Genomic DNA, 72,089 nt, shown 5'->3' on the forward strand with positions numbered 1-72,089 from the left:
ACATCATCCATCCCATGCATAGTGGGGTAACAAAACAAGGACCAGGAATCTAATCAAGACCATGATCAGTGACTATCATACATCATGTACGATCTGTACCATAAGCATCTGTCATTAGCATCCAGACCTATAACTTGCAATACCATTCTTTTGACTGACCAAAAATAAGTAGCAAGATGTATCATTTGGCTACATAAGCATCATCACCAAAAAATGCCAACAATGCATTATTTAAGTATATGCTCCCCCTGAACCTGTGCCATGCCATCATCAAACAATGATTGAACCATATCAGACTCTGTACTGCTGATTTTCTTCAGATGATCATATACGCGACTGTTCAACGTCTAACTCGTGTATATACGCGTTTTGTCTTCATGAAACAAGTGTATGAGATTTAGAACACAGAGGTTCCACATTTTCAACTTCCTCTGAGTTTTTCATGTCTGTGTATACTGCTATGCCACATATTTCTGGTTGTACTTCCTTTTTCTTCCATATCTTCAACTGTGATGATGTTTTCTTCTTTTGGTATGGTGCCCAAAATCTTCTCCTGCATTCCTTTGCTATGTGACCAAGCTTGTTACATGCATAACATCTTACATCTTTCATATTCGTTCTGTAGCAATCAATAGCTTTGTGACCAAACATATTGCAAGAAAAACAATATCCCTTGAAGTACCTAGAACGTGATGATCTTTCTGTGTGATGGTCTTGAACCATTCTACTTCTGTATTTGGCTACAACATGTCCATGATTATGACATACATAACATTCAACATTATTCATCGGAGGAGATAATCATCTATCACTTCCATAGTTAAGAGCAAAATATTTTCTTTGAGGAATTTCTTTCCTTGGTTGTTGATGGGATTGTCCTCTCATCTCCTTGTTGAGGATTTTAGATTTTGCATTAGAGTTCCTTGTCTTACTTTGTGAACTAGATCCACCTTCAACAGATTCATGAAAACCAAGACCCGTTTTGATAGCAAGAGACATTTAACTACTAAGAATATCATCCAAGATCTTAGTACTATCTTGAAATCGTAATAGTTTATATTTTTCTTCTATTTTACCTTTCAAGATATCTACCTCAACCTGATGTTGTTCTTCTCTTTCCAGACATTGCTTCTTCAAGATTTCTTCAGACTTGCTTCCTTCTTCCATTTGTTGCCTTAGTTTGAGAATCTCCTTTTCTTGTTCTTCATTCAACACCTACAACATTTGACGAATTCTGGAGGCACATTCCAACTGAGCTTTTAAGCTAATAATTTCTTCTTTAAGGGCGCTCTCCCTTTTGCTAGGTAGATCTTGTTGATCTATTATTTTATATGATGCTTCATTTGCTTGTCCATCTTCAATTTGAGGTGATTTAGGATCTGAATACTTGCTTCCACCTAATGGCAGGCTATCATTGTTCCTTTGAGCTATCTTCTTCTTTTTCCATGCTTTCTTTCCCATTGTTCTACGGATCTCCTTCAAGCGATCAAGCTTTTACCAAAGGAGCTGCTCTGATACCAATTGTTGGAAATAATACTGGGGGGGTGAATCAGTATTATCTAATCAATATAACTTTTTCACTTTCATACTCAGATTCATATATGCTACTTCAGTTAAGTATATCCGCGTATATACGCAACTGTGTTAAATGCAACTAGCGTACATCCAGTAAACTTATGATTCAGTTAGTTCATCTTCCATGAGTGCATCAGAACATTATTAACCATATGAACAGTCAATAGGTACAGTAAAACAGAATAGATCATCACACATAAGAAGAACACATGAACAACATGATATAAGGTGGAAACCCAATGTGGGTGGAAACCCAATGTGGGTGAAAACCACCTGTTGCAATTCGTCTCTATCTTCTTTTAATAAGAAACTTATTTTTACAATAGTACTGGTGTAGTCTTATACCAGTACGCAGGATTCTACCTGCAGAAGGCTACAACCTTCTTAGCTCTTGTACTAGCCGATCCATTTACTAGTACGTAGGCGCCGGCCTACTGAAGGCTCCAACCTTCACTCGTTTTCCAGCTACTCCTGGAAGGGAGCTACAACCCCCTAGCTCTTGTACTGGCATGTAGGCACCGACCTACTGAACTCTACGATCATCCTGGGACCACGTTTCATAAATTTTCATACTGGATCCATAAATACAAAACAATCAACTTATACCTACATCATCAATCTCTGAATCACCCAATACTGAACCACTGAAACTAGAACACAGAACAAACAACAGAACTCTACAACAATAACCAGCTCCAACTGTCACTTCAAATATCATATCTCATAATGTATACGCTACTATGAAGAATCAAACCAGCGTACATACGCGCTTTTGCCAAAGCCAACCCGCCTACAGATTTGCAAATGCTTACTCATAACTTTGCAGCTGTTCCAGACATCAGTCATACTCAGATTATAACATTCATACAATACAACATGCATCAATAATTCAGATCTAGTCTATCCATAATCAAACCATATAATGATAAACATTCCAAGCCTGAAGATCCCGATCCATTGTTCATCATCATCCACATGAGTGCCTCCTTGGTTCAAATCAAGCTAAGCATCACAAACCCACGACCAGCATACTAGATCTCACACTTCATCAGATATTCAATCCTTGCACCCATTCCCCCCTTGGCCTAATGATCTTCCCTTTATATAGGTTTAGGCTTCTCTCAATACCATGGTCCAAAACCCTGTTGAACCAATACCTTGGACCCAATACCTGGGATCAACACTTTGGACCAAATACCATGGACCAATACCAAAATACCATGGACCAAATACCACGGACCAAAACTTAGTTTTCCAACATGTACACACCTTTCATTCTGTGAACCTACGTGTGTACGCATACGCGCCTTTTATTCTTCTCACCCACGTATATACGCACTTTCATCAAGGTTAACGTGCGTATATCTCTCTCTTGACCTGTTGTACTTGCCATCACCTGTATCATACCTCTGAGTGAGTTGCCATCAAGGACAACACCTGTATCATAATGCCAACAGATGAAGTGTGGAAATGTGTTAGTACTCATAAGTTGTTGTTTAGAAGTGTTTTTGATCCTAACTTGATGTATATCTGATTGATAATGAAGCCTTAATACTTCTTGCTGATATATGCATGATCATATCTGACAGTGAACAGATGGAACAGGTTCAAGGGGAGCATATGCTTCGAATAATGCATTGTTGGCATTATGGTTAGAATTCTTTGGTGATGATGCTTATGCGGCTAAATGATACATCTTGCTACTTATTGTTGGTTTATCAAGAAAATGGTATTGCAGGTCTAGACGCTGGTGACAAATGCTTATTGTGCAGATCATATATGGTGTATGATAGTTGTTGATGACTATCATGGTCTTGTCTAGATTGTTGGTCCTTTGTTATAAAATTCATGTATAGCATTTGATGTAAAGGTCATGCAAAGACCTAATTTGTACCCTTACTATTCATGGGAGGATGATGTAATAATGTCTATTTCAGTCATGTATAAACATTTGGTATATCCCCAGTTGGTTGGGTGAATGAGTCAAAAATGATGTATCCCCATATGGTTGGGAGATTGATGTATGTATGAGTCATTGGTGATAGGAAGTTCATACTCACTTAGTTGAGTTGTAGAGTCATGTTATTCTTTTGAAAAATATTTTTGCAGACTTTGCATGTGCTCAGGGGGAGCATGGACGAATTGGTACATCTTGGCATGTACAAAGGGAGAGCTCAATCGGAGATTTCAGCATGTACTCAGGGGGAGTATGGATAGCATAATGAATATCAAAGGGAGAGAATATCCTGGTCTACCATTTGCCCTTGATGTCAAAGGGGGAGAGTGACTTGGTGTGGTTTTTGCCATCAAGTCCCTTTTTGTTGGCATTATGATACAGGTATGATACAGGTGTTGTACTTGATGGCAACTCGCTCAGATGACATATCATAGTGCAACAGGTCAATAGCAAAGGATTAATGATCAGAAAGAGGTATACTCAGGTTCACTGTGACAAAGGCACGTATACATGCGGGTTAGCAAACCAAAAGGCGCGTATAATGTACACACGCACTTTCACATAAGGAAAGGCGTGTACATGTTGGAAAACTAAGTTTTGGTCCGTGGTATTTGGACCATGGTATTTTGGTATTGGTCCATGGTATTTGGTCCGAGGTATTGACCCTAGGTATTTGGTCTAGAAGAAGATCATTAAGCAAGTGTGCAAGTGGTGAATATCTGATGAAGTGTGAGATCTAGTATGTTGGTTATGGGTTTGTGATGCTTTGCTTGATCTGAACCAAGGATGCACCTATGTGGTTGATGATGGATGATGGATGGGATCATAAGGCTTGGAATGTATTATCATTATGTGGTTTGATCATGGATAGACTAGATCTGAATTATTGATGCATGTTTTATTATATAAATGTTATGATCTGGGTATCACTGATGTCTGGAATAGCTGCAAAGTTATGAGTAAATATTTGCAGATCTGTACGCGGATTCACTTTGGTAAAAGTGTGTATACATGCTGGTTAGGCTCATCAGAGTAGCGTATACAGTATGAAGTACGATATTTGAAGTTGCAGTTGGATTTGGTTCTTGTTGCAGAATTATGTGGTCTGCTCTGTGTTCTAGTGACTATGCTTTGTTGACAGGGTTTCAGTGTTTCAGTGTTGGGTGATTCAGAGATTGATGATGTAGGTGTAGTTGATGGGTGTATTGTAGTGGTGATTAATTTTGTGGTTCAATGTTATTGATGGGTCCAGTATGAAAATTGGATGAAATGTAGCCTTCAGATTATGGTGTTGTGCTTTAGGAGTATCCAGTATGAAAATTTATGAAACATGGTCCCTGGAGGAAGAGAGAAGGTCGTAGCCTTCTGTAGTTTGGCGCCTACGTATTGGCAAACATATCGGCCAGTACAAGAGACAGGGGGTTGGAGCTCCCTTCCAATGGCAGCTGGAAAACGAGTGAAGGTTGGAGCCTTCAGTAGGGTGGCGCCTACATACTAGTAAACATATCGGCTAGTACAAGAGCCAAGGGGTTGTAGCTCCCTTCTAGTAGTAGCTAGAGAATGAGAGAAGGTTGTAGCCTTCTGCAGGTGGGTGCCTAAGTACCGGTATGAGTCTGCGCCAGTACAAGATTGTAAATAGGTTTTTCTTATATTAAAGTAAGACGGTAGCGGGTGGTTTTTGTCCCTCATTGGGTTTCCACCTTATATCATGGTGTTCATGTGTGTTTCTTATGTGTGATGATCTGTTCTATTTTAATGCACCTATTTACTGTTTATATGGTTAATGAAGTTCTGATGCACTGATTAAAGATCAACATATAATGGATTAACTAAATCATAAGTTTACTGGATATAAACTAGTTGCATTAAACACAGTTGCATGTACACGCGTGTTCCCTTAACTGAAGTAGCGTATATGAATCTGAGTATGGAAATGAAAAATTTATTGATTTGCTAATACTGATTCACACCCCCCTCCCTCCCACTCTCAGTATTATTTCCAAAAAAAGGTTGTATTAATTCAACAGTGTTTACATCATAAGTTTTCCCAGTTGAGGAGCGAAAATTTCGGAAACATCTCCTTGTTCTCACTAGTTTGGCCAAGGGCTGAGTTATACAATTTATACATACTTTTGAATATCAAAGAGGTGGTATAGACTGACTCCTATTAGAAACAGTTGGATCTGAGATCCAGTTTTATTTCAACTTGAAACCAAATGACCTAGACTTAGACAATAGAAACTTGATCTATTTGGATAAGTTGACCATTAGATTCTTCATCCCTGCTTCCTCAGACTGTTATCATCGATGGAGGGAAACAAGCGGTCTTGCCAAATCTCATCAAAAGATCTGACTACTAGCTCATACTCTAAAAATTTGACTGCAAATCATGGTACAAGAAGCCACCTAGGTACGGGTAATTCATAGATTAGGGTTAGTGGCTTATATTGATCACAAAATTTTAGAAAATCACACAAATCAAATAAGTCTGACACTAAACATAAATTTGCCTACCTAGCTTTGTAAAATATTATATTTTCAATACTTCTCTTCAAAAACCACATCAAAATGAAGGATAAACACCATAGGTTTAGGAAAAAATTGAGTAAAATAGAGGCAGCTAAGGGAAAAAAATAAGACATTTTCAACACCCAACACTCCCCCAACCCTATATCCTTGTGTGTCCTCACACAAAATCGCCAACCTTTGCAAAAAAAAAAACTGGGAACCCTTTCCATCACTTGTTAACCTTGATATTGATTTCTATATACAAACTCGAGGTTTCCTTCTACTTCTTTCTTACTCTCTTACCCTTATCCTTTGAGTTGCCCAGTTCTTCTTTCAATTGTTTGTTCTTATCCTTGCAAGTGTTCAACTCATCTTCAAACTGTTTATTCTTTTCCTTCAATTCTACTATCTTCGCATTCAATTGGGCCATAGTGTTTTTCAAGGTTGAATTCAGAGTTTGAATGTAATGATTCAAGACTTCAATCTCCCTCACTTCATTCTACAAAAAGGAAATTCTCTTTGCATATTTCTTTTGTTTAAGCACGGTTCCAAGAGGAACCAAATCTTCTAAATTTTGAATTGGAACATTCTCATGATCACGACCTAGATCTTCCGTGGCTTCTTCAACAGTCCCTTCAAACTTGTCCTCCACTCACAACTTCTTATTAGCAATTTTAATTTTATTCCCTTTTTCCTTAGTGCTCACCCAGACCTTAGTGCAAGTGCTTGCTTCAATAGTAGATTCCATGAGGATTTCACCCTGATTCAACACCTGAGGACTATGTATTACCACCTCTGTTTCACACACAGGATTGTGATCATATTCCGGATCTTCCACAGGGATGTTTTATGTCACAGGAATATCTTCAGCCACAGGAATGATTTTAGCTAGGACATATTCATTTTCTACAGAAGGAGGGGCAAGCTCTACCTGAGCCCTTGCTCTAGTCATTCTCTTGGAACTAGTCATGGACACCAAAGCTGGCTCCACCCTTACATTCTCAGACCCCTCCAAGGGTTTACTCTATTTTACATTCTTCGTCCTCTCCACAATTTTACTTTGCTTCATAGTCTCAGACCCTCCCACGGGTTTTCTCTGCTTCACAGTCTCAGAACCCTCCACAGGTTTACTCTGTTTTGCACTCTCAAACCGTTCCAAGGGTTTACCCTGTTTCCTTTTGCCATCACGTTTATGCACCTGCATAGAAAATCCTCCTAGGGATTGTTCTTCTAAGTTAACATGTTGTCTTAAGCCATTGATCTTGAATCGCACTAAAATTAGTCCTAGTTAGACCCTCATTGGTTCAATTCCTTAGAAACTAATATCTTAATTAACTCAACATGATATAGTCACTTCTCCTTCTTGTTAGGAGGACTCCTTCTAATTCCATGTGACATTCTTTTCAAGCTTTTAAGAATAAAATGAGGAAAATTCAAAGTTTGACCTAATTGGAAATGTAGCATGAGTCGAATATGATAGGGGAGTACCATTCAGAATCGACCTTCATAGGTCAAGAACTTTTGCAGGATCAACAACAAACTTCTCCACTTCTCGATCAAGCATTTCACATGGATATTGTCCCTCCAATCAACCCTATGATTAGGACCTGTCATGAACCTCTACCATGCATTTGTATCAATTTCTCCCCTTTTAAACCAATCCTCTCCCTCCTGAGGAAGATCGGTTACCTCAGTGAAAAATTGCTCATAAAAATTAAACACCAAAGACCCGATTGTTGCCCTCTTACCATTTTTTATGATTTTTCTTCTGATTTTTTTGCTTAATTTATTTATATTTATTATTATTTTTATTTTTATATAGTTAGAAGAGATACAATCAATTAAATACTCACAATAGGATGGTGATCTCCCTTGCCTACCAGTTTCAGATCTGATTGTTGTTGAACTTGTTGCATAAAGTCTTTCTTGGTGTTGGGTTGATGATATAATCTAAGTCTATGTCCATTCACTAGGAATATATTACCCTATTCATCAATGGTCTTTATCTCAATTGCCCCGTTCTCGAAAATTCTAACCACCTCGTAAGGTCCCAACCATCGTGTGTGGAGCTTCCCTTTTACAGTTTTTGAACTTTGAGTCATAGAGGAGCACCCTGTTGCTCAACTGGAATTTCTTTCTCTAGATTAACTTATCATACCATTTACTACGTTGTTGTTGAATCAAAATAGATTTTTTTACAACACCTCTTCTCATCTCATCCAATTCACTTAACTATAAAAGGCGCTAGTGTCGTGCCTCCAAGAGATCTAATCCCTATGGGATTGCAGTACTGAAAATTTTAATCTGGAATTCAATTGGCAACAATACTTGTTTCATGTACACCTGCTCATAAGGTGTGTGGCATGTACTATTTCTCCAAGTAGTTATGTAAGCCCACATTGCTTTTGGTAGCTTGTTTACCCAATCCTTTTTATGGATATTCATTGTTTTTGTAAGGATGGATTCAATCACTTTATTTGTGGACTCTACCTGGCCATTTGCTTGCATGTGGTATGGTGTAGATTTTCTGTGTCAAATTCTCTATTGATGTGTAATTCCTTTCACCAAATTAGAAACAAATTGTGGTCCATTTTCAGTAACAATTTCTCGCAGTACACATGAGGTACACCAAATCTAGTAAAATTTCTAGTAAACAAGAAATCAACAACAACTTTTTTAGTGGCATGAGGACAGCCCTAGTTTCTACCCATTTTGTCACAAAATTTGGTACAAACCAAGATATATATTTTGTTTAAATATGTTGGGGCTATAGGCCCCACAAATTCAATGGCCCATCTTTCAAAGGGCTCTAGCATGACCTACGGGCACTGTTACCCACCATTTTGACGGTGATATCTGATTTTTTTCTAGAAGATGGTCCTTAGCCGGCAACCAACAACCCCGTGTAGCCACCAAGATTTTTGTGCCACTTATCAGCCACTTAAGCTAGCGATGTGGTCCCCTCACCCATCTGTCATGATTGTATGTTTGAAGGTGGTCCTCTCGAACCTAAAGGCATGCCTTGTCATTTGGTAATTGAGTATTGTAGTTTACTTATCATGGAAACTCTTAGGCATGGGTTAATGGGGGGATTCGTTGGAAATAGTGGGCTAGGTTTGTGCTCTTGTCCCCTAGACCTATTTTGGATGTTAACCTTGGACCCTAGTCCCGTGGGATCTCTTTTACTGACCTATGGGCTTTAGTGATGGTACTTCATGGGCAACCCTGATTTTGGTTGCATGGTCCTGCTCCCTCATCCATATATATCACTCCCCTTCCACTCCTTATAACCCCATTCATCATTCCTCCCACCTGGTTCCACATTCCTCCACTGTTTCCACATAGGATTAGCCTTCCCCTTCCTCTTTCCCACACCTTGGGTCGGGCCTGCAAAGATGCCCTGGAGGTTGATTGAGCTAAAAAGAAAAGTAAAAGAATAATTGGCCACATTCAACAGGAAAATGTAACACAAAATGCAAAATATGGTCAGGATAGACACATTAAGCATGAGGAAAAATCCAATGCATGATCTCTACCCCATTCTCATGGTCATCACCCTGGTTCCTATAGGCCATATATGAGCCTCTTTTATCGTTTAATAACTCATGATTGTCCCAACCCTTGCTGGGAAATGAACCACCCCACCTCAAAGGGGGCATCCACTGCTATACTTTACATATCATTCTCTTACTGCTTGAGCCCTGAGTAGTCTCTTGTGAATAGGCCTCTTTAGGAATCACCCTTTTCCATTTATTGACCAATTCATCTAGGCGATTCCCTTCATACTAGGTCTCCTCCCATCGGTGAAAGTCTGTAAAGAGAAGGGAGCCTTAGCTGAGGTGACAGTGGAATATTGCTCCATTGTTTCCCTTGACCTAGAAGTTGCCCCTCTACGATCCCCTTTTAGGACCCTTGCTAGTTTGAGCAGTAACAGGGACCACAAAACCAAAATCAGGGTTTCCCATGTAGTACCATCCCTAAAGCCCAAAGGTCATTAAAAGAGATCCCACAGTACTAGGGTCCAAGGTTAACATCCAAAGAGACATAGCGGAAAAGAGCACAAGCCTAGTATGTTCTTTCTTCCAAATCCCCCCATTAATCCATGCCCAAGAGTTTCCATGATAATCAAACTAAAATACTCAATCACCAAATGATAAGGGATACCTTTAGGTTTGGGAGGCCCACCTTCAAACATACAATCATGACAGATGGGTGAGGGACCACATGGTTGGCTTAGGTGGCAAAGAAATGGCACAGTGAACTAGTTGGTAGCTGCAAGGGGTTGTTGGTTGTTGGCTGAGGACCATCATGGAGAAAAATTTTCTCCTAGGAATATCACCCATAAAATGGTGGATAGAAGTCTCGCTCCCCCATCCACATATATTGCTCCCCTTCTGCTCATTATAACCCCATTCATCGTTCCTCTCACCTGGTTCCACGTTCCTCCACTGGGTTCATAAAGGGCTAGCATTCCCCTCCCCTTTTCCCACACCCTAGGTCGGGCATGGAATGATGCCCGGAGGTTTAGGCAGGTAAAAAGAAAAGAAAAAACATAATTGGCCACATTCAACAGGAAAATGTAATCCAAAATGCAAAATATGGCCGGGACAAACATATTTAGCATGTGGGAAAAAGAAAATACATGGGCTCTACCCCATTTCCATGGCCATCACCCTGGGTCCTATAGGCCCTAGATGAGCCTCCTCTATCATTTAGGAACCCATGATTGTCCCAAACCCTGGTGGGAAATTAACCGCCCCACCTTAAAGAGGGTATCCATTGCTATACTTTACATGTCATGCTCTCATCCCTTAAGCCCCAAGCAGTTGACCAAATAAAAATCATAAAAAAAAAAAAAATCATATGAAGAAGAGTTGAAAAATCAAGGCTGAGGTAACTCATGTACCACGATTGCTCCCTCCTATATATTATTTACCCAAGTGTGGACTTCCCTTTATTAGCTACCCTTGTACTATGGCATGTGACCCAGGATTTCCCCTTCATCCCTTACTTGGTTCCATTACTTTATCACATGCCACCACCATTTGAAGGATGTACTAAGGACATACTATCCCACCTAATAAGGTTCTTGGTTAACCCCCCTTGGAGCTTAGAAACATTAGCACATGGTAAAAGCCACTATGGAAGGGCATGCCATTATGAAGTGCCCACATGTTGTCCATGATTTGTAAACTATTTAACTTGATTTCTTTAACAAGTTCGTGTACTGGAAGGCAAGGGGACGCATTGGATCTTATGCAGGATTACAGATGGTCTCCATCTTGGGTTTTGGTCTCCCTATATGGGGTCTTAACCCTCCATTGGCCTACATTGGCACATGTAGGGTGTGTAGAGAGTTGTGTGCCTCCACAACAAGAGACACATTCCATGGATCCTCGAAGATATTCATATATTGCTTGAGATTCACCTACTGGATGAGGAAGATGCACCTGGCTCACCATGCCCAGCTGACCCCACAGTTATACCATGCACTTGGCAGATGACCCAAGACCTTTATGACGTGTTGGAAATAATACTGAGAGGGGGGGTGAATTAGTATTATCAGGTCAATTATTTTAAATTTCACAATCAGATTTGCATACGCTACTTCAGTTAGTAAAAACCGCATATGTACGCAACTTCAGTTAAGGAAACTAGCGTATAACCAGCAGAATTGTAATTTAAATTATTCTTCAGATGTTGATCATTAATTTGTGCATCAACCCATATAAACAGTAACCAAGAACAGTAAAACAGAATAGGCAGTCACACATAAGAACACAAGATATAAGGTGGAAACCCAATGTGGGTGAAAACCACCTGCTGCAATTCATCTCTATCTTCTTTTAATTAGAAACTTCTTTTTACAATGTTTCTATACTGGTGCAGTCTTATACCAGTACGTAGGCTGCTACCTGCAGAAGGCTACAACCTTCTCTCGTTCTCCAGCTTCTCCTGGAAGGGAGCTACAACCCCCTTAGCTCTTGTACTAGCTGAGGTACTAGTACGTAGGTGCTAACCTATAGAAGGCTACAACCTTCTATTTTCTTCCAGGGACCACGTTTCATAAATTTTCAAACTGGATCCATGAATAACATCAATCAAACATCAAGTATATCTGCATCAACCAATCTCCTTTGCACCAAACAAAACTGAATCAAATAGTCACTTCTCTGAATGTTGTACCCAGAAAACAGTAATAGTAACCAGACACCAATTCTGAACCCAGAACACTGCAGCAATAAACAGAAGTAGCTAAAACATATTTCAAGAGACGTACGCTACTTCAATGTGTACAACCTGTGTGCATACACTGCTGAATTAAGGCCAACCTACGTATACGCTATTTTGAATTACCGAACCAATGTGTATCCGCCTTTGCTTCGTTGAACCTGCGTACAGATCTATAAAAGATAATTTATCCTTTTCACTTATTTAGACATCAATTATACCCAGATTATCAGATTTATAGATCAAGTCATGCGCCAAATATAACAGATCAAAATCACACAAAGATACTATTATTCAAGCCTTAGGATCTTGACCCATCAATAGAACTTATCCTTCTCCTTGCGCTTAGGTTCCTCCTTGATTCAGATCCAGCTATGCACCATAACCCAATGACCAGTGTTCTAGATCTTGCCTTTCATAAGATATTCAATACTTGAGTGAATGCCTTTGCCTAATGATCTCCTTCCCCTTTTATAGTCTTAGGCCTTACTCAATACCATGGTCCAAAACCATAAATAATCAATACCTTGGACCAAATACCTGGGTTCAACACTTCAGATGAGATACCATGGTCCAAAACCATAGGTTCAAATACCAAGGACTAAATACCATGGACCAAAAATAAGTTTTCCCACATGTACACGCTTTTCTTTGCATGAAAGTGTGTGCATACGTATACGTGCCTTTTGATCATCTATCCCGCGTGTATATGCGCCTTTGTTAAGAAGAACCTACGTATATCTCTTTTTCTGTTAGGCCCCTACACTAGTCCCCTATACTACTAGTGTAGGTGCCTAACATTTTCCTTCATTCTGAGAGCCTGAACTGTGATCTGTCATTTGAGTGAGTTGCCATCAAGGACAACACCTGTGTCATAGTGCCAAACCTGTGTCATAATGCCAACATGATGATGTGGCATCACTTATACCATCATTTGAGCCCTTATAGATGGTCTATAGGCATATTTTATCTGTTTGGAGACCCATGAGGACACTTGTGTGCCCCCACACCCATTTGGGAGCACCACAGGTTTATTATTTGGAAAAAAAGGGGCCAACCCCTTGCCCACTACTTTTGGGAGTCCTATTTCACACTATGGCACCTATGGACTTCATTAGGCCTCATCTAAGGCCCAACAACATGTGTTATTGATCATTCAACCTCTTTAGAGGATTATTGTTTTGATTATAAGCTAGTTTGGTGGGCTTGTCACCAAGAGTTAGTTACTTGTACATTATTTTATTTTAGGGGCTCAATTAGGCATAATTAGGCAAATCGAATTAATTTGTACATGTATAAATACAAGTGATGTGATTTCATTTTAGCATCATCACTTGGATTGGACTTGTATCTCTTTAGAGAACTTCCCTATCCTTCTTGGAGGATGAATTTTTGGAGCATGGAATAAATTTTGATGTTTGAATTATTTTCTCTTGTCTTGGATCTTCTTGATTAACAAAATCCTGATGGTTGGATGTGTTAACACCCAGGTTGTTCCCTTTGACTCCCAAGGGAATACGGCTAGGGTAACCACTAACCAGGCTTTGGATTACAGGCCCTAGCCTGCTTGAAATCAGAGAGGGCTCTCTCTTTAAATTTTAGCTTTGTTTTGTAAAGATTTTAGGCTAGTTATGGGTTTAGTTTTTTGTTTAAAGTTTTGGTTGTGAAATGTTGTTGTGAGAAGGGCATGAAATGTTTGGGAGATGTTAGTCCATTGGGCATATGGGGTCAGAGATTTGGGACAGTCCTGGTGCCTGTAATGGAGAAAGTTTTACTGCAAGGCTAGATGACTATCCTTAATATAAATTCTGATTAGTGAATGAAACAGTGGGAGATGGAATTACAGACAGTGTGATAACAAATTGAACAGCAATTTCTACTTAGTAGCATACATGAATTACTAAATAGAAACTGTGAAAGATTCAGGGTTTATTGGAGCAGTTAAGAATTCCAATTAAACAGCTGAGCCTATAGAAAACATTTATAGCAAGGACAGATTGAAATCAGGGTGTCTCGATGGACAAATCCTGAGCTATTCTTTTTCTTTCCTCCTAAGTTTAGATTAACATGTGAAAGATATGAGTTAACTGATAATAAACATGAAAAGAGATAGAAAAAACTTATTATATCAAGACACAGCACTAGAATCCTACAACATTCTGTAGTTCCAAGACAGCAAGCATCAGTAAGACCAATTTCTGCAAACCCCAAAGCTTTTCTCTATTATTTCTCCAGAGATTACAGTCGAGTTCTCCTTTTTAACAAGAAAACAACAACCCCTAAATGAGCAGCGCGGGGGTGAATATATACAAAAATATCATGTAAAATATCTAGAATGACAGTTATTGAGCAATAACTATCTCTACCAACTTTGTACAGTGAAGTTATTTACAAAATTTAAAGCCTGTAGTAAAGGTACATAACAGCTGTTTGATGTTTGTCAGTTGATGATGACTTTTGGGCCCAAGGGCCGGCTGCGTTAATTCTTGGACGGCTGCTGTAGATGACACGTTGCGGCTCTGATGCCTTTGGGATGCTGACCTGTAATCTTTGACCTGTGGTTGCTGATCTGTGACTTCTTTATTGATTCTCTGCTTGCTGTAAAATGTATTTGATTAAATTATTTTATGAAATCATAGCAAAGTCGTTATCATATCTGTCCACCATTGATCAGTGGGCATCTGATGCCTTTGCATCTTGTGTAATGTTTCATCAGCATCTGTATATTTGTAGTAATTAGGGGGGACTGCAAACAGATGATTGATTTCATGTTCTATATAAAACAGATTTTCTAGTTTATCATACAGCTCTTGTCCTGTGGGCAGCCCAGTTTCTTCCGAAGTGCTAGATGAGGTAGTCAACTGATCAGTGATGTAGTTGTTGACTCTTTTTGCATATTGCTCATGAGAAGATAGCCTTCCTGCGCTGTTTAGTAAAATGGGGAGTCCCCTGTCATATAATGTTGTGATCTTGGCACCAAAAGCATTTACCTCTGCTTGAATATCCTGACATTTTCTTTCTAGTGCCTGTACATAGTTTCTGAGGGTGAGTACCCTTTTGATCAGCAAAATTGTATCAGTTCTATCTCTGATACCCATGTTTGCTAACTGTATGCCAGTTCTGTTGTTCAACACATTGATCATTCTAGTAGCTACATCTGGCATACTTCCTAGAGAAGCTCTGGCTTTTTGACTTTCTGCATAAGCCCTGCCCAGCAAATCCATTTGCTCATGGATGGTCTCTATATATTGCCATTGGTCTGTGATTGATTGACCAATCTTTAACCATATGATTTTCTTGAGCTCCGTTATTGCTTTGCCCATGGCCATCTCTTTCTCTAGCTCTTTGATTTTTCTTTCCAAGGTCCTTACTTCCCTTGTCTTTTCTGCCACCTGTTGCTTAGATTTATCATGTTTCTCATTGAGTGTGGCCAATTTCTCCTTGGCTTCATTCAGCTCTGCCATCTGGGCTTCTAGGACTTGAATCTCCTTCATCATCTTTTGCATGTCTAGGCTTGGAGCCTGCTCTGGTGCCGTGGCTGGTGCTGATGTTGATGAAGCTGTTTGAGCTGTCTGCCCTGTGGGAGGAGCAGTAGTTTGAGGGGACTCCTCAAGGTTTATGACTTGCTGAGGGGGTTGAGATGGCTGGCCTCCCTCTTTCTGCTTTAGTGCCTCCTGCAGTGCAGCCTCTGTTTCTACCAATTTACCTTCTGTTTGGACCAGTTGCTGATGTAGTGTTATTAGCATGGCTGCTGTATCCTGGTCTTTCCTCTGCTGAGTAGCCTCTTCTGTTTGGGGGTGAAGGGTTGCTGGGATCTTCACCATCTTTCTCAAAGCTGCAATATCTGCATCTCTTTCTTTTAGCAGTACCTGCACAGCTTTGGGATCCTTTGGGTCATGCCCGAGTTCTATAATTATTTCCTCCAGAGACCTGATCTTGTTGTCTTTAGCCTGGGAGGATGCCTTTTCTAACTCCAATTGTGCAGTGGTATTATTCAAAGAGTTCTGAAATCTATAATTTATCAATGTTTTATCTGCAAGAGTGGCATACACCATCTCACCCGTTTGCTTGTGCAATTCAATTTAATCCATTGGGTGGATGTCCTTGGACAAGATTTCCAAGTTTGTTCTTATATAATCAGCTGCAGACTGTGGCTGCAGCGATGTGGGCATGAAGTGGCTCATTATCATTTTTCCCTCTTGTACATCATATGCATACATCAACCTCTGCTGGTTTGTAGGAGCCATTTTCAACAAGTGATTGTACAGCTGCAACCTCACTGGCTCATTTCTGGTCTTGATGTCTATGAATTGTTTCTTTATGCTAGACTCACCCTTTCTTTGTTGCCCTGAGGAGCTGACCTCTCCTCCAAGTATTCTTTGCTGCTCTTGCTGTAATGAGCTAGCTGATACCTCTGTGCTGGGGGGACCCATTTCTGTTTGACCAAAAGGCATCTCCTCCTCTGAAAAATGATCGAGCCTTTGTCTCTTTTCCCCTTGCTGTGATGTTGCGGTACTAAGGGGAGTCTGTTCCTCTCTATCTCTCTTCTTACCCCTCTCTTCATTGATAGGGGTTTGGAGCACCGAAGTCTCCACTGTAACATTCTGTACTGGGGCCTCCTTTTCTTGCATTTGCTCATCATTAGGACCAGGAGCCTCTGCCATTTCTTCCTGCTGTTCAGGATGATTTTCAGGCTGTTCTTCTTGGATTGATTACTGCTCTTCAGGGGCCTCTTGCTGTTCTGTTTCCTTGCCTTTATCCTTGGCTGAAGTCTCTGCTGTAATTGGGGCTTGGACTGCCTTTTGTGGAGCTGTGGATGATGAGGCAGCTGCTCCCACTTGAGTGCCTAGAGGAGAAAATACCTGTGAACAAAGCTCTAAGTCAGCCAACTTTTGGAGATTTCTTATTCCTCTTTGAGCTAATTCTTCTTGTGTGGTAGCCTCTTCTAAGGTGCCTTCCCTCCATTCTAGTTTATTTGCATATTTTTCTATGTGAGGCAACCTTAAGTGATCATAACTGGCCAGCCTATATCTAACCCTTCTTAAGCTTATGAAATGAGTGGGGTCGTATGGTTTCCAAAGGAAGCTGGTCTGCAAGCCAAGGCCATTTAGCATTCTATCTGCCTCTTGCCAAGCTTCCTCCCTTTTATTGTAGATGAAGGGGCCTAATTGGTTTCTGACTTTAAGCTGTGCTTTCTTGCCCTTGCTTGAAAAATGGAGTACATCAGCATTCCCAAATTGCCTGAAATACTCAAGGGCAAACAATCTCATAGGCACATATCTGGGCAATCTGTATGGGGCCAACTCACACCCATATATTCTGATAACTGTGTGGTTTTGGTAAAAATACCAATCCCCAATGCTGTATACCTTGGACAACTAAAGAATTCTCTGCATCTCATCGGTTAGTCTTGGAGGAGGTGAGCTCAGAAGCAGAGACATGGCTGGGTGGATGAATAGGTCTATAAACTCAGAATAAGTGTAAGGGGAACAAGACCTGAGGTGGAAAACAGAGGACCAATAGACCACTGACCTTGGATTGCCTTGTGCATCCATTCTTTTCACAGGAAAAGGAAATTTCTCATGCTGATAGTATAGGATTAAATGATAGATATAGGAGGTGTATCTGAACACCCTGTCTCTTTCCAAGTCTATCAATTGCTCATGTATTTTATTGGAGATGTAAGTGGCATAGTCATAACAGATTGGGGGCTTACCAGGGGAAAACATGGCCATTATCACCAGCACAGTTTCATCAATAATTTCTATTGAATTATAGCCCAATATGGGACTAATCATGTCTGCAAGGTCTGTGCCCAATTGATTTAGGTATACAAAATGGATGGGAGGGTACTTCATGGTCTCAGAGGTTGAATTAATGAACAATTGATTTATCTTGGTGATTTGAGCATCTGTCAGTTTAACTCCCTATTTTATCAGATCCATCAGTGATAAAGGAACTAATTTCTTAGCAGTTTTGAAGTTTAGCATCTCTCTAATGGCTGCAGGGGTGACATAAAAAACAACTGAGCCTGAAGGGTCAAGCACAGCCCTCTGAGTGGGGTCATAGCAGGCAGCACACCGGTGGATTAGGTCAGGAAACATATTGACCTGAGGGAGCTTGAAGATGGGGAGGAAAGAGTCCCAAATGCCCAATATATCAGTTCCACTATTATGCTTAATTTTCAATTCATTTAGCAAGTGAATGTGATACTTGCTATTCATTATCATTTCCTCTGATATTTGGTAATCTCTATCTGCTAATGGTTGCCACTCCAACTCTCTCTGAGGGGCATTCAATGGAGCAACATTCAGGGCAACAGGTGCTACTGGTGTATCCATGTTTCTCAAGCAAAGTTGGGTTAAATGTCGACTATTTTTTAGAGAAATACCGTCCTGCGCGGTAGGTTAAGTAATTTGCTGAATTACCGCCTGTTTCAGAGCAACAGGGGTGTAATTGGGCACAATTGGCCGGTTAAAAACTGATGGAATTGGTTTTAAGGCATAGCAAGCCTATTTCTCCAGGGAAAATGGTCAATTTTAATGGTTTTTTAACAATGCAGGACGAAACAGAGCGCGCAGTTGGGGAATTGACAAATACCTAGTTTAATGGCGGTATTTGAGCTTGGTTGCAGTCGAATTCTGGGTGGCAGCAGCTCTGAATGGTCTTGGCAAGGTGCGGCAGCGAAGGACGTGAAAAATACATGCAGGAGGCAGAGCAGAAAATCACAGAAAAATGCGCAAAAATGGCAAAATTTGGCCAAATATGGACTTTTTGGCGTTGGCGCGAAAATTTGGATGACATCAGCATGACGTCATCAGGTGGGGTCAGGGTTGGGTGACATCAGCATGACGTCATCGGGTGACATGGAGGCCTGTGAGCGGTCCACGGGGACTGCATAGGTGGCGTGACAACTCGGAGTGATGGCGGGCGAGGGCGCTGATGCGGCGGTGAGGTGGCGTGACGTTGGCATGACCGGTCAGTGGAAAACCGGGAGTGGTAAGATGTTTCATATCGCACCGCTATTCATACGGAAGCGGGATTGTCAGAGGCTGGCCCGATCCAGTAATATGGAGACGCGTGCCCCCGTGTGTACGTCAGCGGACGTCATTTTTCGGAAGCTAACGGCAGTACATCGGGGCCACTCTGAAATTGATGAGGGTCGTCGGATGGGAAAGCCCAGATCCGACGGCTGGCGGGAGGGCAAGTTGTCAACGCAATACGGTCAGGCGGGGAAAATAAAATATTATTATTCGTTGAAATATGCGCCCGGTGGAACATTGGAAAAAGTGGGTTTTGCGGGTTTTTAATAGTGTTACGGGTTAAAAAGGGATTTTGCACAGGTTTATTTACAAAGAGGGTTTAGGTTATTAATCCAAGCAGATCTCGGATTAATCCCAAGATTAATTTTTCAGCGCTCTTTGGGTCGCGCTCAATGTTTTAGCGCTTGAAAACATTCGAAACGATACATAGAGCTATAATGCTCGGGGAGGGGATATATAGATTTTTTTGGGTTTTTTGCATAATTTACATAGTAATAGGGGGAATAGGGGGTATAGGGAGTTAAATAGTGATAGATTAGCAGTTAGTATGAGTGGAAAAGGTGGATGAGGGGGGAAAAACACTAAGTTTTATATGAAATCAACTTAGTTTAGGAAGTAGATCAAAATGAAAAGAATTTTTACACAAGAAATGTGGCTTTTAAAGAAACAAGAACCAACAAAAGACTTTGACTTCTTCCATGAGCATAGGTAGTATTGGGATGCTAGTAATGAGTGTAATGGGGGTAATCAGGGGGTTAGACATGCTCCATGGTGATACTGCAAAAATGATAGAGAAGAGGAGCTTCTCTATCCAATGAAGTTTTCTTGCTTTAGACCAACAAAATTAAAAAGAGTTGACACTTCTGCAACCCCATCTACCTACCCATCTATTTGCCTAGCATTTTTTGTTTCTTCATAGAGGGTGCACTTGGACTAGCAAACCCTCACTTGTTCTTTTCTTTTCTTTTTGCTTTTTTTTTTTTTTTTTTTTTTTCTATCTACAACTAACCTTATTACCTCCAAGGCCCCAGATTAAGCAGTTGGGAACCTTAATTCTCTACCTAACTACTGGCCTGCCAAGATTAAGCAGTTTGGACAGGCTTCTTTCTCTATCTTTATCACAAGAAATTGAAACATAGCATGATCCAGATTAGGTTGTTGGACCATCCATCCAAAATTCAGTCAACATCAAGCTATGTACACACATTGCATTCTTTTGGAAATATGGGATCTTTGCATCACCAAAGCAGAGCATATTTGGAACTTTCTTTGCCAATCATGAAATATGAAACCTATTGGTATAGGTATCTAACAGTGGCCCCACATGGGGATGGTTTTTCCATTTGAAAGACCAAGAACAGCAAGTCAGAATGCCTTGGCCCTTGACTTCTTGTACCAAAACTTGGACTTTTCCTCCTTGAAATCCCAAAATTGTGCCCTTCCCATCTTGGTAGATCTCTGAACTTATTTGCCTTTTGCTGATAACTTACAAAAATTGGGAAGCTGCATTTTATACATGTTAGCAGAAAGTAATATATACGCCCTATAATGTACAAGGGAGAGTCAAACTATATGCATGGGAAGTAGTCAAAATAGTGCTTCAACATCCAAGTCAGTTTCATCCAGATTTTTTAGGAAGTAAGTGTTGTTTCCTTGCACTGCTTGGATAACAAATGGTCCTCTCCAAAGGGAATCAAATTTTCCATGTTTTCCTTTATCTTCCCTTCTTGAATCCCACTTGAGGACTTTGTCACCAATGTTGAAATCTTTAGCCTTGGTCCTTCTATCAAAAGCTTTCTTTAACTTTTCTTGTAAAACTTGAACTCTGCTATAAACTTGGTCTCTAGTTTGCTGCAAACATATTATTTGATTGATCCTTCTTTGCATGTCATTGGGCTCAGCTTGACTTTCTTGAAGCAGTTTCATAACAAGAACCCCTAGTGATGAAGGAAATTTGGCTTCTAATCCATAGACTAACTCATATGGGCTAACCCCAATGGATCTCTTGGTTGTTAGTCTATCTGCCCATAAGGCATTCACAAGCTTCTTATGCCAATTCTTCTTATTTTCTTCCAACACCTTCTTTATGATGTTTACAAGGCTTTTATTTGATGATTCAGCTAGGCCATTTCCTTGAGGGTAGTATGCAGTGGAATGGCCCAAAGTAATATGAAATTTGTGGCAGAAGTTCACCATCTTCTTGGATCTAAAAGCAGCAGCATTGTCTGTTATTATCTTGTTGGGGCAACCAAATCTAGACAATATGTTATTCTCCAAAAACTGAATGATAGTTGAATCATTTGCCTGTCTACATGGGATGGCCTCAATCCATTTGGTGAAGTAGTCTGTGGCTGTGAGGATCCATCTATGTTGGCCTGAAGATGAGGGATGAATTTCCCCAATGAAATCCAAGCCCCATTGTTGAAAAGGTCTCTCTGTTGCAATAGGCCTCAAAGGAAGTGGCAGTAACTTTCTCTTTCCCTCAAACATTTGACACTTATGGCATGAGGTAGTGAAATTTTTAACATCAGAGAACAAAGTGGGCCAATAGTAACCAGCCCTCAGTATCTTATCCACAGTGGACTTCCAATACAAGTGTCCACCACAATCACCTGCATGAAATTCTTTCATGACATTGTTAGTCTCATTCTCAATTAAGCAGTTTAACAATATACCCTCATGGTTTTTCCAAAGCAAATTGCCATCCATGACACAAAATCTTGAAGCTTTCATTTTTAGGAACCTACATTTAGTTCTGGACAATCCTGGGGGAGCACACAGGTTTTGCAACACATAACATATATCACAATACCAAGAGGATTGTTCAAAGGCTACATTGATCTTTGGAGTCGCCAGCTCCGATTCATTGTCCATTTGATTTATGTCTAGGGCTTGGAAATTTGTTTCAGACATTAGTTTGGCCAAACCTTGGCCCTTTATCAGTTTTGTAGGTCTTATCTCAATGTCAAATTCTAAGATATTTGCAATCCATTTTCCTCTTCTAACCTGTAAATTTTCTTGAGTCAAAATATCCTTGACAATAGCATTTGGTACATAGGCAATGACATGAGAGTATAGGATGTAAATTATGAAATCTTTGATGCCTTTGACTAAAGCATAAGCTTGTTTTTCCATGATCTGGTATTTGAGAGGTGCATCTCTTAGTGCTCTACTAAAGAAAGCAATAGGTTTTTCATTCCCTTGATCATCTTTTTGTAACAAGATAGCAGCAATTGTGTGTTGGGAAGCAAAGGAAAATATAATGAAGTCTCTATCAAATTGAGGGTTTGTCAGGACTGGGGTTTGGGTGAGGGCTAGTTTGATTCCTTCAAACGCTTGATTTTCTTCCATAGTCCACTTTACCTTAGAATCCTTTTTAAGCATGTTATTAAGTAATCTGCTCAATTCTGCCAAGTTTGGGATAAATATCCTTAGGAAGTTGATCTTACCCAAGAAGGCTTGCAATTCTTTTACATTTCTTGGATGAGGCATTTGTAGGATGGCCTGTATTCTGTCTGGATCAATTCTAATACCATGCTTTGAAATAATATGACCCAATAACTTGCCTTCTTCCAAACCAAATAGGGATTTCTTGGGATTTAAGGAAATTCCATATTTCCTACAAGTTATGAATATTTGCCTCAGATGTTTCAAATGTTCAGAGTCAGATTTTGAAAATGGTGTAAGGTCATCTAGGTAAACCACAAGGAAATCATGAATCTCTTTGGCAAAAGCAATATCCATTGCTCTTTGAAAGGTAGCTCCTGCATTTTTCAACCCAAAAGGAATTTTGACATATTTGAAGGTTCCCCATGGGGTTGTGAATGTTGTTTTATCCTGATCATCAGGGTGAACTAGGATCTGGTTGAAACCTGAGAATCCATCAAGTAAAGAAATTCTTGAGGCCCCCACTACTCTTTGCAAGATGTGATCCATCTTGGGTAAGGGGTAATTATCTTTTAGGGACACTTGATTCAAGTTCCTTAGATCAACACAGAGCCTTATTTCACAAGTTTTCTTTCTTGTAGGGACCAAATTTGAAATCCAATCAGAAAACCTGATTGGTGCTATGATGCCAGCTTTAAACATTTTTTGTACCTCTTGCTCCATTGATGGGAGAAGCATAGGATTGATTCTCCTCAATTTTTGTTTAAAGGGTTTTTTATTTGGCTTGAGGGGGATAGTATGTTGAATGACAGAGGTGTCATATGATTTCAAATCCTCATAGCTCCATGCAAAGACATCTTGGAATTCTTTGAAAAGGTCAACATATTTGGGCTTTTGGTCAGGAGGTAAGGAAGCAGACAATTTTATTATTTTGGGTTGTTCAGCAGTTCCAATGTTACATTCTTCTATGGCAGCATTGAGGGGCTGCATTTTTGGCTTCCTAAAAATATCATTTGAGTCAAAAATGTCTTCCAAAGGAGTGAGGCCTGTTGGAAGAAAATTGTCTTTCAATTGTATAACTTCAGCTTCAGCATCAGCTATTTCCTCACAACTGATTTGTTTAATTTCTTGTATGTTTTCTTTGTTAAAAATTGTTGGATGTAGCATTTGCTTTGCTGTTTTGGGTGAAATATTTGTTTGGCACTATTCACCTAGTGTTTGTGAATCACTTGCAGCCCCTGTATCAATGTTTAGTTCTGAAAATTCTTGCTGCAAAGTCAAGAAATTATTTAGTTGTGTATCATCCTCAAACACTTGCCAATCCTTGACATTGTTTGGGACAGAAGGTCTGTGTTTTACCTCAGCTGTAAAGCAATGCTTGGGTTCAAAAGTTAGTTTACAAGTGCTTGCAAATGTGGCCAAACTATGAGCATGAAGATTATGGGTTCTAGAAATTTTGGTAATTTGAAATTCAGTGAAGGAATTTAGTATTTCAGCAGCAGCAGACCTATAAGATCTCAGTCTTTTGTCATTGGTGACAAAATTTCCCTTTACTTGTTGGATAATTAGGTCTGAGTCTCCTAGGATTGAAACTTTTGTGGCTTGCAAGTATTTTACTAGTTTGAGGCCTAGTAAAAGAGCTTCATATTCTGCCATATTGTTGGTGCACCTGAAGTTTAGCCTATAGGCTCGGCCCTCTGCATGACTGTTTTGTTTGTTATGTATCCAAACCCCTGCTCCTGCCCCTAATTTGTTGACTGACCCATCAAATTCAAGGAACCAGAGGACTTCTCAGTTAAGGGAAGAATTGTCAACTATTATGGGACTTGGCATCAACAACTTGAGATCTTGGCTTACACTTGGTTTTTCTTCTTGAACAGTTTTGTATATTGATTGCTCAACCATTATTTCTAGAGCGGCAGTTTGTTCGTTTATATACTGATCTTGTTTGAGTGTCTTGGTCTCATCATCATTTGTAGGACCTGTATTATCATTGAAGAGAATATAGGAGTCTATGTCAGAATGGACAGCATATATGGGAAAGTTTTGAGGTTTTTCTTCACTGCTGACCATGTATTTCATGAGTGTTTCTATGTATAGTCTCTTTGGTTGCCCAAAGACAGAGATGGTGGCATAGGACATGTCTAATTGAAGGGAGCCCTGAAGTTTAGCACCCCATGATCTTGATAATAACATTCCATATTTTGGTGGTATATCAGCAACCACCACATCCATTAAAATTGTTTTATTTGGATATTGAACCAAGGAAACACATAAATCCTTTATCAAACCTAAACACTTATGTCACGCAGAAAGAGTCGTTAGTGCGGACACAACTGACCTTCCTAGGAGCCTAAGAATTTCTAATGAAAAATAAGACAAATAAGAGCAATCCTTCCCTAAATATGCTTTTACAATATGAGAAATCAAGTGTTTAGATCCTACCTGTAATCCAACGCTGTTGTAGTAGTCCAGCTTCGTTGATCCGGATGAGTTCCTCCTTCCCTTTGAAACCTGCATTCACCAACAATCAAACGATTAAATAGCACCTGAATATCACATAAAATAAAACATATTTAACATATAGACCAAGGAGTATATGAAACAACTCATAAATAACAAATTGTTGAGAAGAATGGACTAATTTGTATTAAAAGGTAACAAAAGGAACCATTACAACCTGAGCCTTGGTGTTGTGCAAGCTCCTCCCAGGGTCCACAAGAGTTCTCCCTACTCTGGTCAGCTCACCCACTTCCCAATGGAAACAAGTAAAGATGGTAATCTCTCCTCACAAGCTTCTACAAGGAAGTCCTAATTCCAGCAGCATCTACCCTTAGGAATGTTCAGCTTTCAACCTCCCCTCCCTTTGGCCTAATGCATGTATTTATAGTGCTCTAGAGGAAGTTATTCAGGTCCACCATCAATGGGATAAGCCCCTCTTTGGATGGGATAGCTCCCCTCTTGATGGGATAAGTTCCTCTTTGGTAGGGGTACATGAACCATCTGGAGGCGCTTCATACACGTCAAACAAGCTTCTAGAAGACTCTAGAAATGACCACAAGTAACTTTTTTGGAGTGAAACTTGCGCCTTTTGACCTTTACAGGAGTACGCACCCATTGCTTTACATACAGAGTGTGCAAGTACGCAGGTATTGTGAACTTGGGTTGCATACACGCAGGTAAGGCTAAGAGAAACTGCGTACCAGAGATAATTGACTTTTAATGACTTTTCTCTTTTTCTTGAAGTTTGACATGAAGAGCAGAGGCATGAGACTTGCCAAGGAGGATAGTATGACAGTGGATGGAGCCATACTAACTGCAAATAGTCATGGTGACATTTTTTAGTGTAACAGATTTCCCCCTAAAGTGTGAAGCCTGTAGTAGATTAGGGTTTCATATGATCTAGGAAGGGTGAAGTACTTTATCATTTCAAGGAGTATCTTGCGGAGAGCCTGGTCGGAACCTGCAAATATTCAACACAAAATACATATAAGATGATATCATCGCTGAGGTAGGCATTCCCATACTCAGATTGAAAACTTTAACTAACAATCTAACTACTGCTCTGATACAAGAATGATTTTGCAGTACATCACAATCGTAGTCTTTTGTAGACACAGTATGGACGCAGCCATCTGTTTATGATAAGTCTACTATATAATGAACACAAAACTCCTCGTAGCCTGGATGGTGGAAACTAGATCCAAGGTCTTCATTTCTACTTCCCGAATTGGTACGATTCTATCCATGCGAATAAATGAGTTGATGTCGAGCATGGTAGAAACCACTTGATTACCGGTCAATGATGTAAACCGTTAACAAGTGTGAGAGAGACCACCAGTGATGTCAATGGTTCTCAAAGTACCCAATACAATCCATAAAATGTGAATGAATGGTTGATGTCGAACACGTCACGGAATCCCTCGATCGAAAGTCAATGATGTAAACTGTCGTCAAAGGCGAGAAACCTGCCATTGATGCATGCAGACTTCAAGGTACTGACGATTTCTAAGTCATCTTTCTAGATAATGTGCTGATGTCGATAGAAAGCGACCCGTTGCAGGCAAGCCCACAACACAAAATCATTGTTCAAGTTGAAGAAATGTTGCTGTAAGGACTGACTCAGGGATGGTCAAATGGATGAAAAGTATTTTGCATATGAATGGTTATTTGCAGAGACCTCTTGAACACATAACGACACGACAGATGGCTTGGTGACGATTGACCCAAAGTTAATACCCGGAAACGATTGAAGACTTTCAAAGTGGTTTGACCAACTTTAAGGCAAAGGATTTCCCAACCCAGGTGAATGAAAAGTGTCGTGTTCAAGAGCGGTGATAAGGTTCTTCTGTAACAAAGGATGACAAATAGGTTCATTCTTCTCTCTTTTCCCCCACCATTTCTGGCAAGTACCTCTTTATTTTTTACAAGCTTGAGGAGGATAACATATGCTTGATTATAAGCTCATCCTTCGGATGAGTCCAACTTAGTTTAGATTCGAACCCTAAGGAGTGGTCTGTTCCTGTTTGTAATCGAACAGGTCCTTTACTGTGAAAATTTTAACGAGTCTAGTATAGGAGAAACTCGGCGTTTTTCAATTTTTAGAGAGTCTGAAAAAACTAAAGAAGACTCCAAAGTGAACTTTTTCGTAAATTTGTGTCTCCCAAGCCCGAAAAAGTATAAAATAATACCTGAGAGAACCGCTTGATCTTGCGACCAAGGAGTACTTTCATCATTAGTGTCTCTGACATGAAAAGTAAAAAGCGATCAAGGACACGTCGTTTTATTTCTAATATCGAGTTTGAAACGACAAAAACCCGGCAATATTTTCCTGTTTTTACGATCAGAAAAGGGCTATAAGGGGACCATCTTTTAATTTCGTTTTAACGAGTGTAAAAGAAACGCTCGGCAATCTTTTCATGTTTTAGGAGTCAGAAAAGGGCTTAAAAGATGACTCTGATGTCTTGGTTCGTAAAAAATGATGATTTTACCCTAAAGTCCTTTTGTCCTGCACAAAGACAACACATTACTCATACCTGTTTAAGATGGGCAAAAATACATTGAAAAATATCCTTTCATGGTGAAAAATAAACAAACTTAGCATTCATTCATCCAAAAAACCTATAAAAAGACTTTTTACCATGTCATTTTTACCATTTTACTGTTGAGGTTGAGAAAAGGGCTTTTGACAAGAAACTTCCCGTGGACTTTACGGAGAATCCGACCGTCAGAATCGAGCGCCGTCTCTTTCAGGTATTTCACAACATCCTCCTCGTCACTTTCATCAGTTTAGAATTTCATTTCAAGTTCTAGTTTGATTTTTTAGAGGGTTTTAGGTTTTAGGGTCCGCTTCTCGGGGGACGCAGGTGCCCCATGGGCGACCTGCGTACCCCGACTTTTTCGTATATGGGAAAAAGGTCGGAGTATGCAGCCCACCTTCAGAACAGCTGCGTACCGCCGCTCTGTTTTCTAAACGCGGGGTGCGTACCCCATGAAATGCGGATTTTCAAACCCCAAACCCCAAATTTAACCAACCAAATTTTGTTTAATGAATTCTAATCATTGTTTTTTGGTGTGTAGGTCACTCACCATGCTAGATTGGCGTGAAAGGGAACACGAAGACGTTGATTTGGCCGCAATAGGTCATCAACCTTCTATTGATGCGTTAAAGGCATGCGGTCTCTACAAGTACTGGGCCATACCTGGCATGAGGGCCCAGGTGCCATTCTTAGAGTGGCTGGTTGAAAGGTGGAACATTCAGGATCAATGTTTTTACATCGGAGAACACCAGATCGAGATAGAGTCCTCCGACATATATTTTCTCACTGGCTTGCCTAACAGGGGCGAGCAACTCTCTCTATTCGGGACTAGGCCGGGTGGCCAATCCCTTGCTAGTCTCCAGCTAGAATGGTGCAACAATCAAAACCAGGAGAAGGGGATAGAAATCAAATACATATCCCGACCTAAACTTATGGTAATTGCCTTTACAGTTACCAGACTTTGCAGTGTTGCTGCTTTGCACATAGCCACTGGTTCCCAAATGCAGATGGCTATAGATTGCTTCCGAGGCACCATTTTCAACTGGTGCGATGCTGTGTTGGCCAATATGAAGGGCCAACTAACCAGGGCAAAGAACGGACAACTGAAGACCTTTGGATATGGGCCTTTAGTTGTGAGCTTTGCCCTAGAGAGAGTTCCAATGCTGATCCCCCAGCATCTTACAGTTCCAGTTGGGGCTCCTCGGGAGCCTAAGTTGACGAGATGGGTTGCGGTAATGGCCTGGCATCCTGATGAGGGAGCAGCAGTTGTTTGATTTTCTGATGGTTACTTTCACTGGCTGGTGAGCCAGGTCTTTGCGATTCAGGATTTTCCTTATGCCGGAATGGATTTTCGCAATGATCCGGACATGGTTCTTCCACAGGGAGAACAATGGGACGACAGAGGTATTTCATTTTTCACAAGTTTTTTTAAATTAACTATTTTTTTGTTGTTTTTTATATATCGTCTCAAAACTGACAGTGACAAATTTTCAAAATGCAGATGTAGGTCCACGGCGTCCGGCCAATCTCCGGGCTTTTGAGAGAAGAGTACCAGCTGTACCAGCACCGGCCCCACAAGATGCGGCCGCAGAGACCTTAGCCGAGCTGGAACAGGATCTAGAGCGTCTGACGGCGGGTATACCAGAGACCACTATAGATGACATTCCTATCCGACTTCAGCGCTATGTGGTCGCAGTCCCAGGACCTTTAAGGAGGTTCCTGTGTAGGGTAGCGCGGGCAGTGGTCTCGTATAGAGAGCACCACCAGTGATTGGCTAGTCACTTTTGTAGACACATGCGACATTTTTGGTTTTTTGTACTTATCATTTTTGCCGATCATAAGGTGTTTTTCAACCTATGATCAAAGACGATGTATATTTTTGACACACTCCTATCTATATATATCATTATTACCAGCTTATTTTGTTAAACATGTGTGATGAAATGTTTATAAATTTACATTTATGATTGTTACAAATTTCTATTTAACATTCGAGACGCCATTGCATCTGCTAATGTATTTAAAGACCTTGGAATATGCTGATATTCAATGTAATCAAATTCACGTTCCAAGAGACGCACCCTCAAAAACAATCTAAATAACACCGGATTTCTAATGGCATAGACTCTATTAAGCTGTAATACAACGAGTTCAGAATCTAACCTCACTATCAAACTCCGAATCCCAAATGAAATAGATTCAGATAATAGCTCAATCACTGCACTGTATTCTGCAATGTTGTTCGTTGTTTGACCGAGGCTCACCCCATGCATAGAAACTAACTCGTCAGAGGGCGAATAGATAACCCAAGCTGCGGAAGAAATATTCCGTGTACTACGACAAGCACCATCAACAAATCCGATGTACGTTTGGAGAGGCGTCGACATCTGCAATATCAAGAGTAAAACCAAGATAAGCCAGAATAACGACGAAAAACACACTCTCTAAGCTAAGCACACTGTCTAAACTAAAAAAACATACCAGCTAGAAAGAAAAATTAACCTAACTAAACTAACTAAATCTCCATACCCACCATTTAAGCATAATACCTCTTTAGGTAAAGTCCATTTCTGGGCTTACCCAAAGAGTCCCCATCAAAATCTACCAGCTCATAGGCCCCTTTTGCTAGCTTTCGCTTGACAATGTAGGGCCCATGCCACATAGGAACGAATTTTCCAGCACCTAACTTATCATTAGCTTGATCATATAACAACACTAGGTCTCCTTCCGAAAAATTTCGAGGGGTTACATTCCGATCATACTGAGCTTTCATTCGTTTTGCGTGAGTCTCGATTGCTAAAGCAGCTTCACGTCGAGTCTCATCTAATTTAGCTAAGTATAACAGGCGCTTCTCCTCTTCGGAAGTAGCTGGGAGTAATTCGATGGCCATTTGCAGTGACGGGATTTCGCATTCAATGGGTAGCATGGCTTCCAAACCATAAACTAGTTGGAAAGGAGTGAACCATGTTGATGTTTTCACTGAGGTTCGGTATGCCCAAAGTGCTGAAAATAACATGTTGTGCCAATTCGACCGATGAATACCAATGATCCGTCGGATCATGATAACTAGAACTTTGTTGATGGATTCAACCAAACCGTTTGCTTGAGGATAATAAGGAGTAGAACTATCATGACGTAAACCAAGCTGGCTTGTAAGTTCTGTCATCATAATGTTTCGAAAATGGCGCCCATGGTCAGTGATTATCGCTTGTGGGACACCAAACCTAGCAATAATGTGATTGAATACGAAAATTGTTGTTGTCTTGCCGCTTGCCTCGAATGTAGGCATCGCCTCGACCCACTTAGTAAAATAATCAACCGCAAGGATGATATACGCATGCCCCCCGGCCGAGTGAGGGTTACATGTAATAAAATCGATTCCCCATTTAGCAAAAGGACCGACGGCAATTATAGGGTGGAGAGGAGCAGGTGGAGCGCGCATCTTACGATCAAACACTTGGCAGTTGTGGCATTTTCGGACCACAATAATACAGTCTTTAAACAAGGACGGCCAAAAATAGCCAGCGCGCAATATCTTTTGGGCTGTGGCATACCCAGACATATGACCGCCACACGCTCCAGAGTGACAGTCATTCAAAACCCTTTCAGCTTCCTCATGAGTTAAGCAACGTCGAAAAATCAAGTCCGCCCCACGACGATAAAGAGTATCTCCAATGATTTTATATTGTTGGGACTGGAATCGAATTTTCCGACGCTCCAACTTTGAGATTTCAGGCCGAAAGGATTGGATCTGGAGATAGACAATTATATCCCCATACCACGGATCTAAAGTGCTGATAAGAAACAAAGATTCGTCCGCAATGGGCTCCTCTGCCAATATTTCTGTGTCAGCACGCGGGAAATCACACATTAACTCGGCAAAAACTAAGGATTTCTTAGACTTGGACTTTTCGAACTCCAAATCGAACTCCTGCAGGATGACGATCCATTTGGAGTACTTGCCCCCTAGCAATTGTTTAGTCAGAATATAGATCATAGGGTTGCAATCCAAAATCACTGTAGTTTTACGGAGAAGAATGTAGTGACGAAATCGCTGGACAGCTTGAACGGCTGCCAGTGCCAACTTTTCCACATGTGAGTACTTTAGCTCGGTTGGATTCAACGTCCGACTGAGGTAATATATCACATGTTCCGTTCCGAATTCGTCTTCCTGAACTAAGACCATTCCAATGGTGGAGTGGGAGGCGACGAGATACAAAAAGTAGTCCTGGTTGTAGTTGGGAGGATGCAGCAATGGTGCATGGGTCAACGCGTGCTTAAGCGCATCAAAAGATTTCTGAGCTATCTCATCCCGAGAAAATTGAGCGTTTTGTTTTAACAACCGGGTGAAACCCTTTGTAACCTCGGCGTAGTTAGGAATGAATCGACGTAAAAAGTTTGCTTTCCCCTGCAAACTTTGGAGTCGGCGCAAAATCGAAGGAGGAGGCAATTTGATGATGGCTTCGACCTTCGAAGGATCGACGCGGATACTGGCTTTTGAAATGACAAATCCTAGCAATCGTCCCACTTCTATGCAGAAGACACATTTGTGTGGGTTCAACCGAATTCGATAATGCCGACACCTCATAAAGATAGCGCGTAAGTGGACAAGGTGATCAGCTCGATGTAAAGAATGAGCAGGCAAATCATCGAGATACGGTTGCACAATGTGCTTGATGTCGTGAAACGCATAAGACATTGCCCGCTGGAAAGTGGCTCCGGCATTCTTAAGTCCGAAAGGTAATTTGCAGTAAGCAAATGTCCCCCAAGGACAAACGAAAGCCGTTTTTGGTTGATCGGCAGGTAGAATATTGATTTGGTTGTAACCGGAAAAACCGTCCATAAAGGAAAATATTTCACTGCCGGCACAATCATCAATTATTTGATCGATATAGGGCGTGGGATAGTTGTCTTTTGGACAAGCATGATTTATATCCCTATAGTCGATACATATTCTTATTGTTCCTTGTTTCTTGTTAACCGGAACAATATTCGATACCCAATCCGTTAACGGGATCGGATAAATGAAACCTGCTTTCAACAGCTTCTCGACTTCTGCTTTAATCGCAGCCGCTTTCCTAGGGTGTATCTGACGCAGACGTTGCCGAACGGGTTTAGCGTCCGGGTAGGTCTTGATTTCATGAACAACAATAGAGGGATCAATTCCTGGCATTTCCTCATAGGACCAGGCAAACACGTCGCGGAATTCTTGAAATAGGACCTTGTATGTTTGAATTTCGTTATCTGTACACGAGGCACCTATATGAATGTTTTCAATAACTCCGGTTTTGACTGAAATGTCAATGGCAATAGTTTGGGAAATGTTTCCCAAATTCAACTCTGAATCAGGATGTTTCATGGGATTCTGAGCGTCCTTGACATATTCAGCGGTAAAAATTGATGAAAAATCATTTTCAAAGTCATCGCCCTCAGGTAAAAACGAAGATCTATGATGAAGATATTCCCATGGTAGATCGTCTATGCTTAGGATTTCGCGAAGTTGTTCGTCAGATGACACGACTTCAGGAAACGTTATCCGTTCTGAGGTTGATGTGAAGAGTGATTCCTCACGGACCACATTCATTTGGTCGATTTGGGTTGAACGTGAGTCGGTAAAAGACTGCACGGCTTCATAAGCAATTTCATATGGACTCAGAGGCATGGCATCACTGAATGAGTCTATCTCAGATTCAGATGGGACAATCCAAGGATCATCGTAAATAATAGTGTCTGAAGTAATCATATGAATGAAAGCAAATGAAGGGTCTGCGTTGATTGGAGGGAAAGGAAAAGTTCCCAGTAAACCGGAATCTTTAACTAATCCTACACCAACATCCTTGTAATGGATAGTCGTTTTACCGACATGCTGGATACTCTCTGAAGAGGCTGGGTCGGATGAAAAATAAGCCAGCTGGTCTATCGTCACAATCTTACCATTGTATGGAAACTTTATAACTCTGAAGACCGATGACACAACCGCTGTCATAGCATAAGACCAACTGCGACCCAAAAGAAGGTTGTAGTCTAGAGGGGCATCAACCACCTCCACATCCAGACTAACAGTTTTTCCTTCAACCCCTATAGGCAAATCCTGTAGAATGCCAAACGGATGGAACCCACGGCCATCAAAGGCCTTAAGAATAGTCGGGGATTGGTTCAGTGAAGGAGAACCAAGCGATCTCCAACACTGAATCGACATAATACACGTAGAAGCTCCTTCATCAATTACAGTCCGATGAATAGGCCTATTTTTTACTATCACTGGTATCTGGAAAGCCATTTGATGAGGGAGGCGCGGTGTACTATTTTCTAGATCAAAGATTATCAGGTTCAGGATAATCTTAACTCATGAGGAAGCTGAAAGGGTTTTGAATGACTGTCACTCTGGAGCGTGTGGCGGTCATATGTCTGGGTATGCCACAACCCAAAAGATATTGCGCGCTGGCTATTTTTGGCCGTCCTTGTTTAAAGACTGTATTATTGCGGTCCGAAAATGCCACAACTGCCAAGTGTTTGATCGTAAGATGTGCGCGCCACCTGCTCCTCTCCACCCTATAATTTTCGTCAGTCCTTTTGCTAAATGGGGAATCGATTTTATTACATGTAACCCTCACTCGGCCGGGGGGCATGCGTATATCATCCTTGTGGTTGATTATTTTACTAAGTGGGCCGAGGCGATGCCTACATTCGAGGCAAGCGGCAAGACAGCAGTAATTTTCGTATTCAATCACATTATTGCTAGGTTTGGTGTCCCACAAGCGATAATCACTGACCATGGGCGCCTTGCGGTTGATTATTTTACTAAGTGGGCCGAGGCGATGCCTACATTCGAGGCAAGCGGCAAGACAGCAGCAATTTTTGTATTCAATCACATTATTGCTAGGTTTGGTGTCCCACAAGCGATAATCACTGACCATGGGCGCCATTTGAAAAACTACGAGCAAGCTCAGAAACTACAACTGCTTCAGGATTATAACCTGTTTCTAGACTTTGGTAATCTTGATGGACTACCCACGAAGACTCTCCTTCTTCAGGTGAACCTACTCTACTGCCACTAGGAGGAGTTACAAGGACCTTTAAACCTTCGTGATGACTCGGGACGTCTTGAGGAGGTTCACCCCGAAGTCTACGGGATTTCCTCAACAATTCGGCCACAGAAACAACCTCAGGAGACTTGCCCCGAAGTCTACGGGACTGTCTCGGTAATTCCGCCACAGTTAAAAACTTTTAACTACTGCACACGCAAACAAAGTAAAATCTCAAAGCAAACCACCTAAAGTCTCTAAAGAACCAAACAAATTTGAATCACACGCCTAAAGAATCTAAGGCGTCAAACCAAGCACAAACAGTAGCCTTCCAGACCGAAAACACTAGTTGGAGATGAAACCCAACATCACCGGATTCAGTACAGAAGTGGCGGGTGGAACAGTTACCCCGGCAACCTGCTTAATGAATAGACCGGCACAAGTTCCTCCACTTTAACCGTCTCGAGTGAAGTGAACCCCCCGGAAAATCCAAGTGAGTCTAGCTGACGTCTGCTCCAGGTACAGTGGGATCTTCCCTCCACCGTCACCTCGGTAGAATCCTAAAGATCATGGTCACTAAGGTTACCAACCGCAACAAATGCACCTGGGGGAACAGTCTACACTCCGACAGCACGCAAGGGCAGAGTATCAAGCTCAATCCCCTTGCCGGCTCCTTGACAACAATCCAAGGTTTACCGACAAGTGACCCTTGGCTCCTCGACAATGGTTAATCCGAGGTTTACCATTTGTAATACGTGCGTGTCTAGCGTCGTTCCCAACGAGGGAGGATTGATCCCCTCACTGGTTCGGACACGAGCTCGTGCTTCTCCTTTAAGAGGAGCTTTCCCAGAGTACAAATGAAACAATTGGATTTATTCTATCACAAGATAAGCTACTTGTTTGGTTTTGTTGTCTTGGAGAGTTAATTACTCTCCTACTCCAAGACACTAGCCTGATCTAAATTGGTGTTTCAGAGCCCTAGTAAATAAAAGTTACTAAGTTGATTTTACTTTAAGCGTTAATTTTATGGTTTTTCTTAAAGACAAAAGGTAGTGGAGATGAAACTGGTGGTGTGTAGACTCGACTCGCAACCACTACAAAGATGCACCTAAGATGATTTACACTACTTTTCTTTTTTCAATGAATCTCCTAACTAAGAGAGTTGGAAAATGCAAATTTTATAGAAAACAACTTTCTTAGTAAAGACAATCAAAGAAACAATTCTCTTTATCTTTTCAAAACACACAACTCATGACCACTAATTACTCTACGAAATTTCCTTTTTCTCCCAAAAGTCTACAAATTCTACCAAAGCAAACTTTTTCCAAAAGAATTTTTGTATTTTTTTTCTAGATTAATAAAGCATGTAAAACTATTTTATCAAATCAAATTTAACAAATCTAAGACAATCAAATCAAATTCACTCAAAATCAAATCAAAAGTAAATTTACCTAAAAGCAAAAATAATGAGGACAAAAGCCTACAAGGATAATTCCCGGATGTTTTACTCAGTCAAAATGCAACTAAGGATCAGTTTATGCAGAATCATAAACTAACCAAAAAACAAAATCGAAATCTTTTTGTTCTTTTTTCTCAAGAATGGAATTCAAGGCTTTAACACACAAACTTTTTTAGATTCGCAAAGAGAAGACACAAAGGTAGGTCTCTCACAAAGGTGACTTCTATGACAGGCCCGACTCCTAAGAGGACTGATCAAAACCAAGGAGATCCAAAGTTTGACAACCTCTAATGCCAAAGTCACTACAGGACCAGTTTAAAAATCAAACCCTAAGGCAAAATCCCTATGAATTCCACCAAAACCCTCGACACTAACGGGACAAGTTCAGGTGAAGATCTCTGACAGTAAACTAATGGATCTGGGCAGTAAAAACAAATTGAAAACAAAATCTAAAGAGCAAAAAAGCAAAAATTGAAATTTTCTCAAAATTGACAGGGGTACGCAGGTCATCTGTTCACACAGGCGCGGGTACGCTCTGTGCGCAAAGCCGCAGTGCGTACAAGTATGCACTGTGCCTATCTCAGAGGCTGCGTACTGCTGGCAAAGCTAAGAAAAATAAAAAACTAACTTGACTCTAAGCTAACCCACCCAAATACACAGTTAGACAGCCAAAAATCAGAAAACAAACGATTTTTCTCAGACCAAAACATCAAATCAAAAAGAACTCAAACACATTCATGGATTCCCCAGCGGAGTCACCATTTTGTCACGCGGAAAGAGTCGTTAGTGCGGACACAACCGACCTTCCTAGAAGCCTAAGACTTTCTAATGACAAACAAGACAAATAAGAGCAATCCTTCCCTAAATATGCTTTTACAATATGAGAAATCAAGTGTTTAGATCCTACATGTAATCCAACGTTGTTGTAGTAGTCCAGCTTCTTTGATCCGGATGAGTTCCTCCTTCCCTTCGAAACCTGCATTCACCAACAATCAAACGATTAAATAGCACCTGAATATCACATAAAATAAAACATATTTAACATATAGACCAAGGAGTATATGAAACAACTCATAAATAACAAATTGTTGAGAAGAATGGACTAATTTGTATTAAAAGGTAACAAAAGGAACCATTAAAACCTGAGCCTTGGTGTTGTGCAAGCTCCTCCCAGGGTCCACAAGAGTTCTCCCTACTCTGATCAGCTCACCCACTTCCCAATGGAAACAAGTAAAGATGGTAATCTCTCCTCACAAGCTTCTACAAGGAAGTCCTAATTCCAGCAGCATCTACCCTTAGGAATGTTCAGCTTTCAACCTCCCCTCCCTTTGGCCTAATGCATGTATTTATAGTGCTCTAGAGGAAGTTATTCAGGTCCACCATCAATGGGATAAGCCCCTCTTTGGATGGGATAGCTCCCCTCTTGATGGGATAAGTTCCTCTTTGGTAGGGGTACATGAACCATCTGGAGGCGCTTCATACACGTCAAACAAGCTTCTAGAAGACTCTAGAAATGACCACAAGTAACTTTTTTGGAGTGAAACTTGCGCCTTTTGACCTTTACAGGAGTACGCACCCATTTCTTTACATATAGAGCGTGCAAGTACGCAGGTATTGTGAACTTGGGTTGCGTACACACAGGTAAGGCTAAGAGAAACTGCGTACCAGAGATAATTGACTTTTAATGACTTTTCTCTTTTTCTTGAAGTTTGACATGAAGAGCAGAGGCATGAGACTTGCCAAGGAGGATAGTATGACAGTGGATGGAGCCATACTAACTGCAAATAGTCATGGTGACATTTTTTAGTGTAACAACTTAACTTGGCTGGAGTCAAATGAAAATAGGTCCTTATGTCTAAATTCAGTCTCTCCATCACAGATTTGGGCATAAGGTTATGGGATGCTCCAGAATCAAACATGGCATTGTGTAGTATCTTGTCATGGATATGCAGGCTGACATAAAAAGGTAAAATTCCATTACCTGCTGTTTTTCCATCAACCTCAGGGCCAAAAAGTAATTCTGGGGTATCATCCAACACATTAACATCATCTTTATTGTTTGTCAATTGAAGGGACCTTTTAATTTGTTGTTTGTAAATGTCATGTTTGGCTAATTCAGCAAGGGGTATGGCTATTTTCAATTTACCAATTTCAGACTCAAAGTCAAAAGGTTTTTCAGTTTGAATTTTAGCATTCTGGTTGACCATTTTTTCTTTGTCATTTGACCTTTTAGAGGGTTCCTCTTGGTTCTGTGTCTGATTTTGGGGTTTGTCCTTTTTACCCATCTTTTGAGGAGGGTTGTTTGAATCGGTATGTAAAGGAAGTGCAACTGATGGCTGTTTATTTGAGGCATATGTTTCAGTGATATCCTCCACTGTGACTTCATTAGTGATAGGATCATATTTGTCTTTGGATTCTAAAATGGTAGCTTTCTTAGATTGCTGGTCATCTTTTACTTTTTCAGGCTGTGACACATTTATGGTTCTACTTCTTAGTTTGTACTGTTTATGAACTTCAAAAACAACTGTATCATATCCTTGCTTAAAGTCAAAAGACTCACCTGATTTTGTTTGAAATCGCTTTGCTTCATCTTCTTCCTGATCTTCTTGAGTCAGGAAAACTTGCTGTTCATTGTTCAAACCCATCAAATTGATGTGGGTGTCACCTATTTGCTCATTAGAAGTAGATGTCTCAGCATAATTTTCTTGGAAAGGAGGTCTAGCCTCATTTTCAGGGCTTGCCTTTCCAGCATGTTGATTTTGGTTTCTCCTAAAATTTGGATTTCTGACAGGATTGTTTTGTGGGCTTTCCCATGATGATTTTCTCTCAACTGACTCCACTCTCTCACCTAATCTTTGCATACCATTGATTATTGCATCCAGTTTCTGATCCCATCCTGAAGGCTCTTCTTTAAAGGTAGTCTTTCTCTCCGTTCTTGCCCTATTTCTCTTCGCTATCAGGTTGGCTTCTACACTAACTGCTATGTCCTGCATTTCAGCTAAAGTTCGGGGAGCCCTTTCTCTTAATTGGTATGCCATATCTGAATCAAATCCATCAAGGAAGGTATATAGGGCCAGATCCAGTAGGGGTCTAAGATTTTGGGGAATAGCATTGTAGACATTGTTAAACCGAGCACAATAGTCCAAAACAGTTTTTTGTGCACCTCTTTTGATTGTATTGTATTTAGCTAAAATATGAAGTGGGTCCTTTTTCTTCTCCCATCTGTTGATAAAATGTTTGATACAGGGCTTCAGGGTCAGCTATAGAGTTTATTGGAAGTGACCTAAACCATGTTCTTACATCTCCTGTTAGGCTTTGCACAAAAATTTTCATTCTAACCCCATCATCATCTATTTCGTAGTTTTCAAAGTAGTCCTGCATTTTCTTAGTATGTTGAAGGGCTGGATAAGAGCCAGTACCATCAAAGTATGAGATCTTACTTTGGTACTCTTGAGGCATAGGAGCTGGATTGGCCGGTAACTGCAGTGGAGCATATATATTAGCCATGTTTGGAGGGACAATATGAATAACAGGGATGAATGGGACAAGTGGAGGAAAGGGGATAACAGGGATATGTGTAACTAATGGAGGAGTTGAGGAGGCACTATGTGGGGTGGAAGAAGAACTAGGAGATTGTTGAACAGTGATATGAGGATGGCGAGAAACCTTAGCAGGGGTTGGAATCTCAGTGTGAACACCTGTTTCAGAACCTGAATCTGAAAATGTTTCTTCTATCCTTTGTTTTTTATGTATTCTAAAAATCAGATTTGGGTTTTGGAACTCAGGTGATGGATTTGGATCAGGATTAGATCTTGTATGCCGGGTTTTCTTTTTAGGAGCCAGCCTTCTAAGATCTTCTTATGGAAAATTTTCTAAGATGTATGAATGTTTAAAGGGACTGACCAGGTATAAACTAACTGTATGAGACTTAAGACTGAATAAATATTGACTGAGGAAGCTTTTATATACTCCTGCAAATGCAAAGCAGAGGCAGTTTCCAAGACTTTCTGGCTTTCCCTCAGACTTTATCTACAGCGTTAAATATCAAACAGAGGTTTATGAAATTGATGTCCCCAGTGGAGACGCCATTTATGTTAACACCCAGGTTGTTCTTTTTGACTCCCAAGGTAACCACTAACCAGGCTTTGGATTACAGGCCCTAGCCTGCCTGAAATCAGAGAGGGCTCTCTCTTTAAATTTTAGCTTTGTTTTGTAAAGATTTTAGGCTAGTTATGGGTTTAGTTTTTTGTTTAAAGTTTTGGTTGTGAAATGTTGTTGTGAGAAGGGCATGAAATGTTTGGGAGATGTTAGTCCATTGGGCATATGGAGTCAGAGATTTGGGACAGTCCTGGTGCCTGTAATGGAGAAAGTTTTACTGCAAGGCTAGATGACTATTCTTAATATAAATTCTGATTAGTGAATGAAACAGTGGGAGATGGAATTACAGACAGTGTGATAACAAATTGAACAGCAATTTCTACTTAGTAGCATACATGAATTACTAAATAGAAACTGTGAAAGATTCAGGGTTTATTGGAGCAGTTAAGAATTCCAATTAAACAGCTGAGCCTATAGAAAACATTTATAGCAAGGACAGATTGAAATCAGGGTGTCTCCATGGAAAAATCCTGAGCTATTCTTTTTCTTTCCTCCTAAGTTTAGATTAACATGTGAAAGATATGAGTTAACTGATAATAAACATGAAAAGAGATAGAAAAAACTTAGTATATCAAGACACAGCACTAGAATCCTGCAGCATTCTGTAGCTCCAAGACAGCAAGCATCAGTAAGACCAATTTCTGCAAACCCCAAAGCTTTTCTCTATTATTTCTCCAGAGATTACAGTCGAGTTCTCCTTTTTAACAAGAAAACAACAACCCCTAAATGAGCAGCGCGGGGGTGAATATATACAAAAATATCATGTAAAATATCTAGAATGATAGTTATTGAGCAATAACTATCTCTACCAACTTTGTACAGTGAAGTTATTTACAAAATTTAAATCCTGTAGTAAAGGTACATAACAGTTGTTTGTTGTTTGTCAGTTGATGATGACTTTTGGGCCCAAGGGCGAGCTGCGTTAATTCTTGGACGGCTCCTGCTGACGACGGCTGTTGTAGATGACACGTTGCGGCTCTGATGCCTTTGGGATGCTGACCTGTAATCTTTGACCTGTGGTTGTTGATCTGTGACTTCTTTATTGATTCTCTGCTTGCTATAAAATGTATTTGATTAAATTATTTTATGAAATCACAGCAAAGTCCTTATCATATCTATCCACCATTGATCAGTGGGCATCCGATGCCTTTGCATCTTGTGTAATGTTTCATCAGCATCTGTATATTTGTAGTAATTAGGGGGGACTGCAAACAGATGATTGATTTCATGTTCTATATAAAACAGATTTTCTAGTTTATCATACAGCTCTTGTCCTGTGGGCGGCCCAGTTTCTTCCGAAGTGCTAGATGAGGTAGTCAACTGATCAGTGATGTAGTTGTTGACTCTTTTTGCATATTGCTCATGAGAAGATAGCCTTCCTGTACTGTTTAGTAAAATGGGGAGTCCCCTGTCATACAATGTTGTGATCTTGGCACCAAAAGCATTTACCTCTGCTTGAATATCCTGACATTTTCTTTCTAGTGCCTGTACATAGTTTCTGAGGGTGAGTACCCTTTTGATCAGCAAAATTGTATCAGTTCTATCTCTGATACCCATGTTTGCTAACTGTATGCCAGTTCTGTTGTTCAACACATTGATCATTCTAGTAGCTACATCTGGCATACTTCCTAGAGAAGCTCTGGCTTTTTGACTTTCTGCATAAGCCCTGCCCAGCAAATCCATTTGCTCATGGATGGTCTCTATATATTGCCATTGGTCTGTGATTGATTGACCAATCTTTAACCATATGATTTTCTTGAGCTCCGTTATTGCTTTGCCCATGGCCATCTCTTTCTCTAGCTCTTTGATTTTTCTTTCCAAGGTCCTTACTTCCCTTGTCTTTTCTGCCACCTGTTGCTTAGACTTATCATGTTTCTCATTGAGTGTGGCCAATTTCTCCTTGGTTTCATTTAGCTCTGCCATCTGGGCTTCTAGGACTTGAATCTCCTTCATCATCTTTTGCATGTCTAAGCTTGGAGCCTGCTCTGGTGCCGTGGCTGGTGCTGATGTTGATGGAGCTATTTGAGCTGTCTGCCCTATGGGAGGAGCAGTAGTTTGAGGGGACTCCTCAAGGTTTATGACTTGCTGAGGGGGTTGAGATGGCTGGCCTCCCTCTTTCTGCTTTAGTGCCTCCTGCAGTGCAGCCTCTGTTTCTACCAATTTACCTTCTATTTGGACCAGTTGCTGATGTAGTGTTATTAGCATGGCTGCTGTATCCTGGTCTTTCCTCTGCTGAGCAGCCTCTTCTGTTTGGGGGTGAAGGGTTGCTGGGATCTTCACCATCTTTCTCAAAGCTGCAATATCTGCATCTCTTTCTTTTAGCAGTGCCTGCACAGCTTTGGGATCCTTTGGGTCATGCCCGAGTTCTATAATTATTTCTTCCAGAGACCTGATCCTGTTGTCTTTAGCCTGGGAAGATGCCTTTTCTAACTCCAATTGTGCAGTGGTATTATTCAAAGAGTTCTGCAATCTATAATTTATCAATGTTTTATCTGCAAGAGTGGCATACACCATCTCACCCATTTGCTTGTGCAATTCAATTTGATCCATTCGGTGGATGTCCTTGGACAAGATTTCCAAGTTTGTTCTTATATAATCAGCTGCAGACTGTGGCTGCAGCGCTGTGGGCATGAAGTGGCTCATAATCATTTTGCCCTCTTATACATCATATGCAGACATCAACCTCTGCTGGTTTGTAGGAGCCATTTTCAACAAGTGATTGTACAGCTGCAACCTCACTGGCTCATTTCTGGTCTTGATGTCTATGAATTGTTTCTTTATGCTAGACTCACCCTTTCTTTGTTGCCCTGAGGAGCTGACCTCTCCTCCAAGTATTCTTTGGTGCTCTTGCTGTAATGAGCTAGCTGATACCTCTGTGCTGGGGGGACCCATCTGTGTTTGACCAAAAGGCATCTCCTCCTCTGAAAATGGATCGAGCCTTTGTCTCTTTTCCCCTTGCTGCGATGTTGCGGTACTAAGGGGAGTCTGTTCCTCTCTATCTCTCTTCTTACCCCTCTCTTCATTGATAGGCGTTTGGAGCACTGAAGTCTCCACTGTAACATTCTGTACTGGGGCCTCCTTTTCTTGCATCTGCTCATCATTAGGACCAGGAGCCTCTGCCATTTCTTCCTGCTGTTCAGGATGATTTTCAGGCTGTTCTTCTTGGACTGATTGCTGCTCTTCAGGGGCCTCTTGCTGTTCTGTTTCCTTGCCTTTATCCTTGGCTGAAGTCTCTGCTGTAATTGGGGCTTGGACTGCCTTTTGGGGAGTTGTGGATGATGAGGAAGCTGCTCCCACTTGAGTGCCTAGAGGAGAAAATACCTGTGAACAAAGCTCTAAGTCAGCCAACTTTTGGAGATTTCTTATTCCTCTTTGAGCTAATTCTTCTTGTGTAGTAGCCTCTTCTAAGGTGCCTTCCCTCCATTCTAGTTGATTTCATATTTTTCTATGTGAGGCAACCTTAAGTGATCATAACTAGCCAGCCTATATCTGACCCTTCTTAAGCTTATGAAATGAGTGGGGTCGTATGGTTTCCAAAGGAAGCTGTTCTGTAAGCCAAGGCCATTTAGCATTCTATCTGCCCCTTGCCAAGCTTCCTCCCTTTTATTGTAGATGAAGGGGCCTAATTGGTTTCTGACTTTAAGCTGTGCTTTCTTGCCCTTGCTTGAAAAATGGAGTACATCAGCATTCCCAAATTGCCTGAAATACTCAAGGGCAAACAATCTCATAGGCACATATCTGGGCAATCTGTATGGGGCCAACTCACACCCATATGTTCTGATAACTGTGTGGTTTTGGTAAAAATACCAATCCCCAATGTTGTATACCTTGACAACTGAAGAATTCTCTGCATCTCATCGGTTAGTCTTGGAGGAGGTGAGCTCAGAAGCAGAGACATGGCTGGGTGGATGAAGAGGTCTATAAACTCAGAATAAGTGTAAGGGGAACAAGACCTGAGGTGGAAAACAGAGGACCAATAGACCACTGACCTTGGATTGCCTTGTGCATCCATTCTTTTCACAGCAAAAGGAAATTTCTCATGCTGATAGTATAGGATTAAATGATAGATATAGGAGGTGTATCTGAACACCCTGTCTCTTTCCAAGTCTATCAATTGCTCATGTATTTTATTGGAGATGTAAGTGGCATAGTCATAACAGATTGGGGGCTTACCAAGGGAAAACATGGCCATTATTGCCAGCACAGTTTCATCAATAATTTCTATTGAATTATAGCCCAATATGGGACTAATCATCTCTGCAAGGTCTGTGCCCAATTGATTTAGGTATACAAAATAGATGGGAGGGTACTTCATGGTCTCAAAGGTTGAATTAATGAACAATTGATTTATCTTGGTGATTTGAGCATCTGTCAGTTTAACTCCCTATTTTATCAGATCCATCAGTGATAAAGGAACTAATTTCTTAGCAGTTTTGAAGTTTAGCATCTCTCTAATGACTGCAGGGGTGACATAAAAAACAACTGAGCCTGAAGGGTCAAGCACAGCCCTCTGAGTGCGGTCATAGCAGGCAGCACACCGGTGGATTAGGTCAAGAAACATATTGACCTGAGGGAGCTTGAAGATGGGGAGGAAAGAGTCCCAAATGCCCAATATATCAGTTCCACTATTATGCTTAATTTTCAATTCATTTAGCAAGTGAATGTGATACTTGCTATTCATTAGCATTTCCTCTGATATTTGGTAATCTCTATCTGCTAATGGTTGCCACTCCAACTCTCTCTGAGGGGCATTCAATGGAGAAACATTCAGGGCAACAGGTGCTACTGGTGTATCCATGTTTCTCAAGCGAAGTTGGGTTAAATTTCGACTATTTTTGGGAGAAATACCGTCCTGCGCAGTAGGTTAAGTAATTTGCTGAATTACCGCCTGTTTCAGAGCAACAGGGGTGTAATTGGGCACAATTGGCCGGTTAAAAACTGATGGAATTGGTTTTAAGGCGTAGCAGGCCTATTTCTCCAGGGAAAATGGTCAATTTTAATGGTTTTTTAACAATGCAGGACGAAACAGAGCGCGCAGTTGGGGAATTGACAAATACCTGGTTTAATGGCGGTATTTGAGCTTGGTTGCAGTCGAATTCTGGGCGGTAGCAGCTCTGAATGGTCTTGGCAAGGTGCAGCAGCGAAGGACGTGAAAAATACATGCAGGAGGCAGAGCAGAAAATCACAGAAAAATGCGCAAAAATGGCAAAATTCGGCCAAATATGGACTTTTTGGCGTTGGCGCGAAAATTTGGATGACGTCAGCATGACGTCATCAGGTGGGGTCAGGGTCGGGTGACGTCATCGGGTGACGTGGAGGCATGTGAGTGGTCCACGGGGACTGCATAGGTGGCGTGACAGCTCGGAGTGATGGCGGGCGGGGGCGCTGATGCAGCGGTGAGGTGGCGTGACGTTGGCAGGACCGGTCAGCGGAAAACCGGGAGTGGTAAGCTGTTTCATATCGCACCGCTATTCATACGGAAGCGGGATTGTCAGAGGCTGGCCCGATCCAGTAATATGGAGACGCGTACCCCCGTGTGTACGTCAGCGGACGTCATTTTTCGGAAGCTAACGGCAGTACATCGGGGCCGCTCCGAAATTGATGAGGGTCGTCGGATGGGAAAGCCCAGATCCGACGGCTGGCGGGAGGGCAAGTTGTCAGGGCGATACGGTCAGGCGGGGCAAATAAAATATTATTATTCGTTGAAATATGCGCCCGGCGGAACATTGGAAAAAGTGGGTTTTGCGGGTTTTTAACAGTGTTACGGGTTAAAAAGGGATTTTGCACAGGTTTATTTACAAAGAGGGTTTAGGTTATTAATCCAAGCAGATCTCGGATTAATCCCAGGATTAATTTTTCAGCGCTCTTTGGGTCGCGCTCAATGTTTTAGCACTTGAAAACAGTCGAAACGATACATAGAGCTATAATGCTCGGGGAGGGGATATATAGATTTTTTTGGGTTTTTTGCATAATTTACATAGTAATAGGGGGAATAGGGGGTATAGGGAGTTAAATAGTGATAGATTAGTAGTTAGTATGAGTGGAAAAGGTGGATGAGGGGGGAAAAGCACTAAGTTTTATATGAAATCAACTTAGTTTAGGAAGTAGATCAAAATGAAAAGAATTTTTACACAAGAAATGTGGCTTTTAAAGAAACAAGAACCAACAAAAGACTTTGACTTCTTCCATGAGCAGAGGTAGTATTGGGATGTTAGTAATGAGTGTAATGGGGGTAATCAGGGGGTTAGACATGCTCCATGGTGATACTGCAAAAATGATAGAGAAGAGGAGCTTCTCTATCCAATGAAGTTTTCTTGCTTTAGACCAACAAAATTAAAAAGAGTTGACACTTCTGCAACCCCATCTACCTACCCATCTATTTGCCTAGCATTTTTTGTTTCTTCATAGAGGGTGCACTTGGACTAGCAAACCCTCACTTGTTCTTTTCTTTTCTTTTTGCTTTTTTTTTTTTTTTTTTTTTGCTTTTCTATCTACAACTAACCTTATTACCTCCAAGTCCCCAGATTAAGCAGTTGGGAACCTTAATTCTCTACCTAACTATTGGCCTGCCAAGATTAAGCAGTTTGGACAGGCTTCTTTCTCTATCTTTATGACAAGAAATTGAAACATAGCATGATCCAGATTAGGCTGTTGGACCATCCATCCAAAATTTAGTCAACATCAAGCTATGTACACATATTGCATTCTTTTGGAAATATGGGATCTTTGCATCACCAAAGCAGAGCATATTTGTTACTTTCTTTGCCAATCATGAAATATGAAACCTATTGGTATAGGTATCTAACAGGATGTACTCTTAATACATGTAAGTGCAACTTAATGCTATTTTCTCTTTCTAATTTTGTCACATACATTGTTACTAGGATTTAGCTATACTAGGGCTAATTTACTGCATCCATTTATACGAGGTTGTGGAAATTCGATTTCTAGATAGTGATGCTTCATCTATGGGCCATGTATTATGAATGAATGTTCTTAGAGATGCTTCTTCATTGAAATTCATCTTAATAAGCCATATATTTTTAAAAACGAAGTATAAAGCTCTTAAAGTTGCTTTTGTTGTCGCCCTAATGTTATGTGAAATTGTCTTTGAGGCTTCCTTGACATAGAAAATTCAATGTCCATTGTCATAATTATTCTTGAATCTAAATCTCCCAAAAGGATTAAGCACTCGTCCACCATAAATGTGATCACCTTAAACTTATTTTCCTTCTCTCACCTTTTCTTTTCTAGATCTAGCCCTCTAGTTATCCTAGGGCATCATTTATCTTGCAAATCACACACTGAAAAAATTGATCTCTTGGCATCCTCTGCGTTGGGGTTTCTCCTAGGCACCCTCCAGTTTTGAAGCAATTCTGATGGTGGGATTGTGAGATACCTCAAGCCCTAGCCTCAAGATCAATCTTTCCCATGGTTTCCTTAGGCTAAATGACCTCATTAGGATCCTCACCTTGCCTTGTATTGAAATTTCATTCTTTGTTCCATTTATCTCTTTAGATTGGGTCAAGAAAATGATTGATTGCTAAACCCTCCCCCATTAACCTAACCCCAGGTCCCCTTGGTCCCATGTGGTCTGATACGTTATTGAGGATAATTTTTCAAAGATCACTTGGAATCCAAACCTTCACAAGAATTTTATGGTTTGCAGGCCTCCGTTATAAGATACATACCCTAAACTTAGACCTTTGAAATTCTCCTTGAGCCCTTCCTGTAGAGCCTTTAACTTTGCCTTCCAAAGCAAGCAAGCTAAGCATTTGAGCCTCTCTTATGAATAGGCCCCTTAGGATCACCCCTCACCCTATCATTGATCTATTCTATTCAATGGTCCTTATTATACCGGGTCTCCTCCCATTGGTGAAAGTCCGTAAAGAGTAGGGAGCCATAGCCGAGGTGATAGTGGTACATTGCTCCATTATTGCTCTTAATCTGGTAGTAGCCCTCCAAGGATCCCATTTTAGGACCCCTGCTAGTTTGAGCGGTAAACATTTCTGGCGCCGTTGTTAGGGACACAAAATGTGTGTTTGTTCCCCATACGACATATTGACATATCATTATTGGCGACTACATTGGAAGAATGAAGCCCTGGTTCTTTATTGCACTCCAAAGTTAATGCTTGTAGGGTTAAGAAAGCATCTATGGATGTACTTCATTTCACCTTGGTGACTCCATTTTAATCCTAATATGTAAAATCATACAAAATGGACTATCAAAAAAGGGAGATTTATCTTGGTCCTACATTTGCAACTATAAAAGAATGTGGATAAATATGCAGAGTCTTATCAGAATATATTGGAAGGTATGGATATGGAATTCATGCTCAGGTTTTATAGGTCACAACAAGTGCAATTCGACACAGTGAGGTGTTCCTATGATGAGGATCCTAGTCTTCTCCTTGACTTTGCTCACTTGAATTTTGATTTGAATATTCTGGATAACCTGATCAAAGACAAATATTACAACTAAGTATAAAGTCCCACAAAGGGTAATCAATTGGATGGTCAGGGTAACATCGAAGAAATCTCAAAAGATGATGAGCAAGGGAACATCTCCTCTAATTATGATGAGGAGTTGGATCTTGTAAGCCTCCAAATCATGCAAGAAAGAATGGATGAATATAGTACGTCATGCAAAGGGTTAGTAAGGGAATGCAATTCTAATGAAGTATTCTTTCATTTTCACGAAGAAGAGGTGAAGCTTCATAAGATGAAATGTGAATATAAAGAGCACCCCACTAATGCTCTCCTCCTAGAATTATATTACCAAAATCATGTAACAAGTACCTTAGCTATTGTTCTTCAAGAGAAAAGGGAAGAAGAGTCATCCCGCTTGTCAACTAACCAAGATGAAGATACCCTTGAGGATCTAGTTGATGAGCAGGAAGATGAGTCCTTGTTGGGTCCACATGATGAATGGGATGATTTTGAGAACACATGTATTGAGGATGATGAGGCTATGGAAAGTAAAGTTGAGGTTGACCTTACCTTTTTCGAAGGTATCACTTCTGATAACTCTCCTTTTGAGAACCTTGAGGAAGGTGATCCCATGAGATCCTTGGAAGATGACATTGAATATTATTTCCACATCGAAAAGGAGAAATGGAAAATTGTTGGGACTCAATTTGATTGTGCTCCCATTTATGATACTGACAAAGAGGATGAGGGTGAGATTGGTTTTTCCTTTCTCTCGGGAATTACTTATGATGAAATATCCATCAATACTCTTGGGAAGGAGAATTATTATTTTCCCTGGCATGAAAAGGGGCAGTTGGAAGTAATTGATTCTCCTTTTAGGGAAAACCAAATTTTTTATGCCAATAGTAAGAAATCGATAAGGCTCCTACCTATCCTCCTTATGATTCTATATTCAAAACACCTAATCCTTTAGATTATGATTTTGGGGAAGAGAAACCTATTGGATAGAACACTCCACCCTCCCCTATGCCTTCTTATCTTGTTCATCATTTTGCGAGTGATTCCTGCACCTGTTCTCATATTATCTCGAGTGACCTTGATCATTTTCCTCTTTCTGAGTATAGTATCAACAAAGAACCCCTCATTGTATATTCTTCATCTCATTGGGCACCCCCTCAGGATCATGATCAATCTATAATATCCAATTTCTAGTGTGATCATCATGGGCAACCTACTTGTGTTTATCCATCTCATCAATCTCCTTTTCCTACTAATCATACCCTATAAAGGCCATAAAATATGACATAAATGATAAAGACCATAATGGAAATAATATGCTCAAAGTTCCCATCCATAAAAATTTAATGCACCTAATCATTGACATCTCTATATTTTGGTTAGAAGAGAGGAACGCATGGAATATATTATATCCTTTTCTTACCTCTTCTCACATGATCATCCATGTGTGGGAATTCTATTTTCCTACCTCCCACCAAGCTTATCATCCATATGATTTTGTCCACATTCACTTTGGAATTTGCTACATGAGTAATCATATAGGCCATCATATTTATATTGATTTGATGATATGTTGGTTGCATTGGCTTTATGATTACACTTAGTATTAGTTTTGTACCATATGCATGTTAGGGTAGGATGCATTGTATGTTGATTTTCATTAACATCATATGATACTCTCATGCTATAATAATTTCATTTAGATTTAAAATTGCATTTGAAAATTTATTTTCTATACGAATCGATTTTACGGGTCTAATCCAAGCATGTGTGATCATGAGACTTCGTGAAAACATGCTTCCTTGTGCCTTTCATCTATGATATGTGTAGGTAACAGGTCTACGGTCAACCAAGAGATTGTTGGTTTTCTCATGACCTCCCATTCGAGTAGCTTCGCCCACTTTTTGAGAGATCACGTCCCAGTTGGAGCTAGATGTTACCCACCATTTTGTGGGTGATATCCCTAGGAGAGTTGTATTTTCCGAGATGGTCCTTAGCCAGCAGCCCCTTACAGCTACCAACTAGCTTGTTGTGCCATTTCTCCACCACCTGAGCCATCCATGTGGTCCCTCACCCATCTATCATGATCGTATGTTTGAAGGTGGGCCTCCCAAACCTAAAGGTATGCCTTGTCATTTGGTAATTGAGTATTGTAGACTGTAGTTTACTTATCATGGAAACTTTTGTGCATGGACTAATGGGGGGATTCAGTGGAAAGAGTGGGCTAGTTCTATGCTCTTGTCCCCTAAGACTCTTTTGGATGTTAACCTTGGACCTCAGTCCTGTGGGACTTCTTTTACTGACCTATGGGCTTTATGGATGCTACTATGTGGGAAACCCTTATCTTTCTTGCATGGTCCCATTCCCCCATCCACTTATATCACTCCCCTTCCGCTCATTATAACCCCATTCACCATTCCTCCCATTTGGGTCCACATTCCTCCACTGGGTCTATTGACCACTTAAGTGGCACCTAATGATTATATGAAGACTCCATGCCCAAATATGTACCAAGGGACACTTGTACCATCAAATATCATCAGACTACCATATTTTTTAAACTCTACTTCTATTTCTCATCATCTTTTCTTCTACCCAGATTCCACACCTTGTGGGGAATTGTAATAAGTGATGTTAGCAATGATGATTTTTCAGTCTGTAACAGGACTAGGTAGCTTAGGACCCTACTAACAAGTGATTATTAATTTGGGAGGTTTTTTTCACTTGGTTAATTATCATCTCCCTACCAGGAATTAATGATTAATCGAGTTTTTTCCTCCAAATTTACCCCAAAGCCTGAGTATGGTGTGATGGTGAGGCCTTGGGCGAGTCCTAGTGTCTAGAGTCGATTTATATTATCATACTAGATCACACACAAAAAATCATGGAATCTGGTTAAGTCTAGGTGGTCATTTTTTATTTTTTTAGATCTCCCACAAGACAAAAATTGCAATAAAAATTGTATATGTAATGTAATAATTGTTGTCTAGAGAAGTTGTATGGGGTATGAGTAATAAAAATTACACCTATCATCCTCAACTTTCTACTATGAAACTTTGAGGGTATGATAATGTGTTATGGACCTTCAAATCCCACATTTCCTAAGTTTATTGGAAATTGTGGCATTTAATTAGGCTAGTATTAAATAAAATAGGGAGAAATAAATTATTACATGGGACAGAATGATGTGGAAATGACTTGGAAATTATCCTAAGTAAAATAGTTGGGTCAAGGGATATGTGGAGGATGAATGAGCAAACTTCATCATAAATACACCATTATTTCATAAAATCAAATTTTCCAGAGATAAAATAGCAGTTGCACATGTCGAAAATCGAATTAATTAGAGGAGCTCATGCACTGAAGGAATATTCAATGGAAAATTTGAATTGAGGATTTCGTGGGGAATTCTCTCATTGTTAGGTCGAGTGCTTCTACACTTATCACTTCACTTTGGAGGACTACAAGTTTCACTTTGGAGGACCACGAGTTTCTCTTGGAGGAGATCATGCAGTTCCTGGGATCTACATAGAGCTACCTTGGGATCATCTGCAAATATGGCATCACTTAGTTTGAGTTTGCATTTGTTGACTGGAGTGTACTTGGATTCACTCATGGATGAGTTTTTTATGCCATATATGGAATTTGATTTCCCTTGAGGTGCACATATGGAATTTGATTTTGCTCTAGTGTCTTTATGTTCTCCACATCGAACTTGACTTATCTTCCCTTTGGATTTTCTCCAAGTTCAGTTCTCACCTACATTATTCCTTGGTATTTTCTCTCAACTCTTTATATAATGAGGCTATGGGCTCTCATATTGTATCATGTTATGAACCATTGGGCTTGAGAAAACCCTGTCATTTTGTACCTGCATAGTTTCTTAATATAATCAAGACTTTGGGGCTATCTCGCTGGTATTCTCTTGGCGTTATGAGGTGATGTCCTTTCATGATATTGCTATTGTATTTAATTTCTTTTGCATATTGATTTAATATTAGTTTATACTTTCCATCTTGCTTGGATTGATGTGTGCAAGCCATTTGCACATATCATTGATTTAGAGTAGTATTCTAGGAATAATCTTGCCAATTCATTTTAGGAAGAATGTTTGATCTATCTTATTCATTATATTGCCCTAATAATTTGCAAACTAATACTTATTCAAGTCTGTAGGAAAAATATTTTTTATGGTGTGTAAGAATCCATCTAGAAGTGGGAGAAATCTCAATTAGATCAACTCACTCCTAGAGTCAAAGCGATCCAAGACTCAGCCATTTTTCTACTCCAAGTCTTCCATCCAACGAAGAGCAAGAGGGAGTTTTCTTACTCTATAGCTACTTGATCATCCATTTAAATTTAAAATACTTCTTTGATTCTAGCTCTTTCAAATTTATATCTTCTATTCAAAAGTCATTTCCAAAGCTAGGCAAGTATGGGGGTTCAATCCCATTACTTGAGTTAGTATTTTGTATATTAAATTGTAGTTTAGTTTTGGTTTCTTTTTCCTAGTTTCACACTGACAATTGGTTTTGTTTTGCAGCCCATAGGCTTGAGCATTTAGCAAAAATGGGCTTGAGGAGAAGCATTGGGAAACTACTCACTCGCATGTATGCAGGACCCCCTCATGCTATTCAAGGACTAATTTCTAGGGTGGTCGTAAGCATTTGGGGGAGAGCTGCAAACTCATCTAAGTCATGGGCCTTTTGAGCCTTGTAAATCTCTTTTGGAGATTTTTTCCATCTTCAAGCTTGTTGTTATATTTTTTAGAGAGAGTCTAGCTTTGTTAAATTCCTATCTTTGTAAAGATCTCTCTCATATTGTGGGCAACCATCTTAGAGGCACTTTTACCCATTTCAAGAGCTAAAAAAAAAAAATTTGAGGGAGCTTGGGATTTTTCCCATGGCATCCCCCTTCCTCACTTAGAGGAGGGATTTTTGTGGGTGGACTAATTTTTTCTTCTAGTTTTTCTTAGCTTTCTAGCACTTAATTTCATTTTGTGCATGCTTAAAATTAACACATTTCACTCGACATGCAATTTTTCATAATCTTGTATTTAAAATAATACTCACATGCATAAGCTTCAAACTTGTAAACTTGAGAAAATCTTATCTCACGTGTAAACACGTCATAATTTGGAAATTTTTAATTGTTTCATAATTTCCTCAAGTACATGCTTCGCTGCTTGGTCAATTTATGCTATATGTCATGGAAACTATTTGAGCACTATCATTTATTTGAAACAAGTGTAGCTTAAAACAATCTATTCCATTTTACTTGCATGTTTTCCATTTAATGGTGCAAACCTAAGAAATTGGATTCATTCCCCTGCCCTCTCATGTCCCGAATAAGGTGAATCAAACAAGATTCAGTTAGATTTCTGTCCTTCATATCGTGTTCGGATCGTGTCTTGATTCTGGGACACGAATCCTAAAAAAGGGACTCGCGCGTGGCGTTAAAACGCTGATTTGGCCATTCTATTTGCACATTTACCTTTTCTCTTGGCTGTGGGTTTGTTGTGGGTGTGTGAGAGCAAAGAGAAAAGGGTGTGGGAGAATTTTCAAGGAGATTCAAGAAACAGGTAAGTGCATTTTCTCTCTGTTTTTTTGCATTTTTATTACAACAGTTCACATGTTCATTTCTTTTACAAATGTGCATTTTTTGTTTTTTTTTACAACATTCATCGCTCAATTAAGGACAGCAGGGAAGGAGCAAAGGAAGCAGAAGAAGGTCCCCATTGGAGATGTCCCTCCTGTTCCAATTTCATCAAGGTCTGCAAGTGTTCCCTCTATTGCAAGTGGGGCTGTAATAACAACTTCAAATGTTGAGGAAGACAACAACCTCAAGATAACAAATATCCATTGTGGAAATATGTCACAAGAGAGCAAGGGCCAGGCAAAAAGATGAAGGAAGGAAGCAATGTTGCTTGGAAATGCATTTATTGCAACAATCATTTCATGAGCACATATTACCATGTGAAAGCTCATTTGTTGGCTTTATCAAGTTGTGGAATTGCAGCTTGTACATAGGTGTCTTTAGCAAAGAGGAAAGAGTTGGAAAGAGAGGCCAATGTTGATATGGAAAATGTGGCTACAAAATCTAAAAAAAGCAAGAATGTTGACCCCCTTCCATTCTTGAAGAAAAACATCAACAAAATCCCATTTGAGAATTCTAGTGGGGTCAAGCAGCAAAATGAAAGGCAATTTCACTTGGTCAAATGGATAAGATTTTTTAGAAAGAGAAACGGGAAGAGCTTGATCTCACCATTGCCTTTTTTTTTTCTATCAGAACTTCATATCCCTTAATGTTGCACATTCACCTCTATTTATTGAGATGTGTCAAGCTTTAACCCAAGGGACTCCATCAGAGTATGTGCCTCCTGGGTTAAAGAAGCTTAGAACTACATTGTTAACGAAGGCAAAAAAAGAGGCGGACAAAATGCTTGAGCCTATCAAATCAAAATGGCCAACATCTAGATTTAGCATTTTTTCTGATGGATGGACAGATCCAACACGACACCCAATCATCAACTTCATGGTGTCTTCCTTGAATGGTCCAATTTTCTTGAAATCAGTGGATGCACTTGGAAAATACAAGGATGCACAATATAAGGGTGAGTTGTTTATTAAAGTTATTGAAGATGTAGGTGTTGTTTCTTGTGTGAAAATATTTACAGATAATGCACCCATTTGCAAGGTTGTTGGCATGATTGTGGAAGCTAAATATCCACAAGTGTTTTGGACACCTTGTATTGTCCATTCATTGAACTTAGCACTTAAATCTATTGCTTTTGATGTGCTTTGGATTGGAAGCATTATTGAGGATGCACAACATATCTGCAACTTTGTAAAAAATCATACAAATTCCCTCACTATCTATAAGGAGTACACCAATCTATCATTGTTGAATATTGTGGATACACAGTTTTCCTCTTCATTCATCATGTTGAAGAGGTTGAGGGAGGCCAAGACTGCTCTTGGGGCCATGGTTATTTCAGAGTTTTGGTCTTTTTAGAGAAAGACATAACAAGCAGCCTCAAAAAGAGTGAAGGACATAGTGTTAGATGATGCTTGGTGGGAGAGGGTAGATATACTTATTAAGATCATGTACCCTATCATTTCTTTGCTTCAATTTGTAGATACATATCAACCCTTCCTAGGAGAAGTTTATGAGCAATGGGATTCCATGATTGAGTCTGTGAGGAGCATTATTTTACAGAGTGAGTGCCCTAAGTATGAGACATCATTAGGGGCCTTCTTCACCACCATACAGGATATTCTTTTCAATAGACGGGACAAGAATTACACAATTTTACATTGTTTGGCTCACTCATTGAACCCAAATACTACAACCATGAGTGGTTGAATGGTGGACCTTCCCAAAAATTCCCTCCTCACATGGATGGTGAAATCTCATAGGAAAGGAAAGATGAATTCAAGCGGATTTTTCAAGATAGAGCATCCCTTGATGAGGTGGAGGATGTCTTTGGAAGATTTCCACTGGCATTGGTCGATTTGTAGGATATGATGTGATTAGAGACAGGGTGGCTAAGAAACCCTATTCTTGGTGGGAAACTCGTGGGGCAACAAGCCCTCCTCTACAACAGTTAGCCATGAGGCTCCTCTTTCAGGTGAGTTCATCCTCTTTTTTCGAGAGGAATTGGAGCACATACGGTAATTTGTATAATGTCAAGAAGAGCAGGCTTGAGCAGTCCAGGGAAGAGACAATGGTATATGTGCAAACCAACCTTCGTCTTATTTACGGGCAGTGGGATGAGTGGTTGAAGGGAAAGACAAAGATGTGGGATGTCTTTCTTGATGATGGGTCTGGACAACAATGTTGAGTTGGAATTGGCCAACCTGGATCTCAATGAGGCAGTGCTAGAGCCTGTCACATTTGATGATGGTGATAATGTAGAGGGATCATCCTCCACCCCAGCAGATGCAGAGATGACTTTGGATACAAAGGAGGAGGATGTAGTAGTGGAGAGCAGTGGTGACCATGATGATGAGTACAAGGATGATGATTTTGATGATGAGGATCGATGACTCATGAGATACCTACGACCTTGAGGTTTGTAGACTTGTAGTTGTTTTGTATTTTCTATTTCTATTTTCCATTGGCATTGTACTACCTGCTTTTTGCACAGAATGTCTAAGCACCGCGACAACAGCTCAAATCTAGGGTTGTCACCCTGATCCCCAATCTCTCCGTTTAAGTTGTCTCCCTACAATAGGCTAAGGGGGGTAGACACTATGGAAATGGAATGAAGGAGAACTAGTTGGGAACCAACCAATTCGGGAGACACAATGAAGAGACCATGTACTTGATTAACATTTAGCAAGACTTATAGGATTTGATTAGATTTAAAGGATTGATATCGGTGCCTTATGGAGTCAACAATATTGCTAGGAAATTTAGGACCAAGTAATTGATTAACAACTACTGTTTGAATGAAAAATTATCTTATATGAAATGCAAATCCTAAAACTAATGTGGGATGCATGGATCTTGGTCAATTTTAGTTAAATTTGTATCTAAGTTTTAACCCTTCGATCATTTCTATATTGAGCCCGATTTCGTAGTAATTGGTAGAGAGAAGATAAGATGAAACACACTAAGGTGTGATTAACGATACATCTCCTGAAAATATAACATACCCGGTGCCTCCGGCGCTGTAGAGAGTTGTGGCTCCGACGACTGCAAGGCCATTGTTTTAAGTACTATTAAAAGAAGGCTTCTTAAGAAAATATAGATGGGTACATATCTCTCTATCGACCAAGTGTATGCTTGGAAGTAAATTTTAGTTATGTAGAATTAACTTAATATGAAAATGCACGAGATGATAGGTGATGATATGAAGTTAGATTCGAAGATTAGAAGTGCTTATGTCGCAATCTATCAAAGCTCATAATCACCAACATGAAAAGTTCACTTCACTAGACAAAGATTAAAAGATAAACTCTTAGCAATATCACAATTAAACCACAAGCTTACTTCAAATATTTTTAATAGAATTATAGCTCAAAGAGAACAAAAACTTCTTCACAATTTAATATCAATGCCAATAAATGCTCAAAAAATCAGTTTAGGAAACCAAAGATATATAATTTATCACAATTCCATGACAGAGTACTTTAATAATTATTTGAAATATTCACAAAATATTTAACATGCAATAAACATCAAACAATTCAAGTAATTAAATCAAACTTAGAGCTACTTTAACGACGAACAATCTCGATAGATGTCAAGCATAAGAAAATGCTCAAAAACATAACATGAAAAATACTCTAGCAATTAAATTTCAAAAATATAAATACCATGAAGAAACATGAAATTCAAATGCTAAGCAATTTAAATAATTCCAGAATAAAAATGATTTTTCTTAGGTGACCCCAATCCAGAAAAAAATAAAAAAATAAAAAAATAAAAATAAAAATAAATCTTGTTTTCCTATACCCAAACTTTAGATATGATTTTAAAAATATTTAAATTTATTTTGACCATAGAGATTTAAAAAAATTTACCACCACAAAATTTTCCCTTTAAAATTTTTTAAAATCCCAAACACCTAACACAAAAACCCCAAAAAGAACTTTAGATTAAAAATTTAGTTATTCCTTCGGTAATTTTAATGTGATAAAGTCTATGAAATGAAAGTTAAAGTTTGAATGTGGGAAAATGTGAGAAAATACTTAGCTAATAAAAATTTTAATGGGTCAAAGGCCACAAAAAAATTTTAACATGAAATATTAAAGCCTTCCTTTAAAAAATTAAAAGCCACAAATGATTTTTTTTTTCAAGTTTTCTTTTGTTTCTTTTTTTAAACAAAAAAAACCAACAAAATCAAAATGAAAAAAAAAAGGCAAGCAAATTAAAAAAAAAAAAGACAAACAAACAAAACAAAACAAAAAAGCAAAACAAAACAAACAAAAAAAAACTCAAAGTTACATCAAAAAAAATAAACAAATAAAAAACATACATAAAAAAATAAAATCAAAAGCACACCAAAAAAAATAAAAATGAAAGTCGAATTAAAATAAATAAATAAATTTGATTTCTTTTTATTTTTACTTTGAACTAACCCTAATGAATAATAATATAAAAATAATGAAAGGAAAAAGAAAGGGAGAAGTTTGCAAGTGGAAGCGGCAGCGAGAAAGAGGAGGGGCATTGCAGGTCGAAGGGCGAGCAACGAGGAAGAGGAAAGGATGCACAGGGACATAAGAAGGAGGAGTTCATGACAAGGAGAAGAGTTGTGAAGATGATGAAAGACGCAACAGGTCAAGGAAGACGTAGTGTGAGGCATTGATGGATAAGGAGTTGTGAAGAGAAAGGCAGATGGACATGTGAAGAAGGAGTTGTGGAGCGGCAAGGAAAAGCGAGACTGGAGTGCAAGCTCGCGGAAAGGTTAGCTAGAAGGTTCGAGGAGCTACGAGGGAGAAGAATAGGGACAGTGGGAGATGGAATAACAAGGGTTGCAGATTAAAAGAAACACAGGAGAGGGAGAAAAAAAGGAAAAAAAACAGGTGGGAGTAAGTGAGAAGAAGGAAAACGAAGAGAGGGAACATAAAAAATAAAAAAACGCAAGTAGCAAAAAAATTCAAATATTTCCGAAGAGGAGAAAAATGTAGAAGAAAATGGTAGCCCAAAAACCTTTAAAAAAATTTCCAAAAAAAAATAATAATATATATATATATATATATATATATATATATATATATATAGATATATATATATATAGATATATATTAAAGTGTTATATTCCTCCTCCAAATTTCCTCTCAGAAAAACTCATGAAATCCCCAGATCTAAATTTTGAAACCCTCAGACTGAAAGTAATTTTAAATAATGTCCCTGTAAAAATGATATTGAGGCAAGATCTTGCCCTGCAGGGTCTAGATTTGGCTTCAAATTAAGCTTCTCTTTTAGATCTACACCAACAAAAACGAAAACAAAAATACCCAGAGCTCAGATATACAAAAATAAACAAAACCCCAGAAACCCAAGTTCGAATTTGTTTTCTAGATATATAAAAAGTTCACATATCTATGCACAAGGATGTAGATCTATCATATCTGAGGAGTATGAGTCAACCTCTACTCACAGAACTAATAATCTAAGGCTCTTACTAGCCAGATCCTATCAATTTTTCCACAAATATTTTAAAAAAATGAAATTTCTAGAGAGGTACTAGCCCAAAAACACTCTATAGAAAAGAATTTAATCTTAAAATAAATCCTGGAGCTTATATGAGGTGGGCTCTTCAGAAAATATATGCTTAGAGTTGGTTGGTCCAATCAAGGACTATCCCCAAAGGCTCAAAAGACCTGAGAGATCTCCTGCAAATACTAGATCAACCATCAAACCAAGTAGAGAAATAGAACAACAATGAAATTATGAAGAAATAGAAATACATGCTACTTCAATCAAAATTAAAAATGTTATCCTAGATCCAACAAACTAAATAAGATACATGTATTCAGATTATTCTAAAAGAGCTATTGATTGATAATTTTCACATAACATTAAGAAAAAATTTAAACAATATTACCATAGTTTCATGAAGAGGAAAACCACCGCACGTTGAAACCCCAAAATTTTTGCATTAATTTTGAAAAAATATTCAAGAGAGTTTGAGAGCTTAGTATATGATTCAAAGATTGGCTGAAAAAAACGATTGACACTGACCTCTAATTTATAAGTAAAATATCCAATGGCCAGTTGGCTTGATCCCTGGCAAATTAATCTCAAGTGTTCATAAAGATTTAATTAATCTCTAATCATCATCGAAATTATTTAATTTTCGAGGAAAAATCTAATTTATCATTTAATTGATTTTTAATTAACTCAAAATTAATTATTTTGAGTTAATTTCCTCAAAATTTTGACTTTCACTTAATCACCAAGGCCCAAGGGTCCAAAATTTCCTGATTTCCTCAATATTCCCTTGGTCGGGGACCTCCAAAAATTAACTTCTTTAAAACCCACGAATTTCACCAATGGAGAATTTAATTTTTACCTAAGACCCAAAATTAATAAAATTTATGGCTTATGATTTTAATTTAATTTTGCCAGAAAATTTAATTAATTGACTGATGAGGGGATTAATAATTTTTCCAACCCTCTAATATTTAGCCATGGTTTCTAATTATGAGAGACCATGCATTAAATATTTTTTACATGAATATTTTACAAATTAATACACGAAGGGGGAACACCCATTCGCTATAGACCCTCAACATTTACCCATTTGTGTGACACAAAATATGATCTAGTAAACCAAGTAATCTATAATAAAATAATCTAGCCAATTAGCTAGGATTATTCTCAAATTACTTTTACAAAGACTCAATAAAAAACACTAGGACTCACTTAATATCTTGATGACAAAATCCACCTTCGCTTTGGGGTGAGGTTGGAGGGAAAAACTTTGCTGATCATTTGTGTCTAGAGACATAGATGAGTCAGTGAGAAAAAATACCTCCTAAGGTAGAAATCGTCATCAAAATACTATGCTTACCTAAGTTGTTAGATACATGATGGTCTTACTAAGATCATTTACATTATAACCATGCAGAATGGCTTTATATATTTAACAAAATAGTCGGCTGGTGATGAAATTTGAAAAGTGTGAACACTCGAACATGATAAATCCCTCCTGTGAAAAGAGGGGTGTACTATTATGGGGTCGTTGACATAGAGTGGTCAACATCTGGCTCTACTTGGGGACACGTTGCTTCATCGGAGAAATGTGAGAATCCAGAATTTTCATCCAAGCAACACACAAGATTCCGTAAGTAGCATCCATCCAAAAATCATCATATAACATTAAGCACATGAAAATAGAAGCTCTTTTACCATTAACTATAAAGCTAATGTGAAATGTAAATCTAATCTAACTAGAAAATGATGTTGAAATAACAGGGTGTAGGGTTAGAGATACAATACAAATGATGCCATGTGGCATCAAATGTGTTCAATATAGTGCATACTTAGCATTTATATGCTTTCTGGAAAATCTACGGGTTGTTTTTTGAATGTTCCATGTCTAATCCTGCATATCGTAAGACTTTGTCTTATCCAAAAATCAAACTGCTCTTGACCACCAGATGCATCAAATCACTTACTTCTGTTGATTTGGGGTAGCATGGGATGTTCTCTAGCCATGAAAATTGGTGGAGAGACTAAAGAGCATGAGATCTCCAAGACCCAGAAATTGTCTTGGAAAATTTCATTCTTATGAAAAGTTATTAAAATAATTAATATTTTTAACGAGGTCCTAAGTCTAAACTTAGGAAAATAAAAATATTAATGGGTATTAATAAAGATAAGGATGGGAAGCTTCTAAGAGATGAATATCAAGTCTATTTTAATCTTAGTTTTTTATTAGGGACTTAATCTCGGTCATTGATTCATCAACAGGAAAATTATAAGAGAAAGCTTGAGGGTCAGTTGGAGATATACTGAGGGAGACCAGTCAGTTCGATTTCTGGAGCGGGGTTTGCTGAGAAATTCAAACTAGAGGTTTGGATTGCAGTAAGAGGTAACAAGTAGGAAAATACAGTGACATAGGATTAGTACAGAGGTCATAAAGGCAGAAGAAGATCCACTCAGGAAGACGTAGAGGCAACAGGACTACACATTCACTGGAGGGTCTGCGTGGGTGACGCAGAGAGGCCCAATGCTGATGCGGAGAGGCAGAGTGCTAATGCAGAGGGTCTAAGAGTTGCGCAGAGCCTAGTTGGTCTGATGCTGAGCCTAGGAGAGGTGCCAGAGAATTTATCTCAGTCGGGTGAGACAGTTTGTCACCCAGTGTACTCAGAAAATTTGTTTAATAATAAAATCCTCCTCTGTTGGACCAGTTTTCCCGCATTGGGTTTTTTCAGGAACAATTGCCCAAAAATATCTGTGTTTATATGTTTGATTATTGTGCATGTATTTTTTTCTGTATTATGGTGTGATATCTACAGTAGAATTTATTTTAATATTTACTGAAGGGATTTTGTAAATAACTTATTGGAAAATAAGTAGGTAAAATAAATCAGTTTCTTTAGTGATAGAATTTTCACATGGTATGAGAGCAAGTAATCAGAGACAGGAAGGGAAAATCAATTATGGGTCGATACCATGATGTAGAGGCATCTACCTCAGGAGACTCACACATATTTTTAGAAAATTACACAAGAGATAGTAATTTCGATTTCTCTATGTTGGCTTCCAGATTTGAAGAAGAAGTTGCTTGTGTGAAAAGCTCTGCATCATCAGAGCTATGGTATATAGATAGTCGAGCCTCCTGGCATATGATAGGGATCCGAGAATATTTCTTAGATTATCAAGAGGAAAGGATGAATTTTCATATCACCATGGGGAATAAGGAAAAGTGTACTCTAGTAAGGAAGGGTACCATAGTTTTTCAAGCATAAACGAGAGAGCGGTTTCATGCTACCAATGTGTTGCATGTACCAGGACTAGGGATGAACTTACTTTCCGTATCGCAACTTCAAGGTAAGGGATATGATGTTTTCTTCATTAAGGATAAAGTATATGTAAAACACCTGAGTTGGAAAAAGAAAGTGCAGATCGGAATCAAAAGTAATCGGTTGTAGAGATTACAACTAGAATCGCCAATGGCTCTGATAGGCAGTAATGGGGACAATGATTTGAGCGAACTATGGCACAGAGGAATGGGACACTTGCACCATGGGGCTCTGATAATTCTCAGGAAAATTGTAATAGGAGTTCCAAATCTTAGTACAAAATGAGATTATGTATGCAGAGTATGTGCTCTGGGCAAGCGTGCCAAAGCGGCATTTCCTAGACGTAAAAACAGGGCCAAGAGTGTACTAGGATTGATACACTTAGATATCTATGGACCTATGTCCACTAAAGCTCTTAGTGGTGCTGAATACTTCGTCACCTTCATTGATAACCACTCAAGGAAAACTTGGATTTATTTTCTAAAAACCAAGGACAAGGTTTTCTGTCGATTCAAAGAGTTCAAGGCTTTGGTGGAGAACCTGACACAGAAGAAAATAAAAGTCTTGCGCTCAGGTAATTGTGGAGAGTATGTCGATAAGGACTTAACTGATTTTTGCGCTAAGGAGGGCATCATAAGAGAGTGGAAAACTCCTTACAATCCGAAGTAGAATAGAGTAGCAGAAAGGAAGAACAAGACTCTCGTGGAAGTAGTTAGGGCCATGATGTATGATCAGGATATGCCAAAATTCTTGTGGGCAGAAGCACGCAACACAACAGTCTATGTACAGAATAGAACTCCTCATAAGGCATTTGGCAATATTACTCCAAAGAAATTCTTCACCGGAAAGACTCCTGAAGTCAACCATTTTAGGATATTGGGAGTTTAGCATATTGTCATATACCCGAGGAGAAAAGGAAGAAGTTAGATCAAACTGCAGAGAAATGATATCTAGTGGGACATAGAGAGAACGCTAAGGCATATAGAATCTATTTTCCAGGGAGCAGGAAGGTAGTAGTTCAAAGAGATGTGAAGTTCATGGAAGATAGGGCCTTCAGAAAATCTCGAGAAATGCCTTCCGAGGAGCAGTCAAAAGATAAGTCATTGGTCAAACCACTTCAACCAACGAAATCCAAGAATTCTTCCTCAAAACAGGAAAAATCACAAGAGGAGGAGCTAATAGAAGCACCTGCTACCAGAGGAAGGACGAACAAGGAACTTCGAAAGATTTTGCGAGATGTAGAAGATTTCATCAGTGCACCAAGAAACAATAAAAGGGAGCAAAAATAGAAAGATAGATATCAAGCATTAGTAGCGCAAGATGGGGAGCCTTCCAGTTTTCAGGTTTAGTTTGATGTGATGGTATAGGAATACAACTCTATAATGGTGAACGATGTCTAGGAGGTAGTGCCTAGGCCTCAAGACAGATAGGTGGTAGGTTTGAGATGGATCTACAAGATTAAATACATTGCAGACGACAGTGTGGAAAAACACAAATCTAGGTTTGTGGCTAAGGGGTATGCTCAAAAGGAAGGAATTGACTATGAAGAGACCTTCACCCCAGTAGCTAGGTATACATCTATTAGAACCGTGATATCTCTTGTGGCACAGATGGGATGGGAGATTCATCAGATGGATGTCAAAACGGCATTTCTAAATGGGGTAATAGAAGAGGAGGTATACTTTGAACAACAAGAAGGCTTTGAGACACATAAGAAGAAGTCCCATGTATGCAGATTGAAGAAAGCCTTGTATGGTCTGTTATCACAAAATCGTGTACTAAGGGCTGCTACTTAGCAAGATCTCATGTAACTATTTCAAACCTGGCTTTAGACTAAGGCTTAGCCTCCTTAGTCAGAGAGGGCTCTCTCACAGATTTTTGATATGAATTAATAACAAGGAAAGATGGCTAACTCTTCAAACAGTTCATGAAAATAAGCTGGTTGGAACAACAAAATAACACTTCTTCCATTGGGCTCATGGAGTCAAACACTTCTGCAGTAAACTATTAACTACTCAATCATGGAAGCCAAGGCATATAATGTTTAAACACTCAGAAATATTTCTCAAAAAGAACCTCAACTCATAAACATACACAGGAAGTCTGAGCACTAGGTGAATTCAGAGTGATTGCATGTCTATTGAGATGTAAAACAGAAAGGATAAAGACAAAACCATATATATTCTGAGCCTTTGAACACAAGATGAATCTTGGGAAGAAAAAGTAATCTTTCTATTACTGTCAAAAGTCTTTTTACATTAGCCAATATAAAAACTCTGTTTTTTCATAAATCTCCAACCCTACTTACATCAGAGTTTTCACTATATATAGGAAAACCAAAACTAAAACTACCTTGAGTCTCCTCCTCAAGCATGAGGGGAGAGCTCGATGGTCTATCATTAACTAACCTTATCTATTTTTAAACAAACTTATTAAATACATAAGGTATTGTGCTGTAAATGTATAGAGTCCTAATTACATTGAAAGTCCAACTCTATCTCCTCGTATGCATGATTCTTCTTGGATCCTTGACAGCTGTACATTTTCTGTTGTGGCTGAGATATGTTGGAGGAACATTCACTGAACGAGCTGGTCTCGGGTGCTAGCTGTGCAGATGGCTCATTAATTAGTAAAGATGAGTACCCTATCTTCACGGTCCCTGTCTTCCATTCTTCTTCACTTATTTAAAGACCACGCTCCAAGCTCTTTAATCCTTCAATAACAACGCATAACACCATATGCCTCATGATCTGGATGCCTTGTGGACTGAACAGGTGTACAAACCAAAAATCCCGGTAACCCTACCAGAACCCTAGTAATTCGGTCATAAAGTGCCTTTAAGAAAACTTTAGCAAAAAGCAAAATATTTCACTTTTTCTTCAAAACTTACACCTGTCACTGTTTGAATTGCTATGATAGCCTTGTATGATCTCCCTCCTGTCCTCGAGGCATTCCTTTCAAAATTCGCTGACCTCATCATCAAATTCATTGTTTTCTTATAAAACAACATCTACAGTAGTTTCGTAGCGCGCTACGAAACTACTGTTTTTGTCAAAACAAAACATATTTATCTTGAAGCGCTTTCTGCTTAAACTCATGATTTCTTCAGACATTTTATACAGGTGTTAGGGACCTAAATAATTTCAAAATGATGGAAGTTGAACCAAAATTTATCAAAACTTGAAAAGCACTTTTCCTCTTAAGTCAGTGAGCTAGTTTACCTAGCTTCTTCTTCAAACTGCTAACCTCTTTCTTCAAAGCCTTATTTCTTCATGCTCTCTGGTGAGGATTGGGTTAAGTCAATGTGCATTGGTTGCACTGGCTGGTCCTGCTCAAACTCCATTGGCTCAATCTGCACTGATTGATCTTGTTCAAGTTCAATTGCTTCAAGTAAATCAGTTAAACTAGCTTTTGACATAGGACTTTCTTCAACAGCAATTGACTTACCCTTCTCCTTGCTTAACTGACCTCTGGTTTTTACTCTTGATACCTTTTCAACTTCACTTGATGTAGTTGCATCCTTCTTCTGTTTGACCTTCTCTTTTGATGATGATTGAGGTGTCTCCTTGATCACCAAAGACTTCACTGGTTTCTTCAACTTGGTTTTTGACTTATTCTGATCTTTCACCTCCTTTCTGAGCTCAGCAAGAGTAGGTTCTTCAATTGCTTTTTCTCTTTCCCTAACAGGCAATGGAGTAAGGCCTGTCTTGCTCTGAAAGCCAGCCATAAAAATAAAGGAGTCCCAATCTTTACCAATCTTCTGCAAACCATCTAACACTAAAAACTTCACCAAACCATGATGAAACAGTGATGTTTCACAGTCATCTTTTTTCAGCTGAATTTTATCACACATTTTACTTAGGCTTCTGAACAAGTAGAAAGGGATATCTATTGATGCTTTGCCTGTGAAATGTAACAAAAGTTTAAAATGATATGAATAAACTTTGTTATACCTCCCTTCGCATGTTAAATATTTTTGGATGCATGTGAGGAGCAGGGCAAAATGTTCCTTCACGTAACTCCTTGGCACAGCTTTTGTGAGATCCTCATTTACATAAGGCTCCTTCAAAAATTCCTTACAGGGGCTCATGTCGAATTTAAAATTTTTTAACCATTCATGTCCACCTCTAGGAATCTCAGTCACATTAGAAATGGCTTCTGGGGATACAGGGAATTCTAGCATTGATACCTTAGAGTTTAAACCAGTAAAATTCAATGCAAAAGCTTTTGTTACCTCTGCGTGCCCTCCTTGCAACTTCTCACAAAACCTCCAGCAACCAGCACTTTTAAAAGCTCTTGCTACACCTTCATCCTTTAACGTAATATCAAGCCCCTCCGGTTCTGTTCTTTGGCACCTACCGGATCGATGTTCCCTTTTCTCCATTTTACTTTGAAAACTTTCGGACAGAGACTTAACAGCAGCTTCAACTCAGAATGCAACTTCAAACTTTGGAATGCAGGCTCGCTTGCAATCAGGTCCTTTTAAATGAAAACTCGGGCTCCTTTGCGCTTCAACAGTCTTGTCATACAAGCAGGTCAGTTTACGCACTAATAACAAATATCATGACACTACCATACATCATAAAATCACTTTGAATGATGTTTATGTGCGTGGTTCTGAACCTCATGGCGGAATGATGACCCATAATGACCTGGAGAGGACATCAACTGACAATATATGGACGGACCTAATGACTCATCCCCCCAGACTTGACATTTCAAGAAAACGCGGTGCAAAATCCCCGAATCCCCGATTTAGTAGCGCAGACAGTTAAAAATTAACGAAATGCGCTACGAAATGGTTGATTATTGACCCGCTACGAAAAGGCGGAAACATTATTGCGCTGCCAAATTGGCCAATCAGACTGCGCTGCGAAACTGCGCAAAGGACCAATGACGCAAACAAGACAAGACATGCCTTAAACAATTATGATGGAGGATGATAAACGGTTTTTGAAAATGACTCACATCAATACCTTTTTAAAACATGATCCCTAAGTAACACACATAGGAACATAACCACTAGACAACTCTTTTTTGACTATGAAATTTTTTGGACAACATTACATACATTGACTGCAATTCTAAGTGATAACATGGTCTAAAACAGACACCTAGAGCGTGGTATGGTTAAATTGATGGCTAGTTGTAGAAGATGGTGTTCGTCAAGAGTGACGCAAATCCAAATCTCTACTATCTAGTTGTAGAGAATGAGCCTCTAATCATAATATTATATGTCGATGATCTCTTCCTGACATGATCATCTAGAATAATTGAAGACTACAAGAAGAATCTAGCCACATAATTCGACATGAAGGATTTGGGATAGATGCATTATTTTTTGGGGTTGGAAGTTTAGCAGCAAAAGGGGGAGATATTCCTTGTACAAGGGAGATATGCTACAGAAATTCTGAAGAGATTCAGGATGCAAGACTGTAGACCCATGGCTACTCCGTTGATCACCAACTGGAAGAAAATTGATGCATCAGAAGACAAGGATTTTGATCCCACCTTATACAGGTAGCTCATAGGGTCCCTGATGTATCTGGTCAATACCAGGCCAGACATTTGTTACGCTGTCAACACCCTCAGTCAGTTCATGGTGGAATCGAAGAGGGTGCACTAAGCAGCAATCAAACATGTTCTCAGATATATACAGGGAACAGTCGATTATAAACTCTTGTACACCAGGAGTAAGGATATTAGATTGAGTGGATTTATTGATGCAGATTGGACTGGAAGTTCAGTGGATTGGAAAAGTACCTCTGGGTATTGTTTCAACATTGGATCGGGAATCACCTCCTCGTGTAGTAGGAAACAAAAATCTGTAGCTTTGAGCTCATATGAAGAAGAATATATGGCCGCAAGAACAGCTTCATGTGAAGCCATATGGCTTAGAAAACTACTTGTGAACCTATTAAGAAATATGGAAGCAACCAGGATCATGTGAGACAATCAGAGTTCCATCAAGCTCTCTGAGAATCTAGTATTGCATGATCAGTCAAAGCACATTGATATTCAATGTCACTTTGTCAGAGACTGTATCCAACAAGGAGTTGTAGAGTTGAGCTACACTCCTACAGGAGAATAGGTGGTAGACATCCTTACCAAGGCCCTTGGAAGAAAAAAGTTTGATTATTTCAGTGAGAATATGAGGATGATAAAGAATACATTTCAGTAGCAGAAATGGGTATGATGTTGCAGTGAAAATGCAATGTTGGGAAGAAGGACCAGCAGCAACACGGATGTGTTGCAGATCCATTTGGGCACATCACTCCATCATCTAGATCAATACTATTAGGGCTCATTAAACCCTAATTCAAGTTGCTACATTCCCTAGACAAGTCACCACTTTGAATGCCTCCTTCCTTGAGAGTTTCTTGGCCTGAAGCCCTCCAGAATTGCCTCCTTGAGGGACCATCATAGCCTTGGACAGGGGTAAGTGCACTTCAGTGGAGTTAGGCCCATGTCAGGGTGCTATGCAGAGAACCTAGGCCCAATTTGACTTGTGATAGGCAAGATTGAGCGAAATCCACATAGGGTTCTTGGAATATTCTTATCTTCTGGAGCCATCTAGAAGATTCCCACACTTATCATCTCCTATGAGCTCGAAATTGGATAGGGAATGAGTTAATCAACCTCATATCCTCTCATCCCTTCCTCCATGGAAACTAACTCTAAGTTTGGAAGGCCATTCAATACCCTCATTTATGACCAAACCTCCTCCATTTTCCTATAAATTGAGCACTCATCTAAGTGATCAGGGGCTGGACTTTGATAATTTGTAAGGAGATACTATTGGTGTGAAGATTGAGATTGTAAGTAAGTAGTGTTATGTTGTCGGAGTGCTATTCTACTGATATGATGTTGGCTGGAACCCAAGCTGGAAGAGTGACAATGGATCAGACTTCATGGTTGTAATTCTTCCTTCTACTTAATAAATTTGTTTATACCTTTTTCCATATGCTTATCTTGATATATGATGTTTATATGTGTGAATGTATCTAATTCCATGTACTTATATTCGATAGATCTCTTTCTTTTATTGGTTCTTCGTCTTCTGTTTATGCCTGCAGGTACTTTTTGAGCGAGTTAAGTTCGAGAAGGAGTGAAGGGAGCCATACAAAGGAGACTAAAGGAAAACGAAAGAACAAGTAGGTCCTTTGTTTCCCTTGTCTTATTTATCATCTATAGAAAAAGGATAAGCACTTTAAATTTTTTGTTATAGGTATAGCTATCTACCTAGGGAATTAGTATTTATCCGTAGATGTCAAATTGCTCATAACAAATTGGAAACTTCGTTGGGGAACGATCATCATTCCAGGTAATTTAACCACATCCTAGGACACCCTAGTAGACTTTACTTGCTTTCATTGATCTTATTTCATCCCTTTAGAATTTTTTTTGGTCAAAATTTGCACTAGAATGCCTACTTTAGGAATGTGCTGGAATTAGTGCACCCTTGGTCAGGGTACAGTGCACTGATTAGTGCACCCTTGGCTTAGATACAATGCATTTCAGTGCATTGTCTCCCATTGAGACCTGCGCTGATCAATGCACCCTTGGCTTAGAGACAGTGCATTTCATCACACTGTCTCCCATTCAGACTTGCGCTGATCCACCTTAGGTCAAATTTCCACCTTTGGATTTGGTTTTTTTCACCAAGTTTCTTTTTGTTTCTGCTTGTTGAAAGGTCAATGATGCTTGTGTCTTTGAAATCAATTTGTATTTCCTTTGCTAGCCCTACTTTTTCCCTGATTGTTTAGTGTTTCTTAAATGATTTCTTTATCACTATCAATTCATTATCAAAGTTAGTTTATAGTCGATTAATCTTTGTTCAAAATAAAGTGTCGTAAAAGTCTTTCTTTCGAAACAGAACTGTCGTAAAGTCTTTGTTCTCGCAAAAACACTGATTGGTTGTATGTGCATTAGTTTCCTTTTGTTCATCACAAAATTAAGGGAATTGAAAAGAAAAACTTGCCTTGTGCATTAAAAGAGTTTGTGCGTGCTCATAGGAATAGTTTAGGGAAATTGCATTCGATGTGTTCTTTGTTCTTTGATTACAAGAATCTGATTGCTCTATCCCTATTAGCTAAGGTTTTCATTGTTAAATTGAATGGAAAGAATTCTTATCATATTAGTTGCATTCTAGGAATTACAAACATGCATCACGTGGTGAACCTTGAAAGGCAAATTGTTAAGAAGATCAGCTTAAAATTCATCTGAATTAACCTAATGGAGCATTGTCACCTAACGCAAAACATTTAGAGGTTCTAGGCTAAAGATGTGTTCCAGCATCGTAAAAAATAGCAGTTATCGCTAACTTGTCTGCGATACATCTCGAGTGTGATATCTCATTTGACGTACGTGAGTATATCGTAGCTCGTCCATGTACCTTCGAGTATATAGGGCGGTGTTATAGTACGTAAATTATATCGGAATGTTATCGCTATGCAGTTTTACATTAGACAACACTAATACGGATTGGGCCTCCAAGTACTTTCGGGTATATATGGGAGGACAACACTAGGTTGCTATCCATCCTTAGGTAACCGATTCAGCCGCATTGTACACTGTGATACACCGAACACAACATGCGGGGAGATTACCTACCCATACTTCTCGGTTCGTCGGGAGGTATTTTGCAGTTCACAGTTGCTTGGTAATCATTTTTCCTAGATCATCCCTCTTTTGTTTTGTTATGTTATTTTGATTAAAATAAAATTAATTGACCGCAGATAACATCCTCCACACTCGCTCCTTAGTTGATCTTA

This window comes from Pinus tabuliformis, chromosome 4_1 (genome assembly GCF_031772625.1).
Source record: "Pinus tabuliformis cultivar Carrire ecotype Pingquan chromosome 4_1, CPIR1, whole genome shotgun sequence".
NCBI classification, from domain to species: domain Eukaryota; kingdom Viridiplantae; phylum Streptophyta; class Pinopsida; order Pinales; family Pinaceae; genus Pinus; species Pinus tabuliformis.